The sequence below is a fragment of the Ptychodera flava genome, chromosome 2 (assembly GCF_041260155.1).
Source record: "Ptychodera flava strain L36383 chromosome 2, AS_Pfla_20210202, whole genome shotgun sequence".
Classification (NCBI taxonomy): domain Eukaryota; kingdom Metazoa; phylum Hemichordata; class Enteropneusta; family Ptychoderidae; genus Ptychodera; species Ptychodera flava.
This window is the reverse complement of record NC_091929.1, coordinates 25,278,179-25,350,267: the sequence shown is the minus strand read 5'-3', so window position 1 is coordinate 25,350,267 and position 72,089 is coordinate 25,278,179. Positions and strand designations below refer to the sequence as shown.

At 36.2% G+C, this 72,089-nt stretch overlaps 2 protein-coding genes and 2 long non-coding RNA genes across 4 annotated transcripts; 1 reads left to right on the top strand and 3 right to left on the bottom strand.

Moving 5' to 3' along the window:
* Positions 1-4,530: 4,530 nt before the first annotated feature.
* On the bottom strand, positions 4,531-5,310 carry LOC139147668 (uncharacterized). Its single transcript, XR_011555777.1, has 2 exons — positions 5,208-5,310; positions 4,531-4,982 (listed from the first exon to the last, which is right to left on the bottom strand). It is a non-coding gene; the product is annotated as an uncharacterized lncRNA (long non-coding RNA).
* Positions 5,311-6,593: 1,283 nt separating this feature from the next.
* LOC139149539 (tyrosine kinase receptor Cad96Ca-like) lies at positions 6,594-9,648 on the bottom strand. Its single transcript, XM_070721348.1, has 6 exons — positions 9,643-9,648; positions 9,168-9,396; positions 8,762-8,869; positions 8,168-8,349; positions 7,025-7,153; positions 6,594-6,761 (listed from the first exon to the last, which is right to left on the bottom strand). Exons 1-6 carry the CDS (start codon positions 9,646-9,648, stop codon positions 6,594-6,596), a joined length of 822 nt encoding a protein of 273 aa, XP_070577449.1.
* Positions 9,649-20,786: 11,138 nt separating this feature from the next.
* LOC139147660 (uncharacterized) lies at positions 20,787-24,394 on the bottom strand. Its single transcript, XR_011555773.1, has 3 exons — positions 23,886-24,394; positions 23,139-23,315; positions 20,787-22,458 (listed from the first exon to the last, which is right to left on the bottom strand). It is a non-coding gene; the product is annotated as an uncharacterized lncRNA (long non-coding RNA).
* Positions 24,395-41,867: 17,473 nt separating this feature from the next.
* LOC139117638 (tyrosine kinase receptor Cad96Ca-like) lies at positions 41,868-53,272 on the top strand. The gene is made up of 14 exons (XM_070680882.1): positions 41,868-42,229; positions 42,354-42,698; positions 44,355-44,456; positions 44,704-44,772; positions 45,033-45,229; positions 46,057-46,128; positions 46,354-46,594; positions 47,203-47,316; positions 49,814-49,995; positions 50,302-50,424; positions 50,683-50,794; positions 51,136-51,232; positions 51,343-51,445; positions 51,797-53,272. The coding sequence occupies exons 2-14, from the start codon at positions 42,434-42,436 to the stop codon at positions 51,878-51,880; spliced, it is 1,761 nt and encodes a 586-aa protein (XP_070536983.1). The 5' UTR covers positions 41,868-42,229; positions 42,354-42,433; the 3' UTR covers positions 51,881-53,272.
* The last annotated feature ends 18,817 nt before the right edge of the window (positions 53,273-72,089 follow it).

Below are 72,089 nucleotides of genomic sequence, written 5' to 3'. Positions count from 1 at the left end.
AGGAACGGAATTGTTGGTACTGATGACGCGACCTCCTAAGGCCTTGTTTACTAAAACTCCCGACACACACTGAATCTATCCAATCCAAGTATTAAAATGTATCGAACGCAGGGCATATTTAAGTCGGTCTACACGAAAAGACAAATCTTATGAGTTCGAATTTTGGACTGCACCCTATGTTTGCTATCATGCTATAGGACCATGCAGGTATCTTCGGACATCTAGGAATTGCATGGAGCTATAAAAGGAGCTCCATGGTGTGTGTGTGTGTGTATGTATGTATGTATGTATGTATGTATGTATGTATGTCTGTATGTATTATACAATTATGCATCAAGGGCGTATGTTCGTATATAGAAGTCGTCGAAATCGTAAAATTGCCTCAAAGGGTCGGTCTTCTCTGGTTCAAGGACAGTGAGGGCGCCATAAACTCCGCCGGCTTGTTGATAGCCCGTATGTGTGTACCAAAAATGGACCCCCGTCGGATCGGCGACGAATTGTTCCATGGGATATTGTAATCATAGGAACACCATCCATAAAAGGCGTCATGCAGTGTCTTTGGAAATGAAAGGGAATGGTAGCATGCTATGACGTCATCAGCTTATTCTTTAGATGAATGACAATGGTGTCGCGATCATTTACCTGCACATTTGAGAATTTGAAAGGAAATATCAGCTTGGACAGAATTTGTATAACAGAAAATGCACAGTGTCAGATCATTTGTCAAGATATTAATCGTCGATTCAACCATGACTGGCTACGTTCAAAAGCACATATTTGACGGTAGCATCAACTCGGTCATATTATAAGGGTTCCAGATGAAAGAATTTGCGTTCTTATTTTATAGATAAGAATACGTGTTAAGTAGTACTATCGTGACTTTCATCGGTGCGTTTGTATTGACACAAAATTTAAATCCTATCTGTGATTATGTAATTCTGCTGCGAATAGTAGAAACCTGTAATTCAAGCATATTGAAATAAGTACCAGTTAATACATTTTTACTCAATTTACTGGTCATAAAATGCTTGTTTATTTTAAACGTTGATTTCCGATCAACGTGTCCTGATTATGTTTTATCTTCTCTGATCAATGGATAGAAAGAAGTCAACATGCATATCGACCTGTGAATTTGGTAAGGCCCAGTAATGGAAACTTTTTATGATATTTTTCACCATTTTTGTTGTCAATGCTAACAAATTTTTTTTGTTCTGCTCCCTAAGGCATGTTGATATACAAAGTATTGGCATGTCAACTCACCCGGTACATTAGACAGTGTTGTTATGGTGAAAAGTGAATTCTGACCCTGAGTAGAATTCAAATGTAAACAATATAAACAGTGCATTTTACACAAGTAGACGCTATGTTGAGGAGCTAAATAGTGGGCGTTTAAACATTCTTTGGGAGTAGAATAAGAACTTGCAAATGACATACAAAATAAAGATAATGGAAAAGTCATCAAAAGTTAGCATGATTGGCACTGTATAAGTAAATTCAGATTTCAACTTGTACATTTGGACTTCGTACACTTTCATTGTGTAATAATGAGGCGAACAGTATTCAAATGTGACTTTAGAAGCGAGCACACAAGACACTGCATTTAACAACAGAACCACACAACTAAACACATCAAATATTAAAAACCCTAATCCAGCTTTAAATTTTTCACAGGAAAAAGGCTACAATACCTCAAATGACAATTTAAGTGGGAACACTTCTAATAAGCTCGCAGAAGGATAAAAATAAAATTCAAATTGAATGGAAATAACGTGTTCATTGCCATGGCTTACTCTGCACTTTTATGGGTTCAGCCTTGTTGTAATATTGTTAGATTTAATACCTTGTTTCTTTAAATTTGCAATGTCAACTTTGTCAAAACATCCGTCATCATCCGATATTTGCACTGCCGGAAATAAACATTAAACTCTAATGTATGATGGCTTCAGCAGTTTTGATGAATATGTTGTGAAAACGTGGAACAATTCGCAAAGCTGGTTTCTAATTCCAACTTGATCATGCCATTCCGTCGAGAACGTATAGTTAAACAAAATATGTTAGAAATGAAAGACATGTTATCTTTCAGATTATTATGAATATGAATTCAATATCATTAAGTTGAAATATTACTCACCTAAAACCCAAAAGACGACTATCATACACTGGTAAAGAGAAAACCATGTTATGTCCCATGTCATTACGGTGAATTGCCGCCAATGGTGATGACAACTCACAAAACCCTGTATTAAGGTATCAATATACCAAATAGACGCTTTCAGATTTTAATGTTTTCTCGGTTATAGTAGTCCCAAACCCAAATAAAGTGTATATTTTCTGAAAGCTCTCATATTGGAGAATCCGACCGTGCACAGTACACAGTCATTATTAATTTTGCGATAATAGTTTTGCTGAACCGAAAATAGGTTTTTTCTACCTTTAGCGAACACTTTGCAGGATTTCCGATTGAAATTTTGCATTGAGTAGCCTTAGCAATACCCTTAAAATCTGCATTTTTTTCTGCGACTATCCATTTAAATCATATGGCGCAACATTAACAATTACTTAGAAAGAACCTTGAGAAAGATAAAGGAAATCCCAGACATGAATTTGAAGAATATTATCAAGGCTTGTAAATGCACAAATTTCAATCGGAAATCTTGCAGCTTCTTCGCTAAAGGTGGACTACTTTATACTTTGATAAAAATTGTCGTCTGTTGTATATTGAAACCAGCTCAATGGTAATGTATTCAAAATTTTGATACACAATAACAAGGTTAAGGAAATATCAAATAGCGGCTCTCGTCAGCCTGAAACTGCCTTATTTAACAATATCTTTGTAAATTGTACATGTACAATTTTTGTAGTGAAACCCTCTTCGGGTTCCATTAATTCGCCGTATTTTTCGTAATTATCGCCCGTAGGGGGGGGGGGCGCTATTGCTTAAGCCGCCGTTGCTTGGAAGAATAGAATCATTGTTTTTCAGATTAAGCCATGCTTCGTTATGGACAAAACAATACATATTTGAACAAACGTTTTTGTGCTGGAATTCAATGCCCGATAGGAGAGCTTTAAACATATCCGTATCGTGGAGGGGTTATCCTGATACGAAAGCATATTAAATGGATTCTACAGGGTCGACATGCAAACATATAAGTACACATGCGACACGATTAGAACTAATCTTGCATAATTGGATCTTCATTTTTTCAAATTTCTATAAAATGTTAGGTGCCATATAGCTGCATGTCGCAATATTTCAAACTACTCATAAAAACAAGTATGTACCTTAAAAAGGAAAGCAGATGAGTTTACATTTGCTGATTTAAAGGACATTACTACATCTTTCAATTATCCCAGATTAGTTCCAATCGCGTTATGTATACATTTTAGAACGTGTATCCGAAAAACATGATATGTTCCCAATACCAAGACAACTCTTAGCATTCATAACTTATATCACCACCACCGCCACCATTTATTTACCATTAACCTTATTTTGCTATCAATTGACTCATTAACGCCAGATAGGAAGATAACACTTCTTATCTTTTTGAAGAGATTTTAATCAACAATACCAGTTGACAAGGGAATCACATGAAATGATTGTGTCATTTTACCTATGCTTTTTTCGCATTTTGTTTTTTGTTGTTTTTTTTTATTTTCAATGCAAACAGAATGTGAAAGTCTCTTGAAGTACTGAAAATATTTTGTCATCGCGTAGAAAAGTGTTAACACGATTCTTAGTAATTTGGGATAATTAGATTTAATCTACAAATATAATCTCATCTACTTTTCTTTTTATATCACACACTTGCTTTGATAAGTAATTTGCGATATTACAACATTCAGCAATAAGGCACTTAACAATGAGGAATTTGAAAAATATGAAAATCCGATTATCCCAAATTTAGTTCCCATCGTGTTTAATACTAAAAATAGATATAAACTACTGCTGTCATTTCTATTTGAAACAGTGAAGGGGACCCCGCGGAAAACTCTAAACCCACAGGACGCTTCAACGTATAGTAGGCCAATTACTTTTGAGGTAGTCTACCTTTTTAGGGGACTTATTCAAGGCATACACACCGCACTGAAAATGTTTCCTTCGCAAGAAGTTTGGGAAGTACTAAATTAAATCACATCTTATAATAAATTGACACTAATAGTAAAATGACAATTCGTTGTAAACAAGCACAGTAGCTGGCAACGGAATATCAAACTGCTTAGTAACTTGATTAAAACATTCGCCAGAATGCCCATGCTGTAGACGAAAAAAGACGGTTTTCGACTACAGCCGAAACCAACCACATGACATGAGTCAATTATTTCATCTCATAGTCAGTAAAAGTACGTTTTGTGAGTTTACTGGGACACCAATGCTGGCTTTTCTATTACCGTTATACAGATGCCAGCTAAAATGAGTGTACCATGTCTTCTAAAATCTAAACTGACAAAAATTTCAACCATGGATGTCTGCCAATAGCAAGTCTGTTTGTCGTAGTCAATGCAAACTAAGACACCTGTTAAAAACTGTACATTCAGGAAAAAACAAGCTTAGCAGCTCGTTATGCGATTTCATCGTTTATTTTAAGTACGCAACTGCTAATCAAATTCATAGATTAGCAAAAAATATAATTGGAGAAAAATCTTTATTTGATACTCAAAAACAACTTGTCAAATATAGACAAGCGCCTTCCCGGTTTTTAAGTTAGGTGCTGTCAAGTTAGAAAGGCTGTCTGCGATAAGTACATTTTTTGCACTTTTCTGTAAATTTTCAATCACAAGCATGTTCATAAATATAATTATCTACAAGACTGTACATCGAAATGTGCTACGGTCCATAACGTGATTTGTCATCATAGCAGAAAAATTGGCACACCCTATGAACACTCTGTTTGTAATGTTTCTGACAAAGGCCATTGCTCTAGATCCTCTTGCGTGTTCTCATAAAGATGCTCGTCAAACTCTTCCAGTATTATATATTCCTAAAATTAGAAAGAAGATTATTACTTGGTCCGCTGAAATCTGTGCAACAACTTACGCTGTATTTGGCTGAAATTCTTAATCCTCTTTGATTCATAAGTTCTCAAAATTTCTCTGTCGGTCGTTTACTTGGCTGCTTGTCTCGTTGTTTTTAGCACTTTTATCTTACTTAGTTTCTTTTAGAGTCTTCCACCTAGTAAACAATAAAATGTATCACTCAAGTTTACCTTAGCGACGTCACTTGCAAGATTGCCAACCTGAACACAGATGTTTGAAAATGACGGCCTTGTCTCTGCTCGTACTTTCCAACACTGCAGCATAATTTGGTAGCTGGGGAGTGTGATGAGATTTAGTAAAATGTTACTCGCACAGAAATATTAACTACGTACTTCTTCGACAAGAAAGTCAGATTAGAATGCTGGTTACTTTCATGTAAACAACGTTAAATATCACTGTCATTTTTTCCCATCTGACTTATCTTCAACTTAACATAGACATAGTAGTAATTAGTTACAACAATATCCTAATATCTCAGCGTTTACATATATGCCCATCGTGAATACACTCAGACCGATGCATTAATTTTAAGTGGTGTTCGCAAAGTATTGCTACAGCAACTACAACGCGGCAGTATAATAATGTTACAAGAAACACGGTCGCCGTTTCTGCTTCCATACACCGAACCCATAAAAACATGTCTTTCCCAAACTTTAAACAAGGCGATAGTATGGTCACCAGCTCACGCCAGGTTACATACTACATACATACATACATACATACGTACTACATACATACATACATACATACATACATATATACATACTACACATAAATACATACAAACACCACACACACACACACACACACACACACACACACACACACACACACACACATATATATATATATATATATATATATATATATATATATATAACTATACGGATGCGAGGCTCGTGGAAATTACAGGAGTTCGTGGTAAAATAACACAAATTTACTTACAGTAGCAGTAATTTGTGTTTATATATATATAATATATATATATATATATATATATATAATATATATATATATATATATATATATATATATATATATATGCTGTGTGTGATATAATGATGCTTGTTTAGAATTCTGTATGAAAAAGGAAATCTTTGAAATAGCCCTTCTATTTTTCTAACAGAACTTACAATTTTTCGCTACAGTATATAGGTTTAAGTAGTCTTCCACCGCCACGAAGTTTTTGAATAACTTCAGATGGTGGTAATGCCACGTATGGTGTAGCCCTGTGAAATGAAGAATAATGACATGATCACTATGGCAATATCAAATATATGATCGTGATAGAAATAATCGTGGTTCTTCTTTAATTATTTTGATACATTTCTCTGCGTTTTGGATCTAAAACGCTCGGCTGATATCTGACTTGTGGTGAAGTGAAATCTGCCAAGATGACCCTGAATTGTGTGCGATGAACATACTCACAATGCAATACTCAATTTAAATAATCCTACGAGAACTCAGTATGTTTGCAGAGATAAGTCAGGTTGTTGTTGGTATATTTTTCACGGTATTATCCATGAATTCGGACTAGTGCGTATATCTGTAACCTTTTACAATTTACATCTTCCAACGCGATAATGTTCAGTCTCAGCCTGCCTTGGCTTACCTAATGTAACTATTTCCCAAAGTAAAACACCGTAAGACCAGACGTCACTCTGCGTTGTGTAGGTGGAATATAGAAGTGATTCTAAAGCCATCCATCTAATCGGCAATCGTCCCTGAAAAAAATCCAAACATTCGAAATGACGTCAATCGAGGCTTGTTGACATAATATATGCTACATTAAAAAAATTAAGAAAAAACGTATTGAATTCGGCAAGCAAGAAATGTAGTGCGAAAATAAAAATATCCGTCACAAAATTTAATCTTTGTCTGCGTTTGTAATTCATAGACTTATCGGTTGATATCCTTTTAACTTATCTTTTTGAATAAATATTGGTGTTATCAATAACGTTAAATAGAAATATATTCATGACGTTACCCGTAATTGCGACTTCCGCTGATACGCATTAGTGTCGCTTACGTCTCTCGCAAAACCAAAGTCTGATATCTTGCAACATCTGTTTTCGTCAAGAAGTATGTTCCTTGTTGCAAGGTCTCTATGGATAATCTAAGTATGGAAAGACAACAAAAAAGCATAACTGACTGTGGTGTAGATCTCTTTAGTACTCCGATTATTCACACACGAGAGATTAGCTAACAGTCTGTGATGCTCGCCCATACTAATGGATTCGTTTCGCATGTATACAGGAAATGATTTAGTCCAATTAGTTTATGCAGATCTTGCAATATTAAAGCCCCACTAGCTGTATCTTTTAGCATTATTTTTATGCTTTTACTTTCAAGTTGAAAAAGGCTGTGAGAATGTACTAGATTAGGTGTGTGTGTACATTTTTTAACTAGCCACTGGGACTGTATGTGCAATTTTGAACAAGATAAAGATTACACTGCGATTAAATGTTTGTCAAAACACTAAATCGCAGCCCCATGTGGAAAAGCAAAACCCTATAGATACTGTGCATATATGTACTTAACTCTTCAAATAAACTGCACAGAGGAGTCTAACACAATGCATAGGAGTGAATGTTTTCAACTGTGAAATTGTATGCTCTTTTCTTCTAATATGTAACCAGTTTTTGAAAATGGCGGGGAATCAAAATGACAGTTCAAAATTTGAATTTACTTTTGTCAAATGTTTCATGGTTTCCTAATGCATCAAAAGCCAATATCCTTTCAGAGGGTAGAATTTAGAGAAAACAAGGAGAGAAGGGGAAGATATTTTGAGGTCAACAAATCTCAAAAATTCAGCTGGTGGGGCTTCAAATTGTAACTGAAACTGTGACGTCTCATCCATTGAGATAAAATTACCATGAACCTACTTGCTTTGGAAACTTACTTTACAAATACATTTCTGTAATACACGCAGGGTTTTTTTGTGGTCATGATACTAATGTCAATCAAAATATTTTGCTCTAACCAAATATTATGTTACGAAAATAAAGATTATCAGCAATCGGCTGTCAAAAACCATATTAACAGATAAATTTTTTGACGTCAGCATTTATCTACAGTCATCTAAAATATTTTTTCATGAAAATAAAGATTCTATAATTTAGAAGATTACCTTTTTTGAAGCAATAAAACTCATCCCTTTTGCAATCTGCCAGGCGAACTGTAACAGATCATATGACCTAAGATTCCGACTATTTGGGAGAATATTTTGATAGTCACTGGATGATCTGTTCTTCAAAAGATAGTTTTTTAAATTACCATTGACTGCCAACTCGATGATGATGCACAGTGGATCTGGTATTTAGAAATTAAGTAAAATAATAAGAAAACTAAAACAAAAGTGCAAGAGATATTATTGTTCGCTGCCTTTGAATATGAAAACTAATTTCCTTGCAGTACTACATTTTTTAACTTTAAGATGCCAATAAACAAAACAATAACAGCAAATTACAATTGGCACAACATGGTGCGACTATCCTGAGCTCATCCGTCATGATGGAGAATGTGTATAGATGGACGACCTTATTTGCTGATTTTTACGGCGGGGAAGTATGGCAGGAAAGTATTCGCAGTGTCACATAAAGTATTTGTATTAAACCACAATACATGTACATTAAATATCTTGCTAGTTACTGTTTGTGAGCGCTTTAACTAAAACCAGCAACATTATAATAGGTCGATTGTCGGAGTATCTACATTCATGTACCTGTACAGAATCCAATGAGTGATATGACATTTGGATGACTCGCGTTTAATGATTTCATTATTTCTATTTCCCTGAGTGAATCTTCACGGTCATCCATTGTCGCATTTTCTAAATTGATAAAGCAAAAAGAAAAATTAACAGAAACATCTACCATAAAAAGACATACATTAAAAACTCAACAAAATTTTAACGGCAACAAACGCATTATATCTATACAATCTTTCACATTTATTTGAAAACAACGATATACACATTTTAACTGAGAGGACGCATTTAAAATTTTTATAAGCTTATTATCGAAAGGCTAATTTTTCCATTCAGTTCTCGAAGACGCTGGAAACGGAAGCACATTAAGATTACTTCGATTCTTATCTTTTTGTGTTCACATAATGTTAGGCAAACTTACCTTTCAAACACTTAACTGCAACTTCCTGATCAACGCATTTATATCTTTTATCCGATACAACTGCCTTCTGTACTACACCAAATTCTCCCCGTCCAAGAAATCCATTTTCACAGAATAATAAGTGATCATAGTCATATTCAACAGGTTCATATAAGCCATCGCAGCTCTCCAGCAATGGTATGTTTGGTTCAAGTATTTTGACTTCGCATCGACTATCATCTGATCTTTCCTAAATTTGAAAAAAAAAGAAAATTGGTATTATATCATTATGTGCTATCATGGAATGACAGACTTAAATAGTTGTCATGGAAGTTCATCGATACATGTGTTTGTTTTATAGATATGGAATATCCAAGGTTAGGGTACATACGGTATGCTTTCAACACAGCGATCAGCAGTGGCAGGAAACTAAGGGACAAGTATTGGTGAAAGGTAAGTGCTAAAGGATGACAACAATCAAATAGAGTTAACATACAAGCATTACTCACATGGACGTTTCCAACAATTAAACTATCTTCTCTTTGTTTCCAGTTTTCAACAGCTACGACAGCCTCGTCTGTACTGTGCACAGCGTCGTATGTTCTAGGCTAAATTGTGAACAAGAAAAAAAAAAAACCAAGATACGACAGCGGCCGGTAGAATGTCTAATGACAGATAACCATGTGATTTGTAGTGTTCCTACAACTCCATGTTTTCTTCAGATCGGCAAAACTCGATCACACAGTTACCTTGGAGGACACACACTCATCATGATGGACTATCTCATGACAAACACGTGCGAGCCTGTCATGTACAAGAAACTTAGCAGCATGCGGATGTTTTTGAACAAATGCGGCATTGATAAATTCTTGGGTACGGGGGCTAGATAGTCTTTTTAGCTCTTTATACTACGCTGCATACCCCACATTTGTTAAAAAATCCCCTGTAAGGTGCATACTTCTAATTCATTCATCTCTGTGTTTGACATCACCACGCGTTTGGAAGGTATTACTTCACTTGCACCGTTCAACATGATAAACACTCTTCCGCTTAACGATAATGTTGCATTTGAGATTGCGAAATACACAAAATTTGGTAGAACTCACTTCAAAAAATAATTAAATGAGTATATTTGTGTATTTGCGCCCCTTAACATAAGTGTAAAAATAAACTACACTAACCTCAAAGGGTTGATCATGGAGTGTCGATATTTCAATAGTTGAGAAGAATCGTGACCGTACGGTAATTACCGCTATCACCACAAGAAGAAGGAAGATAACGATACAAAGGATGATCAACGAAACAAAATATGTATCGTCTGTTGGACTTTCGTCGGAGGATGGCTCCATCGATGTGTGAGAATAATTCAAGCCGATACCTGTAACATACAAATATATAAAACGACGAGCATGAAACACAAATTATCGTAGCCAAAATCCTACTCTGAGATTTTGCGAGATTTATTCCTTTATTCTGTAATAGCTATTTCCATCTGAGCACTGATTGCACGTGTATATCGTAAAGGTGCGTTATAATAACCATTTTGTATCCATGCTTTGATTTCACTCAGGTTTACCTCATGGTTTACCGTACCTGTTGTGATGGTAGTGGCTGTTCTACGTGAAGGAATAGCTTGAATCAGAGTATTTTAAACACAACATTACCCAGTGTAGAAGACTGACTCATCATTGTTGTGTTGTATTTACTCTTCGTACTCTGCGTTTCTTCTGCGTTCATAACAATTGAATCTTGTTAAAATATGAGAGCAATAACGAGAAGAAACTCTGTGTAAGTATGTCAATTACAGTTACTGACAAGTTAAAGCCGGGTTTTAAACTCTCGTGGATTATTTTTAAGGGAGTGTAGCCGTAATGTTGATGTTTTTCCCGATTTCTGTTTTTAATGTCAAACATACTTCCTTATTCTACGCCCCAAAGCATGTTCAGATACAGTATTCAGCTTAATGGGCAACTCAGCCTGTACATGTGCAGACTTAATTGTACGTCTTAAAAAGGAAAGAATTCTAGTCTGGACTAACATACAAATATAAACACTATCAGTGCACTTTACAGGTATACACGCCGTGTTGACTAAGTGAATAGACGATGTTTCAATTTTCTTTTTGGAAGTACATCGACGACTTGCACTTGCCATACATACAAAAATAGTGGAATTCATGAAAAGTTATAGCTTCTGTCCCTCATATGAATTGTAAACATCTCGAATTTTAATTAATTAGGCATAAAATTAAAAGTGATTATTGCAGAAATTTAAATTCACATAGAAGCAAACCCTTGTATCATATTCACAAGATTATTTATCATGCGAACGTGTTAAACATACATTTGTCATTCTTCATTTCAGCGCCCTCACCCGTTTGTTGTGATGTCGACGTCATTCCGTCCGTGGACACTGTTGTGGAAGCCTGCGTATTCGAACGCTGCTGTGTTGATTGCACTGGTACTTTTGACCATTGATTTGTAGTCACGTGGCCATTTTCTACAATGAAACAGAATATGAAGTGCCAGCACAGATGATGTGTGTATGTATGTATGCATTCACGCCTGTATGTTTGTCTTTCTGCGTGTGCATGTGCTTTCGCCTGTATGTATGTATGTATGTATGTATGTATGTATGTATGTATGTATGTATGTATGTATGTATGTATGTATGTATGTATGTATGTATGTATGTATGTGTGTATGTATGTATGTATGTATGTATGTATGTATTATGTGTGTATGTATGTAAAGCTTTAGCCTCTCCTGTCACTGAATTAACAACTGTCTTTTAACATACCTGTTGAAACTTGAAATGTTGAAATCTCTTGTATTTTAGTGATGCGGACCTGCCGGCTTTCAAAGTGATTGCCACATTTTGTGGTTACTCGACAAGAGTACTGGCCACTGTCTTCTGCTTCCATGTCGTATATCGTTAGAAATGACATAGAGTGCGTAGTGTTCACAGCTTGATGACCTTTTGTCTGAAAATCGAATTTAAAAATGTTATGACGTTGACACGGTTAAAATAACATTTATAGTTTTAAAAATTTATTGTGGCTCTTTATTGAATATTAAGGAAGTTATGTCGAAGTTATGGAATGGGCTTCAATGGTATTGCCTACAATTTCATGTAGAAATAATAGTTTCAAAAATATTTTTAATTGTTTGTAAAATGTAAAATTTCTCATTGAAATGTCTTAATATTGTAAATGCTCCCAATTTTAAATGGAAAGAAAGAGCGTTGTTAAAGATGTTTAAATACCAGTAAAGTGTCTTCATTGAAAAGCCACTTTAGTGATATGAATGGACCCGAAGCACAGCAGGATAAGATAGCACCAGCAGTGCCGCCATGGGCCTTTGGTATATGATTCACACTCACATAAACAGTTAACGTCAACTCTGTAAAACAAAAGTCAATAATGGTACTGTTAAAATCTCGTGCTGCAAATGCAAAATACACAATATCATTTAAAAGAATATTACAAATTTCTCTTTTCAACGAGTCGTTTTACTCATCAATACAATATGATATGAAAGATATGTCGCTGCGAAAGAGACATAATCAGAAAATATAATTTGACCTCCTTTTTTTAACATATTATGACGTCAGGGTACCTAACTCACGATCACATGATGGTGAGCGCTACACATGAGATTATTCTTTTTGTCGTCAGTAAATTGCATTACATTTTCAGTGCTCATGGCGTATTCCTTACCCTGTAATTGGGTTTTCGCCTTTGTATGACAGTAACAGACTAAGTATAAGCTAACCTTAAAATTTCTTACCTTCCACACGTAAGTTCACGTCTATAATTTTATCATTGTCAACACTGCCCTCCTGTACGGTGGCAGAAAGGCGGTATTCGCCATTCATATCACAGTCAACATCTTTAAATGTAGTCAGGTAATATGATCCACCGTGTGATGGTAAGATATCATTGCTGTGAGAATGGCAATATCCGTGGATTGGTCCGTAATTATATATACCAAATCCATTTTTCTTACTGAATCCAATATCCACGTACTGTGCACGGTCAAGTTCAAGGACAACGATTAAGCTTTTACTTTCCCTTGCCGTGACATAGACTGGCGATAAACTGTCTTTTAATTAAACAAAAATATATTGTCAGTATCTTGATAAGTTATTGTCCATCGATATCTTAAAGTGATTTTTACACTTACTTAAAGCTTAGCACCGCTTCAAGTTATCACTATATAAATGACGAAGCACCACAATAAAAGAAATACACATCTTTAAGCGTTCAATTATGCATGTTTTGTTTCAGGGATGAGGTCTGGTCTACTGTTCTACGATATTTGTTGAGATGTATTAAACCTATGTTCATTTCCGTTTATCTGACCGGCTTCATCGTTAAGCTCTACATATTTAGTTTTGAAACATTTTTAGCGATTATCCAACATTACCACGACATATTTTTTTTGTGACATATCCTCTTTGGTTTGGAAGCAATGCATCTACATGAATTGGTGAAATAAATTGTCACATTGTTCACGGTAGTGTAAGCTGCGGGTAAGTTATTCTGTCAGATTCATAAGGCATATTTTTTATCATATGATCTTTAAAACCATGTCCCCTGAACGTGGACGACGACTTGTGATTAAACAAGGTATAATACACCCAGCATTTCCGAAGACACTACTTAAAGCTGTGTTAAAGCATATAGTCGATTGAATCTACTGAACCTCAGAGTTGGACAAATGACACACTCGTGTTCTTTACCGTGTCGAATGTCATTATGGTGTATCAATTTCAGCTAATGTACGTATGTCATGTACCTTCTAGACGACAGTCATTTGACCCGCTACTCTTGTATCCATGAGAATGCAAGACAATTATATGATCGACCAAATAATTCAGAAACGTAGGTCGGTACTAGTATACAGCAGTGTGTACTTAAACGCATAGCCACTGAGCTATTGGCTAAGCCTACTTGATGGTGTCAGAAATTCTTCTTTTTGGAGACAAAACTGACCGACTCAAGGGTTGTAAACGAAGGCTTACTTATTGGCACCGCTCATTCTAGATTGAGACACCAGATACCACTTTCATGCGTTAAGGCCTGTATTCAATAATCAGTTTAATGAAGCACGTTTCTTGGGGGAATTGAAATCAGTTGCAGTGACTTTTCATAAACCTCAGGAGACACTGGGCTAAGGAAAAAACACAAGAAAATGCATTTTTTGGTCTATAGACAGTAGTCTGTAAGTTACAATGGTATCAGTTTTTTCCTTTGGTCATTGTGCTGATAAGCTTAGAAACCAATAAGTTGTCTGAAGAAGACACTTGAATATGGACTAGTGTTATGCATCGTAATGTGATCTCAAGTTTTCACACAGGGTGCCAATCGTAAATTTTCATTTACAACCATTGGTAGAGCTTGCTTTGCTGTTGTACAAACATCATTTCTGACTGCATCAAGTGTGTTAAATCAGCAAGTAAGTGACCACGATCGAGTGTAAAAACGAGTCCTGGGGACGTTAAGACAGAAGATATGCTTCATTGTAAATCCTTAGTGACCTGACACCTATTTAGAGAATAAACACAAAAATATCGATCGAGATTTTCCCTAAATAGCTTGATTACTTTTGTGCTGAAGCGACATTTTGTCGTAGGTGGACTAAATGTAATGATAGCGTCTTTTTAATCAATTTTTGTTTTGGTGTTTCCCTACCTCGTACAGTCACTGCGGTTTCTCCTACTACGGTGGAATGTGACCACCAGGTATAGACGGTGTTGTTGTCGGTTGCCGTCAGTTCGTTGACCTTTAATACAATGTAACCATTTTGCACCTTTAATGAAGTCTTAGAATGTTGTTGTTCAGGGGCTTTGAGTTCCTCTGGAGTGCAGGCCATTAAAGCCGGAATACCTAGAGCCCAATAAGGTAGAAATGCACATGAAAACATATAATTTGTGATATTGATGAAAAGTGGTTGACAATAGGAAAGGATAAGGCAAACGAAAGAAATAAATCAAGTTGAGATTAGGGGCATGGTGCTGTTTAAGGCTTCACACATTGCCTGAGACTATAAAAACCGCCGGCTGAGCTTATACCGAATATTATCATGCTCCGAAATTCCTGCATTATTGTCCGGCAAAAAAATTTTCGATCGGAAAAAAACATTTAACCATGGGAGCTAATTTGGGATAATTTGATTTTCACATTTTTCAATTTCTCAAAAGTATAAGGTGCCATACAAGTGAATGTTGCAATAATGTAAAGTACTCATGAAAATAAGTGTGTAATATAAAAAGAAAAGCAGATGAGATTACATTTGTAGATTAAATCGACATTACTTCACCATCCAATTATCCCAAATTAGTTCCAATCGCAATATGAAACGCGAAAAAAATGTAATACTAGCAGGCTGTGGAGAGAGAGAGAGAGAGAGAGAGAGAGAGAGAGAGAGAGAGAGAGAGAGAAGAGAGAGAGAGAGAGAGAGAGAGAGGTTTCCTGATTTTGAATACACGTTTAAATATAGGGATGGCATCAATGGCATGCCTGCCTATTTACTCTTGAGCCACATAACTGTGTCGTGTAAGCGGACATCAGCAAATAAACATTCTCGAACAAAGAGAACCACAGTTTCATTCCAACGCATAAAACTCCTTGATTAGTGAATCAGGGGCCTCTTTTATCACATTTATTATATATATTTATATAATAATATTGATAATATTATATATATTCATATTTAGTTAAAATAAATTATCGTTATATTGTTACCTTTTTCCTTTGTTCGATTTATGCATAAATTAGAATAAGCCAATGCTTTAATTGTACTGTTCAGCACAATAGATGTACCGCTTGGTGCCAAGATATCATTATTCGGGAAAACCACGATTATAGTGTCATCAATGATGTGTGACCCTGTGATACAATCGAGGAACATTTCGGTTTATAGCCTGAAAATCTATCACTGTGTAAAATTATTTTATCAAATTCAATGTCCGTTTCTTGTGCACTTTTCATTTAACTATTGAACTATGTACCTTGTCAGCTCTGTGACATTTTCTGAAATGTGCAAGTAAAAATATCAGCTTATCTCATCTGTAGATTTTTATTTCCAAGTGTTTTTTAAAACAACGCCGATGATCTGTTTTCGGTTTTGTTACGACATAGCCTATTACAGAACTTGATTTGTATTTTTTCTGATTGACAAAGTTTCTCAGTTGTATTTTAAAAAAGATTCCCCAAATGGTAAAATGTTATAACTCTGGAAATAAGCGCGTCCAAACATACTTGAGCTGGTGTTAAATTTAAATAGAAAAAACAGGATCAGATTTCAGACAAAAGAGTTCAGAAAGTTGAATAAACAAGCAGTGAGAGAAACTTGTGTCACTTGGTAACAGATATATTGGCAGCGGTAGACGGGTACATATGCAGGGACACCAAATCTTAGTGATACGAACGACCCATACCTTTGTTTTCAGGACATCTTGATAGACCTGATAATAGCACCGTTGTTGTAAAAGCGATCACCATAACAACCGATCTCATCTCCATTTCACATGGACCTTAAATTACACCTGAAGTCGCTTAACACATCTCAGTTTCGATCCTGCGTCATTTCTGTACATGGGTGATCCTTTAACATGATATATATGGAATAAATCAACATGCAGCTTTTCTGCACACAGATCTAGTCTTTGCCAGATTTGACTATTAGGCAAGAGACACAACTGGCCACACCTATTAATAGTCATAAGTCCATTTAACCAGGCTCTGCTATCTGACCTCTGACCGAAAAGTCAGAGGTTGGTTTTTAGTTTAGATTTGCAGCTGCCTATACCTTAAGCTGATAACATTTTTCTAAATAAACTTGACATCATTTTTAACTATTAACAATTGACTTCTCTTTACCTAGTAAATAAAATTGCCCCGTGAGCCCGTTTTACAACCCATGAGGTAAACAGCATGCCAGCAAAAGTTATGGCGATCAAGTTTCGTGCTATTGAAACTGAGAGCAAAGATGCAGTTAGAAGTCCGTACTTTGCTTTTTAATTCGCCCTTTAACTAGCATTTTATTTGTTTTATTTATTTGTTTTATTAATAATGACTTCCACAGCCGAGGCCATTTATGGAAGACTGTTAGTAAAAATACAGATACAGAGTTAAAGCAAGAAGACAAGACGAACAAACTTTAACAAATACTAAGAAAATAATGTTTTAAAACATTTTTAAAACCATTTAAATTTACAGAAAAAGGATCAATGTCATTGTATTCGTTTAAAAGCAAATTAAATTGTCTCGGAATTCTACTAAAAGAGAGTCACGAACACAATTAACTCTACCAAATGGCACATGAAACAAAGTAGTACGCCGAGTTGAAAACCTTGGTACATGAAGACTAAAAAATGAAGCTAAAGCATTAACATTAAACTTTGCATTTATGCATTTGTATAAAAATATATAATCAAATATAGTCCTCCTTGATTTTAATGACTGTAAATTGTAAATATTGCACAACGAGTCAATGTCATCACTGTAAAAACCAGTAATTCTTTTATGAAGAAATGTTAAAAATTTATGCTGTACTCTTTCAATTCTATCAGACTGGTGTTTACTAATACTGTTCCAAATAACAGAAGCATATTCAAGCTTAGACCTTACCAAGGTAAAGTACAATAATTTTAAAACGTGCTCACTGTTAATACAATGGCTATTCCTCATAATAAAACCGAGAGCTTTTCTAGCACCTTGAATCATGTTATTTACATGGTCACAAAAATATAATCTTTGGTCAATAATAACACCGAGATCTCTCATGCTACTGACTCTACTCAATGCATGAGTGTCGAGTTTGTAAGGGAAATATGAACATTTCTTTTCAATGAAACAGTAAGAACTTTACATTTAGTAGGATTAAGATTCAATAACCAAGTGTCGGACCAGCTGACAATTCTATCGATATAAGATTGCAGCATTAAAGAGTCATTATCCGAATCAATGATACGATAAATCTTCATGTCATCGGCAAAAAGTAACGAATCTGAAACAAGATTATCAAAGATGTCATTAATGAAAAGAATAAATAAAAGTGGACCAAGGTGAGAACCCTGAGGAACGCCCGAAAGGACGGGAGTCCACTCAGAAAAGCATTTTTTATAATCACTCTGTGTAGCCTGTTATCAAGATATGAATTAAACCATTTCAGATAAGTGCCGTGGACACCAAAAGAAGTCAACTTATGAAGTAAAAGTTTATGATTTATACTATCGAATGCTTTAGCAAAATCGGTATAAATGATATCACATTGTGATTTGCTGTTAACTGCTAAGAGGAGATCTTTCATAAGAATAGATAAATTAGTGATACAAGATCTACTGAAACAAAGCCATGCTGATTAGTAGATATGGAATTGGAAACATGATGTGAGAGTTGTCTGTGAACTATCTTTTCAAAGATTTTAGACAGACTTGGTAAAATGGAAATCGGCCGGTAATTTTCAACTTTTGAACGACTTCCTAATTTGAAAATAGGGATAATGTTTGCACGTTTCCAGATATCAGGAAAAATCCCCTCTTTAATAGACCTATTGAATAAGATGGTAATTGGTATAGCAAGTTCATTTGCACATATTATTCTCTTGCCATCCTGCAATGGGACTAGAAAATGATTCAAGAAACCGCTCGACAAGCATTTGTTGCTAGGCATTTCCTAGACATTCGTCTAAGGCGACCGAGACAGCATGGTGGTGCCAAATGTGCCCAGACAAACGGAGCTCAACTGGAAGTGAACTCGTTTGTTTTAAAGTAATCAGTTTACCAAGGCCTCTCAAACGAAACTGTGCAGTAGTGTAATTTCTTCTTTGTAGTTTAGTTTATTTACTGGCATTAGAAAGCCTAACATATACGCCTGACTGGTATATAGGCTTAGGGGTCATACAAATGTTTAGAACAGCCACTCTTACCATCCAGGTACTAGTTTCGCGAAAGGTGAAAAAACATTGGATTGACCTAACATTTGTTAAACAACGCTGGGAACAGTAGAATTATTGGCCAGTTTCTCAGTTGGGAAAAGTTGGAATGAAGCTGTCAGATATGAACAAAAACAACTTATTTGTGCGTTTATTTACATAATCGATCCTAGAAGATATTGCGGAATAGAGTATCGCGGCACAGAAATCTGAATGATGAGCAGCAAACACGGGAAGGAGCAAAAACTGAAGTTTGGTAGTTTGTTACTTAAGGAAGTGAGAATCCACTCTTTGCTAGCAGTCGCTGATACAATGTAACAAAACTAACAAACAAACAAACAAGTATATCAATTAACCAACGAATAAATTAATAAACAAATAATATGTAAATAATGAATACAAAAATGATCAAATAAAACAAGTAAATAAATAAAATACAGAAAAAAAGGAATCGAGCGAATGAATGAATGAATAATAAATGAATGAATGAATGAATGAATGAATGAATGAATGAATGAATGAATGAAAATGTCTTCAGTGAATCGTATTGATGTTTCGAGGTACTCATTAAGTGTCTTCGAGGGAATCGGGGAATGCTTTTAACGTGGTGAAATACAGTCAAAGTGTGGATGGACACAAGATACATATTATCTGTGAAGAGGACACTTCCAAGCAGAGTTCTTAGATAGCATGGTAAAGGGACGTCTCCCTTTAGTACTGGTTGAACTTTGCTATGAGTAACAGCCTGACATACTGATTGAAACATTGTTGTATAATTACTCTTGTTGACAACTACTCTGCATTGCCAAGCCAAGGGATTCCACTGCACAGTACGATGTATCACTTACAGAACCTTATATGAGCATTGTACAGTCCATTTTCATTTCAACAGCAAACTATGATATTAAAGTGTTAAATTTAAATTGAACATCGTCTGCTTCGACTGGACCGCTTTGTTGTTTGTCTGAAATGCACAGATGACTTCTTTTTGTAGATAAACGCGTTTTCGTGAATTTGCTCTACATTTAGACTTCATTAAATGGTGTGAATCTTTATTATTGCAAGTGCGTCTTTATGGTCAAAGCTCACACGCGAATGCTGAAGGAGGCAGCGAAAGCATCAACATGTCATCCACACCAAGTTTAGCCATCAAACTACTATCACTTTGGACATGCGACTCTCGAAACAATAAAACGTTGAACTTGACCAAACAACATTGCTTATACCCTCTGAAGGTCTTATCATAACCAAACTTGTGCAATATGAAGTCGAAAGGCAGAAAAAATTACCTGCGATTTTTTAACTGTCCGTCAGCTGGATAAAGACGTGATGGCGTACTTTGTAAAGTATAAATACCGAATTTTGATCTCTTCGAAATGGTAAGTGTAATATCTATTTTGAATTAGTTACATTATGTTTGATAACGGTTTCATTATTTTCATGAGTTGTTGATGTTCGTAAAATGCATACTCACTTTACATTTAAAGACTTACGCGATGAATAATCCTATGCATTCTGTGGCGCAGCGGTACCAAGTACATGTATGTGTATGGAGACCAACAACAAATCTTTTCGTGTCATGTGATCGGACCACACAAGAGCTATCGTACAGTGTGTGCATTAGTGTGTTGACGATACCAAGCACACTCACAAGTAGACACATAGACAGATAGATAGATTGTTAGACAGATAGACATAAATTCACATATAAACAGATAAAGAAGTACATAAATAGATAAATACTGAAGCGATGAAAACATGCATAATTAATTAATAATCAATGTTTGCCCAACGGAAATTATGTACGCATAGACTGTATTGCCAGATTTCCTAATGTTCTTGTTTCACGTATCCAAAAATACGACTCTATGATCCTATACGTAAGCTTGAAATAGATGTTACAATAAACGAGGTAATTGTCAATGGTGCTTCTGAATTGTTTTTGTATTGTTTCAGACTTAGTGCTAAATCTCCAACTGAACTGAATCCTATAAGTGTCTACTGACTACGAAAAACTTCATTGTTTTCATAAGTTTATATTGCTGTATTCAAACTATTAACACAAAGGCAGCGTCAATCGAACGTTGTCATTCTAAGTGACACGTTATTTCCAATAAACAACATAAACAGGTCAAAGTGTGTTTCCATTTTACTGTGATATGGCTGGCATATACAATGTAAATGTAATGAGAGCCTATGAATCCGTAGCCAAGTTCGTATGCATCTATACTGACGGGTACCGAATATTTAAATAAAAATTATAGGTCAGATCAGCTATGAATGCGGATTAAATAATAACAACACCTCCAGTTTCAGTAAACTGTAAACATTCCAACTCGTTACACGACGTACATGTTTTGATTTGAATGTAAAAATAGCGATACTCGCCACCCTAGGGTGAATACCAGTGTTGATTTATACGGTAGCCAGATATTGCCCATTTGCATACAATAGGAACTGATACGATGCTGACTGTATGTGTTTGCCAACATTCAAAGAGGTCAGAGATCATATTCGTCGAATTCCGATGTCTCGAGGATTGGTACTGTTGCAGTTGACATGTAAAATCAGCAGACATTCACTACTTCATAACAGTAAAATTATCATTATAGTCGCCGTCAATTCGAGCAAAATATACCTCTTCAAAAATGACAACAGAATTAAGGTGGACTAAAATTTTACTTTCATCTGCGAGAAAAACTGTTCAAGTATATATGTTTTGGTAACCTGCTGTTTTTGGTTTCGATGAAGTCGTGAGAGTTGTGCGGCCAGGCCGCTGGTACATGCATCATAGAGCTTTCTTTTCTTGTATTCTTCTCATTTTCGAATTTATGGAGCCTACAGCGTGTGTAAACCTAGCCTCAGGATATCGTTCATTCACAGCGCCTCCATGAACATCAATACAGCTATTGTCACTTTACCAACGGTTGCCTTTCTAATCATTATTCTTTGCAGTGAGATTTTCATTGAAGAGCATAAATTGAAGGTTTAAAAGTTACTTTACGGTATTACATAGACATCAGGCAAAAAGTTCCGATTTTTTTGTCGAGTTTCTTTTTGTATAGTCTTTTTCAAGGAAATGAGAATTACTTTGACTGCAACAAGGGATACGGCTGAGGCTGGAACATCATACATTAGCAAATAAAGTTTAACGTGTACCAAAGACTGACGACTGTCTCGTCGAGTCATTTTCAAACTTAACCGAGTTTACGGATGCGTATTTCAACTCAGCTCCGATATTATCAATACAAGATCTTTTCTAGCGTTTTGAAGTTGCTTGTATACATGTCCTTGTGCACTGTAATCTTTGAGACAAGCTGCAAACCTCTTATGCACATGCTTTCGATCGATAACTTCCCGCTTGTAAAGCTCTGTAAAAAAGAATATGTGGATCGTAATTATACCGAAACATCACACTTATGGCAAAATACGTTGATCTGAGATTGAAAATAACAACAGCTGTAACACTGAAGACGATTTACTTGTTAGTTTCTACGATCAATTAGTTTCAAGAGGGGGTTATTGTGAAGAGAACTGTTGATTTACATTATAAACTGAATAAAATATAAAAAATTGGTATGCATAGTAATCCAAGTGAAACTGAACTTGTTTGTAAATTGCCGCATGATAATTTGATATATGTATTGTCGTCTGCTACTAGTGTCACAGACACCAGTTAGCATATGTAAAAGTATGCGTAAACTATGCAGAGTGTCGGCAAATTAAACTTTTTCATATTTCGTCGCCGTTATCATAGTAATACGCAAAGTTTATTTGGGCGTTTAGAGAAAGAAAACTTCATTTCAAACGTTTCACGCAACAGTAAAATTCTGTAGCAATCATAGATTTTGATCTGTTTCTCGCTTCATATAGTTTGTTTAAAGATGTACAATTTTTTTTAAAGATGTACAAATGTGTTCCGTTTCGACAAGTGGCACCGAAAATAAAACGTGAAAAAAACCTTTCTACGATTGATAAGCAGCTCTTTCCATCAATCTTATCCTGAAATGACTTGCATGGTTGACAATTTTATGATTTTATTCACACTCACTTGAACATTTCGCGGTGAATAAACATCACACTTAAACCTGCGAGTACCGACATTTGTTTTTCCGTCGTACAAAGAGTACAATGGCTGCAACACCAGTGATTACTACAATCGTAGCCAGCCCAAGAGTTATGCAGAGGGAAGTGCTGAACCAGGTAGTTACTGGTATCTGCGTCGACCCTAGTCAAGTAGAAAATATGTGTGCCGACTTAATATAGATGATAACGAAACAACATTTACATCTTGAAAATACTTATTGTTTACCTGAGTGGTAAAAGCTTTGACCACAACAATACTTAAAGTCTTTTATATACGATTTTCTGATGGAAAGAAAAATACTATCACAGTTATACAGGAAGGTTCGTCGAAGTTCTATATTTAAATTCTGTTAATATATACACAACAACTTCAATTCATCATCCTGTATTGTAGGTAGAGTATTATCCACATTCTTTCATCGTTCTGTTACCTTTAGCCTACTTGGGCGGATTATGGTCAACAAGAGATCGATCACAAGCGCAAGCGCAGACATTCCAATTTGTCGACATCAGGTATTGCATCAGGTACATATACCATCGCAGTGCGTAAAAAGACAAGGTTGTTAACACTTTTCGCCCAACTGTTCTATGAAATAGACAATAATCTTGCTGGAAACAAAGTCAAACTGCTGGAGTTTTTACGTACTTAACTCATTATCAAGACAGCAGATACCTAGAACCAGTAAAGCGGGTACAAAGGAGGTATTCTTACCAGTTTGGTCGTCTACGACTGTTAGATGCACAGATATATTTCGAAGGGTGTATTCCATATCACCATAAACCGCTTGGCATAAATAGTGTCCAGTGTCTTCCAAACGCAGATCATTTATTACAAGTGTAGAAACGAAAATATCGCCCTGAACATTTGTGGACAATCTAAGTCGGTCTCCAGTCTGATTGTTTGTGCGAATTACGTCATTCGAAATCCACACAAGGTGAGTGACTTGTCCTAATGGTTTTACTGAACAATTCACTTGAAGAGTTGATGCAGTAGACATGTTGACATGAATTTCTGTCCGGTCAATAATATTAGTGTGTCCTTGCATGGAAATTTCCATCGAGAACGGCTCTACCGAAAAGGAAGATATATTTCCACATTACTCATTTTACTACCATTCTTAGTCGTCGAAATAAATGGAAAGCAAACGAATGCCCTGTGATACTCACCAAAAACGATCAGATTTACTTGGTGTATACTTTCCGTGGAATTTGAATACCTTACATCACACAAATATTCTCCGCTGTCACTTGGTTTTGTGTCACTTATGGTCAACATTGTTATTTTAGATGCCTCAATTTTGTATCTGTTACTGGACCGCGCAGGTTTCCCTTCATCTACGTAAAAGTGAGCACAGAATGTCCCTGTCGGTCGCCTCGTCCAACGAATTGATGTGATGTTGTGTTCTTTAGAAGTGTCATTGTCAATTGGGCATTTGATAACCAAAGTGATGCCTCTTTGAGAAAGTATGTTTCGCACTCCATGATAAAATATGGCATTCCCGCCTGTAACATACAAAGAGATTTTTCATGAAAGCCTAGATGTTTACGCAAATTTTTCAACGCCTTTAGCAATTGCAAAACCAACTTTCATTTACATTAATTATTTTGAAACTGTTACAGACTTGAAGTATACTTATAGTTCTCCTCAAGAACATATATGAAAAAGTTTACATCATATAAGACTATGTAGTATTCATTATTTAGGAATGGCTTGGTACTTTCAGACGATATTATTTTTGGTCTTCTATCTGCAAGTTTCGTATCAACAGAGATGTCCAACAGATAAAGGTGAGGGCTTTCTTTTTTACATCGAAGGAAACAAGCCTACGATAACTTCGCGGCGAATTTACTACACATTTGGTATCTCTTAAGAGTTCATCAGATATGAGGGTAACGATATCACAGCGGGATTTCGGTTTATTCTAGAATTACAGTTTTCTTATGAATTGTTGTGTATATATTAATGTACGCACCACCTCAATAACTCATTTCGACTAGCTCCAACGAGAAAAGAAATTTTAAATACACTCATTACTTTTCAAAGTTGTTGATCATAAAATATTTCTTCAAGTACTACTAACAGAAATAAATACGATTTGGACTATTTTAGGGTATAAAGTGACAGGAAAAAAATACTATTACTGATTTTGCTTGTCAAGAATACTCGTTTCACAAACATTTGCATATATATTTCTGCATACATATACACCTACGACAAAATTGAAAATAAGAAGAGTACAAGTTGATGAAAGATAAACTTATATGAATTAGCACTTTTTCATGCACAATAGCTCTATTCTTGCTAATAGAAACATTTATGGCGTAAAACACACTCTGTGTGATTAATTTACTATTAGGACCTCAAATTATCAACGACACTATTATTTCTGTACAAATCAACGAAGACATCGTTGTACCAAAGGGCATAAACCTGCTTCTAAATAGTACGATCAGAAAAAGCGACGAACCGACAATCTGCGTTAACAGAACGTCACAGGGAGGTATGTTGTGAATTAACACTAAGAATGAGTTGCAGAGTATATATTTGTCCCGAACCGATCTTATAGCAAAACAAAATGTGTCTATTAATTACCACATGCTACAAATCTGCGTCATTGCATATAGACGGATGAACGAACGTAAATGCACTTCAAGTATCTTGAAAGGGGCAGTTTTTTAGTACGGAAAATGGGCAACTAATCCATAATACGTAAAGGAAATTCAGATTGTTCTTTACTATACATGTTAAAAATATTTCACAACAATCTTTAAAGGAACATACTATTTTGCCTTTTTCCTAATATTTGTTGTAAATATTAGCAAGCAAACTTGGGCCTTATAGATAATGAGGACTTCAGCCCGCGAATTACGTAGGAAATTGTGTCAAAACTTTGAGATTTAAGCTATTCTAATTATTAGCATGACTATTCTGTGTACTTTGTTGAAGTACACTCTATTTAGGATGTCGAAATGCTCTGAGTGTGACAGTTACACGATTTATTCGTCTGTGGTATTCAGAAACAAACGAAATCGAATAGCGACAACTCTTCACCGGTCTTTGTAACAATATGTATCTGATATTCAAGCCCTTTCGGCAAGTCAAGAAGTACATACTTTCAAATACTATATAGAGCATACCAATTAAACTAGAGTTTATACATCGAGAAATGGTGAACCTTTTCTACAGGGTATAAAAGTTAGGGCTTTTAGGGATCTCTGAAACGTAATTTCATCTACAAGATTTTTCATGATATTTATTGTTGCTTTATTTCAGGCGATTCTGGTTTGGTGGATTGCCTACCTGCACCGCCTTTCCAACTCGACTATCGATATACATACTTAAGATTGCTAAAAATGAATGGCTACGCTGTCTTACAAGTTGATCAGCTCGGAGACCGCGATGACCGAGTTGTCTACTCATGGTGGTCAGCTAGCAGAGACAAAATAGTAGGGGAGACTATGATATCAGTTCACGGTAAATAATTGATATTTGCCTAAATCAAGTGCCTCGAATTTTATTTTATTTGTCAACATCTATTGCGCCAACAAAGAACTGACGATACAAAGTCTGCGTTTAGTGAACAGTCGATATCAATATATATATATATATATATATATATATATATATATATATATATATATATATATTTATATATAAGGGACACAAACTAATTCTTATTTCTTTTCAGTTATTTAACTTTAAAAAGGCACAACTTACCTGCTTTATCTGCTACACGTATTATTAAGACCACTACGAGGATTAAATAATTTATACTCATTCCCTCGCCTAAACCATTGGACTGCCTGCGCTCTCTGAGATGTAGCTAAACGCTGATCTGCGGTGTGAAATGTGTGTTTAAGTATTGTTATTTTGCTTGATTTCTAATGCCATCATTGTTCTGCACAAGTAACACATATGCTTAACACATACGTGTCATGTGCGATCATGTGGACTGCATTCATTTGTGTGCTAAGTATTGTTATTTGCTTGATTTATAGTAACGTCATTGTACTGCACAAGTATCACATTAGCTTAACACAGACGTGTCAGGTGTTATCATGTGGACTGCATGTGGCCATCGTTACGATATTGTGGGGTCGCCGCTGTGTGAACTTTCAAAATCCAAATAAGCAAATTTAGAAGCACCTCATGGATCGTTTTTTCAAAGTTTGTTGCGATCAAAACGGCATATAGCATATTTATGGTGCAAAGTCGCTTTATTTTTTCACCTTTGCTTTATCTTTTCTTGATATTTATGAAAGCCATTCCAGTTTTATGACGTATGTGGTTCTTTGTAAAATTGCTCTTACATTCTTGACTGAAGTACAAATAGCAAAATCATATTTTTAAAATCGCTTATTCTAATTATTTTACTGAAAAATTTTCATTTTGAGAACAGGTTGACTGTTTACAGTAAATTTGAGACGTTCTAGTGCCACGTTCACGTTCTAGCGTGTCTTATAAATTACCAATTTTTTCTTCTAACGTATTTAGTCATATTCGAATATTGTTGTTACTTGCGTCAGTTCAATATAAAATATTCATGTTTGTGATGATACAAGATTTAAAATCATAAATATCGTCAAGTATGGCAAGAAGTGTATAAGGCGTTATCCGCCGTAATCCGCCGTAGAAAATTAGATATAGCATTCAAGCTGATCGGACGAAAAACCACTTTAAACTTAGTATAAGTGAAAATAGTAGTTTAAAGGTAGAAACGAAATCAGCGATAACATCTGATCCATTAACATTTAGTATCATTTTACATACTCTATTCCAACAGATGGCAGTGACCGAATTTACTTGAGAGCAAGGTTTGGTAAAACTGTATCAGTCGTGTTAGATCTAAAAGATGGTGTCTACAGCGATATTGCTATGGCCAAGAACAATAGTATGGGAATTTACAATTACCAACCCAGTCAAGAAGACAAAACAACCTGCCATGTCCATAGCAGATACATTTTCCCCAAATTTGGTGGACGATATTACATTACAAGGTTTGAAAGTGTCAAATGTTGCATGTTCCAAACGTATATGTTTACTGCTACAAGCACCGATGGTGACGACAAAAGTTCTGTAATCAAGTTGATTACTTTGGCATCAGAAGGTAGGTCATTATCAGTAGTGGCCAGATTATTGATTAATTTCACGACCTCGGTAGCATTGTTCGTATACTGAAGAATGACCCCGACTACGTATCATTGCCTGAGTATATCGGTGTTGTATGTGTTGTATTCCATAAAATGAAAAAAAGAGTTCTAATGCTGATGTAAACTTTTGCAATAATGATTAAAGGGAATATGAAACTGTTCACCGCACAAAGTAAAGAACATTCAGCAAATTAATTATTTGATATAATCTTACTATTATGACAAAATCGCTTTGGAGCGATCTAAATGTTGATTAAGTTACGCTATCGCACGTTCGCATGTTAATAGTGAATAATTTTAATTTTTCTGATAAACAACTTTTCATTGTCTTTCGGATATTCTATATTTTCGAATTGATTACAGGCCTTTAACTGCATAAAAATTACACAATGTTTCTACCAGATTCAGGATATAAAGTAACGGCAGATGACATCTTTGGAATCTTGTATGGCGGCTTATTGTATGCCGTAGGATGATAATTTTTCTTAAGTGTTGTAAGAGTGTCTAACTGGCGTGATCACTCCCTCCCCACTAAACAACAACATCAACAAAAACAATGACTAACAAGATAACCAAAACGAGATTAACAAATTAACAAGTGAACGAACTAGCCAACTCAAAAAGAGTAAACTCCTTTTTCAAAGTATTGTTCAAACAGCAAAGAAAGTCTCTCTTGACTGCCAAAAGGAGTGAATAAAATTATTTGCAGAGCTAATGATGATTTATTATCCTTTCTTCGCAGAGGACATATTACTTCATTTAAAGCTTTCAAGTCCATCAATTTCGTCCGGCGACAATGTTAGCATTTCCTGCCATTCTTCCAAACATGTTTCAGGGTTCCAATGGATGTTTAATGACCAGACGTTAGAGGTAAGACGTGTTATGTTTATCATATGATTGTGTTCATGTTCTCTCGAAACTAAACAGGAATCATGATATTCATCATATATACATCACTATAATCTGAGTTTTTAGGAAACAGTTCACGTATTGGAATACAGCGATGACATATATGAGTGATTTTTTTCTGAAGATTCTTTGATTGACTGTCGAAGGGGTCAAAGAGACTGAGAAGTTTACATTTATTTCAGATTAACGAAGATCATTACCATCGTGAAGATAGAAACAACAGGACATCCGTATTGACAATAACTGATATATCACATGAACAAACCGGCATATACTCATGCAAAGCTACAGCTCATTGCAATGTTGTCAAGGAGGAGAATGTGAAATTACCTCTTAACGGTAACCATATACTATTCAAATTTGTAAAAACCTTTCCATAAATAAACAACTCGCTATTGTTCAAACTTAAGTATATTGACTGATATGCAGTATTGTGCCGAGAAAATTCAGTTTCAGGATGCGGCATAAGAATCTGGCTCTTTTAAAGATTGATTTTTTCTGCAAAAATCTAAGCTCGTAACCGTATTAAAGCATATGTTTGAAAACCCAGATATCGGCAAATGCTTTTATTTGTATCTTTTAACCTCCGTTTGCATAAGGATCATGTGACTGTTAACTTGAATAACCTCTCAAAATATATTTTCCGTCCCCTGTGCACACGCATTTTGGTTCCATTCGATATAAAGACCAATAAGTGTTTCGGATTTCTTTTATCCGTTCTAGTTGAAGTGCTCAAAACCACCAGCTGGAATATTGTCGCGGTCTTAAAATACGATCTGGAGACGCATTGAAAAGCAACAGACACATTACACGTTTGACAAATTGCACGTTTCAAATTAAAAACACTAGCGTTCGTAAAGAGGAAGGAAAAAATGAACCTTAAAATTTAACAAAGTTGAAAAACATCTCTGAAGCACCTTGTAAGCTTAAATTATGAATTCGTAATGTTTTGTAAATTTGATTAAACATTGCTTTGAAACTCTTGTGAACATTTAGTTTGGAGCGAAGTATCGAATAGCGTCAGATCATTGCTTAAACGTAAGCCGTGAAATGAAACAAACGTTCGAAATTACCAGCGCAACATAAGGTTATTTTGAAATTTGTAACACTCAAGGGCAAGTTACCCTTAGAAGTTCGGCATATGGCTAAAAAGCAACATATAACATAGACTAGTATTAATGTTAAAATATCTGTCATCATATCGAAAAGCTTAACATCCATCATGTTTAATTTATTTCCAGAAATTGAAATAGAAACCAAACGAATAATTAAACGACATGAACATGTTGTCTTCTGCAAGACAAATGTCAATGCCAAAATACACTGGACATTTGAAAACAAGAGTATAAAGGTAATTTATATTGCGGCCACCTCTAAAAATGCTTACAAGAGGCATATAGATAGAAAACTGCGAAATGTATACAGTCGCTGCCTCGTGTCATTAGTTTGTTACAAGTTTATTAATAAAGATAGCACCAGTTACATTTTAAGACCACCGAAACATATTGGAACATGTCAACAATTACAAATTTAAAAAACGCTCAGTTAACTCGCCATATATCTCGGCGCCACGTTTAGATAGAACAGATAATCCCCAATTTGACAAAATGTATAGAACAAGAACCTTGCATTTATATACTAAAAAACTAACAGACTTTCATCGAGATTGTTTTCCGATTACAGCAAAATCCATTTGATGCCATTTCTGTGTATTATAAATCTCAAAAATAAAGTTGCCACACTAATATAGATTATGTTAGCTAATGATACTGTGGACTGTGGATAGGGATAAATTTCTCAATTTAAAGTTGTTACTGCATCATCAATGTGCTCTTCTGCCTACATACATACAAACATACATACATACATACATACAAACATACATACATACATACATACATACATACATACATACATACATACATACATACATACATACATACATACATACATACATACATACATACATACATACATACATACATACATTGTTATGTAGGTCATTTCCCCCACACTCATCATGACCTGAGTTCAATTAGTCTAGAACATTCTCAAGGTCACTGCCCTTGATGACCTCACAACCTTGAATTCAATTAGTCATGTTTGGAATGTTCTGGAAAGTTGATTAGTTGTGTAAGGGAGATAATTTTAGAACAGTAATTAGCATGTCAATAAAAGTTCTAGATTGTTCTTATATGCCTTTATAAAAGGGACGTGCACAGCTTCCAGTCAGACTTTTGGGATCGTGTCTCTTGTGTGTTACTAAACTCCAGCAGTAGTCATTCTCAAGACTTTTCAAGACCTTCACTGTCAACGCTGGATTTATACTGTGGACTTTGTGCAGTTTCAAGCCTGCAAGCCAAAGGACTGTTCATTCATTCGACTGACTGTTACAACTCTGAGACTGGAGCTTTGCCGTCCCAGCTGAGATAAGTAGTCTGTACACTTTTAAAGCTTGTACTCTGTCCCTGACTTAGCAATTAGTTTGTTTTCGTAATAAATTTTGTTTAAACGTAAACTGCTGAGTTCACCCTTTTGTTCGTTTTCTCTGCACGTAACAATTGGGGGCTCGTCCGGGAGACGAATATTTTGAGCCGTTTGACAACATTTTGCCTACCTTTTCAAAACTACTGTATACTGTGAACTCAGCTAAATTCAATCATGGCGGAATTCAAGCCAGACGAATTTATGGATGACCTTGATCAGGACACATTTAATTCCCTCAGAAAAGACAACCTCATAGCACTGGCCAATTTCCTTAAAGTAGATGTCAAAAGATCTATGCGCAAGCGAGAAATACAGTTCAAGATTGCAAAACATTTAGTTAATTCTGGCCATTTTGAGGAGTCTGCCTTAAAAGATTATGAGCCTGAGTCTTCCTTCGAACTCAAAAATTGGAATTAGAAATACAGGCAGATTTCGAGCTAAAAAAATTGGCATTAGAAAAAGAAAAAGAATTACAAATGAAAGAAAAAGAATTACAAATGGAAAAGGAGAGACAGGCATTAGAAAAAGAAAAAATACAAATGCAGTTAGAAATGGAAGAAAGACAGAAAGAGAGGGAATTGGAAATGAAAGAAAAAGAATTGCAAATGGAAGAAAGACAAAGGGAGAAAGAAAGAGAGGAAAAGAAAAGGAAAGAGAATTAGCAGAACACCGACTGCAGTTAGAAATAAAACGTTTAGAGCTTGGACAGTCAGGAAAATTCTTCCCTTCAGACAAGTTTGACATCACTAAGCATTTCAGGTTAGTTCCCCCTTTCCAAGAAAAGGATGTTGATAAATATTTCCTTCATTTTGAGAAAATTGCTCAGAGTCTGAACTGGCCTAAGGAGTCCTGGTCTATGCTTTTGCAGAGTGCTTTGGTGGGTAAAGCCAGAGAAATTTACATTCAGTTGTCAGTAGAGCAGGCTTCAGATTATGATTCTGTGAAGGAATTAATTCTCAAGGGTTATGAGTTGGTGCCTGAAGCTTACCGTCAGAAATTTAGGGATTGTGAGAAGGTGAAGGATCAAACTTATGTTGAATTTGCTCGAACAAAAGAACAACTGTTTGATCGTGGTGTTCTTCTGAAAAGGTCAGTCAGAATTATGACAAATTACGACAACTTGTTTTGATTGAGGAATTTAAAAGGTGCATTCGGAGTGACATCAAGACATTTATCAATGAACAAAAGGCAGATACATTAGAGGTTGCTGCACGTTTGGCCGATGATTATTCATTGACCCACAATCTTCATTTCTCAGCAAACCATCCCAGTCCTTTTCCTACAGAAACAATGCAGGTAAATTTAACTCCTCCTTTTCATCCAAGAATTTCTCAAAGGACAGTAGGAAATCAAATGACAACAGTTCACAGAGTTCAAGTAACACTCCCACATCATCAGATCCCAAGTCTCAATCTCCTTCTGACAAACAGTTTGGTACACTTTCTTGTAATTATTGTAAGAAAGACGGCCATTTAATGTCAGATTGTTTCAAATTGAAAAGAAAACGTGAAGGTCAAAGTGGTCAAAGTGGATCTAAGCCCACCGGCTTTATTTCTTCATCAACTCAATTAGAGTCTAATAATGTGTGTAACACATTTTCTGAGGTTAAAGCCCTCTCATCCCCAATTAATGAGGTCAAGGTCAATTCTTCTCAAGATAGCATTATGGGTATTTTCGAACCATTTATTCATGATGGTTTTATATCACTTTCTAGTGATTTCTCTTCCGCTACCCCTGTCAAAATTTTAAGAGATACCGGGGCTTCCCAGTCTCTTTTGTTGGCAGATACCCTGCCGTTTTCTGAAAAGTCATTTTCAGGTTCTAAAGTTCTTATTATGGGGTAGATTGTAATGACTACATTCCTGTTCCTCTCCATAATGTCTATTTGTCTTCGGACTTTGTTTCTGGACCTGTGACTTTAGGTATTAGGTCTTTTTTGCCTTTTGAAGGGATTCACCTTCTTCTTGGAAACGACCTTGCTGGGGACAAGGTCATTACTAATCCACTTGTGACTGATAATCCTAGTTTAGATCAGGATCCAGAGCCAATTGAACAAGAGATTCCCGATTTATTTCCTTCATGTGCCATTACTCGAGCCATGTCAAAGAAAACTTCTGAGAATCAAAATACTCTCAAAAATAATGTCACAGATGTTGACTTAAATGACACCTTTCTCAGTCAGGTGTTTGACACGGATCATTCCGTTATCCCTCGTGGATTTGAAACTTCCAGTAAAACTTCTGCTGACCAAAGTCAGACATTTTCTAGATCAAATCTCATTGCAGAACAACACAAAGACCCAGATATTTTGTCTTTGTTTGACAGGGTAGATGATGAAGATAAAACTTCAGATAGCTCTGTTTCCTATTATACAAAGTCTGGTATTCTCATGCGTAAATGGAGACCTCCAGACGTTTTGGTTGATGACGACTGGGCTATAAAACATCAAATTGTGGTTCCAAAGCCCTATCGTGCTGAAATATTGTGCCTGGCCCATGAAACGCCCTGGGCTGGTCATTTGGGAGTAAGGAAAACTTATCATAAAATTCTCAGTCACTTTTATTGGCCTAATCTCAGGCAGGATGTAGCACATTTCTGTAAAACTTGTCACACATGTCAAATGGTAGGAAAGCCAAATCAGACCATTCCAAAGGCCCCTTTACAGCCAATTCCTGCATTTCAAGAACCATTTAGTAGGATACTAATAGACTGTGTTGGGCCCCTACCAAAAACAAGATCAGGAAATGAGTACATGTTGACAATTATGTGTACATCAACTCGGTTTCCAGAAGCCATACCACTGAGAAACATAAAGACAAAGACTATAGTGAGAGCTTTAGTAAAATTTTTCACTTTATTTGGCCTCCCTAAATGTGTCCAGTCCGATCAAGGCTCCAACTTTATGTCTGGTATTTTTCAACAAGTAATGGATCAGCTAGGCATTAAACAGTATAGGTCATCCGCCTATCATCCAGAAAGTCAGGGTGCTCTTGAGCGATTTCATCAAACTTTGAAAAACATGATTAGGACCTACTGTTTTGACACAGAGAAGCAGTGGGATGAAGGAATTCATTTTTTGCTCTTTGCTGTTAGAGAGTCAATTCAGGAGTCTCTTTGTTTTAGCCCATTTGAGCTTGTATTTGGACATACAGTCCGTGGCCCACTTAAGCTCGTTAAAGAGAAATTCCTATCAGACGATGATGATTGTCTGAATATTTTGCAATATGTGTCAGATTTTCGTATGAAACTCTCTAAAGCATGTGAATTAGCCAGAGAAAATCTTGAGTCATCTCAGCAGTCAATGAAAACCAAATATGATAAAAGCACCTCAAAACGGAAGTTTGAACCAGGTCAAAAAGTTCTGTTCTACTTCCAATTCCTGGCAAACCACTCCATGCTCGTTACTTTGGGCCATATCTAATTGATAAGAAATTGAGTGATTTAAATTACATCATAATAACACCTGACAGGCGAAAACAAAAACATCTATGTCACATAAATATGCTTAAGCCATATTTTGATAGGGATAATCCTACTATAACTCAGCCTGTCAGTGCAGTCAGTTCAAACCATTATGAAGATAGTGATACTGAAACTGACTTGAGTGAAAATACTCTAAACTCAAAGCTGGGCTCGGTCAAGCTTCAGAACTCAGAAATCCTGGAGAAGCTGGAGTCTACAAAGTTGGCACACCTCCAGCCAGAACAACAACAACAGGTGAAAGAACTGCTCCACGAATATAAACACCTGTTTCAAGATGTTCCAACGAGGACAAACGTCATCTATCACGACGTTGATGTTGGGGACAGTAAGCCTGTAAAACAGCATCCATACAGACTGAATCCAACAAAAGCGAAATATCTCCAGGAAGAAGTCAAATACCTGCTGGACAATGACTTTATTGAACCCAGTAAAAGTAACTGGAGTTCGCCGTGCATATTGTTCCCAAATCAGACCACAGTTATCGTATGTGCACGGACTTTAGGAAGGTCAACACTTTAACAAAGACAGACACTTTCCCAATCCCGAGGATTGATGACTGCATCGACCGAGTGGGAAAAGCCAAGTATGTGACGAAATTTGACCTACTGAAGGGATTTTGGCAAGTCCCTCTGACGGTCGTGCTCGTGAAATATCCGCCTTTGTTACACCAGACGGATTGTTCCAGTACAAGGTGATGCCATTCGGAATGAAGAACTCTCCGGCAACGTTCCAACGGATGATCAACGACGTCATATCCGGGCTAGACGGGTGTGCAGCTTACGTTGACGACGTAGTCCTGTATAGTGACACCTGGGAGGAACACATCAAGCTCATGCGGAAGTTCTTTGAGAGACTGAGCAAAGCAATGTTGACTGTCAACCTTGCCAAATCTGAGTTTGGTTGGGCTAGGGTAACTTACCTCGGACATACTGTAGGACAGGGTGAGGTAAAACCTGTTGATGCCAAATCAGTGCCATTTCAAGTTTTCCCATACCAAACTGCAAACGACAACTGATGCGCTTTCTCGGTATGGCTGGTTACTACAGAAAATTCTGTCCAAATTTCTCCACAATTACTGAGCCTTTGACTAACTTACTTAAAAAGAAAGTAAAGTTTGTTTGGTCAGAGCAATGCCAACAGGCATTTGATACACTTAAAGCCATACTGCAAAGTGCCCCAGTGTTGTCTGCACCAGATTTCACTTTGCCATTCAAATTAGCTGTAGATGCTAGTGATACGGCTGCTGGTGCTGTTTTATTGCAAGAGGATAGTCATGGTAGATCATCCTGTTTGCTATTTTTCACGCAAATTTAACAAATCTCAGAGAAACTACTCTACAATTGAAAAAGAGTGTTTATCTTTGATATTAGCTTTACAGCATTTTGAAGTTTATGTTACTTCTTCAAATCAGCCAATAGTGGTTCATATTGATCACAACCCTCTTGTTTTTCTGCAGAAATTTAAAGGCAAAAATCAGAGATTGCTAAGATGGAGTTTAATGTTACAGGAGTTTAATCTTGACATTAGACATATCAAAGGCAGAGACAATTTAATTGCAGACTGTCTCTCTCGTATTTAGAGTTTATTGTTGTTCACTTTCAAGAAATTTTATTGTTGTTCACTTTCAAGAAACTTTACTTTAGAGTAAAACAAAATTTGAGTACTTAAATCCTTTTCAAGATTACATTTGAAAAGAAAGATTTTTCTTTGAAAAATTTTCTTTTTTTTGAAGAGGGGGTGTGTTATGTAGGTCATTCCCCCACACTCATCATGACCTGAGTTCAATTAGTCTAGAACATTCTCAAGGTCACTGCCTTGATGACCTCACAACCTTGAATTCAATTAGTCATGTTTGGAATGTTCTGGAAAGTTGATTAGTTGTGTAAGGGAGATAATTTTAGAACAGTAATTAGCATGTCAATAAAAGTTCTAGATTGTTCTTATATGCCTTTATAAAAGGGACGTGCACAGCTTCCAGTCAGACTTTTGGGATCGTGTCTCTTGTGTGTTACTAAACTCCAGCAGTAGTCATTCTCAAGACTTTTCAAGACCTTCACTGTCAACGCTGGATTTATACTGTGGACTTTGTGCAGTTTCAAGCCTGCAAGCCAAAGGACTGTTCATTCATTCGACTGACTGTTACAACTCTGAGACTGGAGCTTTGCCGTCCCAGCTGAGATAAGTAGTCTGTACACTTTTAAAGCTTGTACTCTGTCCCTGACTTAGCAATTAGTTTTGTTTTCGTAATAAATTTTGTTTAAACGTAAACTGCTGAGTTCACCCTTTTGTTCGTTTTCTCTGCACGTAACAATATACATACATACATACATACATACATACATACATACATACATACATACATACATGCGTGCGTGCGTACACACACACACACACACACACACACACACACACACACACACACACACACATATATATATATATATATATATATATATATATATATATATATATGTGTGTGTGTGTGTATGTGTGTCTGTGTGTCTGTGTGTCTGTGTGTCTGTGTGTCTGTGTGATTATGAAGGAAAACTGACACTCTTATAACAATTTTAAGTTTGTATTTAACCTTAGAACAATAATAAGTACAAAATATCAAACAAAGAAGAGAAAACATCCGTTTTGGCCATATCAAATTTTGGACAAGGGGATCTTGGTATGTACTCATATAAAATCCATGAAAAGAATACAAATTACTGGTTCACAGCGAAAATACCGATCTATGAAAAATTAGATGGTGAGTATATTTCTTTAGTATGACGTATGTAATATGACATCAATCGATTCCAGCAATCATTATCATTCAAGGCAAATAAATTACCAGGTCCAATAAACAGTAAAACAAACACACAAAGAACATAAGATCACTGACAAAATCGGTAGTACAATCTTGAACCACTATATAAGTGGTGGTACCAGGTGTCCGGAATGGGTAAGCGTACCCTGCTAGCATGCTACACCCGTCAAGATTGAACTAGTGTGACAAAGTTATTGTACGGTAATTCAGCTATCTGCTAAATTACTGTTCTGAGTCAAAGTCGGGAATACTGTCTTTCATCATCTGAGTGACAGATTTGCCATATTTAGATATAAGATCTCCATATCTACCATAGAACTTCTTAAAAGATCTAACAACCTACTTTGTGAAAATCCTTGTCTCACCAGCTTTAAGACTAATAAGCTGTGTCTCTCTTGAAAATCTCCATATGAATCACAAAAAATAGGGAAAATGTAGAATGGAATAGGTTGTAGAATCGAACTCTTACAAAATCTCACTGTTGGCAAACCACACACGGGCAACGATTGTGAATTTGAACTATAGGCTGCGGTGTTATTAAATGATTGAGAATATTTTTAATATCGAAATTGTTTTGAATGAAAACTACGGTCTCTCCAATTGTTCATGATACCAACGGAACCCCACTAACGTTCATGTTCGTTCATTCGTCTTTCCTTACTCAAATTCTTGCAATGACATGCCTTATCCGCCAGAAAGCAGTAACGGTGGACAGGAATTGGAAATAAAGGACGTTAAATACATAAAATCTACGCCCAGTCTTGACCAAGATGGTAAGAAAGAGATGCCTTATTTAGAAATAACTGTTGACTGGTTGCTTTCTTCTTCAATGATAGTATTTAGTTTGTGAAATATATCGTGAAAATTGACGAGTGCCAGGAACTGAGAAATCTGCTTAATATACCTTCATCAAATAACCGAACCTTTGCCGAAAGTTCTGTCTTTACTGCACCACTAATAATTGTGCTGTAATTTACGTGCTAACTTAGACTATTTGTTTTTTAATAAAAAATTTATCCGTTCATTTTGAAAAAAGTTTATTTCTTAGGGCATGGAACGAAATCAAGAAAAATCTCACTGTCATTGGATTACTGTTTTGTATTTTAGGATTTACAAGTGGTAATGGATGCAATGGACAATTATATGGTGTATGGACTCATCTGATGACACTAGTAGCGATACTTATTTTTTACGAGGAAATTTTGTCGCCAATAATTACTGACACACTGTGCTTTAAAGACAATATTTAAGGGGTTATTACTGTGCAACGAGTTAAAAGCTATATGTCACCAAATAAACATTTTTTATATTTTTTGTCAATAAATAACAATAATATTTCTTAGTGAAATGGTGGTGCTTTTTTCCTTTTTTCCCGTTGATAAATAATGTGGAAATATAAAATGTTTGAGGCTTGATGAAAAAACATCCATGAGGAACGCGTCCATTTCTGTGACGTCATAAATGGCGTTCCTGAGTGTAGAACAGAGATGCTATACACACAATTGCAGAATGGCATCTATCTCAAGTTCTGTCTATAATCTTGAAAGTGAAAATAACTCCTACAGCGAAATGTTGTTTGGAATGATTGATTTAGAGGGTAGCCAGTGATGAAGAGTCCAGTGTTGCTGTTGAAAATGATACCATCGCAAATATTGTGAGCGTAGATTATTTTTTTTTTGTGCCTCAGTCCACTCAATGCGAATGACTTCCTGGACCAGCCGCCTGCTAGTTGAGTAGGTCAACGCAAACAGTCCATAGCTTCACAGGTATAGATCGGCCTGCCCCGTTCTTTACAAAAGTTATTAGACTAGTATATTACTTTTATCAGGCCTTACTGCCTGTAGAATTGATCCTTGCTTTCCTGCATTGCGTAAATAAAAACACTTGAGATGCAAGGCGGACCCCGGTCGCTTGGTTTTTTATTCTAGGTGCGCGGCACCAGTTACAGCTGGTCAAGGCAATCAGGTCAAATGTGCATTTTTCGGAAACACAGAAAAACTGCAATCTTCATCATTAATGGCATGGTCTTATATACGACGCGTCGATCGACGCGCTGACTTGGCCATGCAAGACCAGACTGAGGGGCAAGTGGGCAAAGCTTTCAAATAAATATAGCGTGCAGATACCTCACCTTTTAATAACATGAAAAATGTAACAACATGCAAGGGGAGAGGATTGCGGAAACGCTGTCAGGCACGCGGTGAACACAGCCAGATCGGTGTACGTGGTCTGGACGCTCGATCGATCGATCGAACGTACTCAGTAGGGCCTAGGTGCACACGGCGCGGCCCTGACATACATGTGTATGGGTGAGAAAAATCAAACACACGATCTTTTGTCGAGCTGTACTTTATCATATCGATATATATTTCTGAAACATTGTGATGCTACCAAAGTTAGGCAAACGCAAAATTTACAATAAATTATCATTATGTATGTCAAGTTCTGTCATCGTGTCAACATAGCCCCTCCAACGTGCACTCTATTGAGACGTCATCACTCTTGGTGGTACTTGTCACGTGCACAGCAGAAAAGCCAATGTTTTTGTTTTGAAAGTTTGTTTACAAAACAGCTTTTCTAGGCGGCCGCAACGCATCAAAATGAACGTATTTGTGTGCCGGGATTGGTAAGAGGCTTAGCTAAGAAGAGTACTTCAACGTAGTATGGTCTATTTGCTTTAGTTTCAAGAAAAAAAATTGACAATTTTCATCCATATTGCAACTTTAAAGCAGTTCTTCCTAAAGTGTTGCTCATAACCAATCAATTTGGGTAAGTGTATTTGATATCTCGAAAGGACACTGTAATTTCTGTCCCTCCATTGGTTACCGTCATTCAAATATCTATGCTATTATGTCATGTCAGCTTTCTTTATTCAAGTATATATCCTTTGTACATGCAGCTATAGCCCTGATATGTCCGTAATTTTGTGATATGTGACCGAAATACGTTCAAGATCATGGCAATTTGTCGTCTGTTTTGCTTGCTTGCTTTCATACGATTGTACGGAAGCGTGAAAAGCAAAGGATTTCAAAGGGTCAAGGAAAAGTCAGACACTCTTAATATTCACTGTCAGAAACACAATACGTGGAGTCGTGCCAATTTTGCTACTTTTGATGTCATCAATGTAGCAAGCTTGGCACGATTCCACGTATTTTGTTTAGGATTTTCGATCGCTATGCTCATGCAGTCCACATGATAGCAGTGTGTCCAATTGTGTTCTAACGGGCATTCTGAGACTTAGATCTCAATTCTTCCACATGGAATGCTTGCTTTGTATACGTGACACTGAGAAGAATGGGTCTCGGAAAAAACAGCCAAAACCATATTATACGATCTCACACTGGCGCAAATTGCGCATCAAAGAAGGGGTTTTCACTCAAAATCCTATCGAGTGAACATTTTTAAATCCAAACGAGAGATAATGAAACCAAGTACTGCGCATCTTGCCTGTATACTGATATACCTTGGAGGTAAGTACCGTTTACTGACTACACTATAAATTAATGATAAAAATCGTTTTAGCGTAATAGCATAATCATATCAGTAACGTGTATCAATGGCAATACTGTTTCATGGTTACCTTGTTGATTCGTTATATATGATTGTTTTCTTCCTAAGGCTTGAAAAAATAATTCCCTACAGAAATATGCCTTATTTTTTGTATCTGTAGTATGCGGCGATACCCAGTCAAATTTGGTTAACTTAAGATAAAATGACACTTTAACTTGTTCGGCAATATGGTTATAGATTTTTCCGTGGCTCAGATAAAAGTGGAATTTTGGGAAAATATAGAAACAATGACAATAGACTAGGTACTTAAGTAATCAACATTCTTTCTGCTTCCACCGACAGAACTCATAAATGCCGAAGAAATTAATGAAGCCCATTCTAAATTTTATGCGAAGTCTGGCGAAACAGCAAGCATCCAATGTCCAATTCATGACATAAACAAAACAGACCTCAACATTACGTCAGTCCGATGGACAAAATGGCCGAAATTAACGTTTGTCGCGCAATACTACTTAGAAGAAGGTGTTGGAAGGTCCCGAGATGCAAGGTTTTACATTAATGTCGCAACAATTACGACGCTCTTTATAAAAAACACGACTTTAGTATAAAAAACACGACTTTAGCAGACGAGGGAACATATCAATGCATCGTCCGAGGCTTACATTTTGAAGTAACTCAAAAACTTGTGAGCTTAAATGTATACGGTAAGTAAACTTCACTGACGAGTCTTATCGAAAGCAAATATGGAATACTTGATTATTGACGTATCGAATAATTCACTTCTGTATTTTACATTGACTGGTAACCTTATTTATCTTTTATTTATAGAAGGATATTCTTTGGATCTGTCCGAAAAAGGAAAAAACGAAAGCAACCCGACATCTATCAATGTAACCGCAGGATCAAAAATGGCTATACTCTGTATTGCGATTCTTACTCGACCGTTGCTCCGTCTTGAATGGGTGAAAATAGGTGAGGGTGATAGTCGAATTCAACAGACAGTCTCGAATGAAAAGGCCGGTGATAAGCATATCATTACCCGCGAAGTTTACCTTGAGGAGACTTATCTGAACGACACTGGTTTTTACACATGCCATGGCTACTACAGTGACATACATGAAGCAAATAGCAACAGATCAGTATTACTAATCGTAGAGAATAAGACGGCAACAGGTAAAACATAGCATCTTTTCATGTAATTTTTTGTTTTTGTAAATGCGATGTGCATGGAAACTATTTATTTATATCAAATGCATGCAGAGTCGACGTCACATTCTTCGTTACTCATGTTCCAAAAGTATGCTATCAAAAGCAGGGCCTAGTACACCTGTAAGGTATGTTTGCCTCTGTTATCAAAATATATTATAGTAATTCCGATTTTTGACGTGAATGTAATTCGTCAAAATATCAAATAACCACAGGACACATTGGCATACCTACCAGGGCGAGAAAAGGGGACACGTCTTCGTATCAAATGTACATATTCATGCATTTCAAACATTCAACTAGGAAGGAAAAGATACCATGGCTTAATGTTATTTTAATAGAGACTGTCATTTTTATTTAAACTAGCATGTACTTTTGAAAGACGAGTAGCAACTACTAGAGTACAAATTTGTCATAAGAAGGGTTAGAAGCCTAATTTTGATAATACTTAACAGACCTGTGCATTATGTGGCTCCTTTACTATGAGATGAAACAAAACTTTCGGTGAGATCGAAACAATTCAATTTGCTACCTTTTTTGTAATCATTGTAAAGAAACATCTTCATTGCGATTGTTTTCCATCTCCACAATGTGGTGCAGTACCCGCTAACGTTAAAAGTGCCGGGTCATAGCTTAAAAGGCAATTTGCTCGTAGAGGATTGGACTCATGATTTAGTAACAGTGAAAGATGTTTATTATACCCTCAACGCAGTCAGAAAATTCAACGTGTTATATATTTCCGTGATTAAATTTAACGAAAGAATTTCGAAGTGTACCTAGGTATTTGTGATATTTTCTGGTTGTGATCACACAAAGCATGGTACCGAGACCTGTTATCAATTGGAAATAATGAAAGCTGCTGCATGCAACTATTTATTTTGATCACTGTTTGTGCTTGATAAAAATGCAATTTTCTGGTGATAATTATGAAGTAAATACACGTAAAGAAGAAATTGCAATTGAGCCTTTACAAGGTGACTTCATTTTGTGTGTATCAACGCCGCTAAATGTTGTTTTCTTATTTCATTTACAGACTGAGTAAAAAATAATCATATAGCAAAACTATGTGCAGCAGCAAATGTAGCAAATAGCTTAGAGGGACGATTAAATTGAATTTGTTAAGAGCGCTGCTCTAATCACGTGTTGTCAAATCATCTCCAATTGACTTGCTTACAGCATCCGGAATGTTGACCTGTCAATGAGTTTGAATATGTAAATTTTTAAGTATCTCAAAATCGCTTCAATTTGATCTTCCATTTGTCAAGAATGACGATAAAATATATCAAATTCAAATAATAAAAAATATGAGCAATGGAATTAACGCCAATAAAGCAACATACACGTTTCTATGAGGTATGACAACTGTGGTATATACTTTAGGTTGAATTATTTAAAACGTCAATATGTACAATATTCAAGGCACATTCCCTATTAACCAATTTTGTTCACGGCAGACATTCAAGCATAATAAATGTATATGATGCGTAGAGATGAAGTCTATATGCTTAATTTAATTGTGAATTTGAAAATGTTTTCATAATTTGTGTTTTAAAGTTTCGCGAAAATTAAAAACATGGCTGCGATGTGCTTCGTTATGCTCGTTTTCATTTTAAATGAATGCAGGACCGCCGCCTTCGATTTCTTCGTCTCTTGTTACAAGCTTTTCGACAAGAGTCCCCATGACGTCTGCAGTAGGTGAATTTTCAATGGAAACCCTGACCAAAGGTAATTATACCTATAGTGAGTTATTTCATATTTTATCAAATAACGTACACAAGGACACATTTTTCCTGAGTCGATTTGTATCAGCCAAGTCCGGTCAGCCCCATCGATATTTTGATTTCGTTTTTTATTTGATATTGTGATTTTATTTCCGATTATTATTGCAGAAATATGACATACTTTACTTCATTCTCATTGTTCAGTAGTACAAAATGATTTTATGCCCTCTCTTTCTTTCCCACTCTTTCAGGATTACTCGGAACAAGTATTAGTGAGATGCAAAAATTTAAGGCAATGCATCAAGTTCCGACAACACAAGGTATAACAGCAGTCTACAAGAACAGTTGACTAGATTTCCTTTGAAGATAAACAATTTTGAAGACTTAAAATCGCCACTGTGACTGTTTATTCGGCATTTATGTCGTCTGCTGTTTGAACAAATGTAACCATGACAAAACCCAATAAATTTTGACTCGTTTACCATCTAAGTCTTTGTGAGGTCTCTAGAATTTAGGAGCATCATATTTAATTTGTCGCATATCGCAACCAAACTTTCTTTATTTCTCCTTGATACAACAGATATTGATGCATCATATCAGAAACAGAAAGAAGGAATAATCATGGCAACGATGGTAACTGTTTTAGTGGTGGTCATTGTGGCATTGTTTGCTGTGATTGTGTATGTGCTTTCCAAGAAGGCATGCCATAGTGATAACTCGTCAACAAACGGAACTGAACAAGACGAGGAATCTTCAACTGGAGGGAGCTCAGAAAATGTGAGTGATATCTACTGTTAATACAATAAAACGTCATTATCACAGCAATACAGATAACCCAGGACACATAATTATGTTCCAGAAACTGTTCTCATGAATACTGTAGACAAGGCAAGCATAGGGGCGAACTGCTCATCTGCCTGAGAGAAAAATTAACTCATATATGCACCCCTTTCTGGCATTTAAGGATTAGTCATACATAGAAACAAATAAAAAAAACTGATCATTCTTCAACAAAAGTGTGATAATTCTGTGTTCCGGAAAAATCTGAAAGAGGCTTATACCAAACCGGAATAAATTGAAAGTAAATTGTTTCCACGGAATTAGAACACGATGAAAAACAATTTTACAGAAGGAGTGAATCATAGTTTCAAAAGTAGATCAACAGATTTACCGGGCAAAGGAATGCGTCCTTTAACCTGAAAATATGTAAATTACTGTGCGTGAACAAACACCATTGTTTACAACTTTAGTGATAAATATTATCTCGCATCTTATCGTTGAGAGACAAGTGGTTAACATGTGGATATATGGTAGCAAATTTATTGGTTACTTAGATGCCGCTTTGAGACTGATCTTTAACCTTTTCTGATATGTTCAACAGTATCGACAAGTTTATCATGTCAACTCATGTAACTTATAAGGGGGCGGTACTGCCAGTCCATCGAACGATCCATTTCCAAAATCTAGATCTAAATAAAAATGAAAAGTCATCTTTCTCTATCTAGGTCGTATTCCATTAAATTGTCTCTAAGTTAACATTGCTGTTTTTACGGTATCGTGTCATATTACTCATGTAACTCAAGGGTTTTGATCGTTGTTTTCAGACTCAAGGTGGCGAAACTACAGAAAATCAACCTTTCATTGATGGTGCACAAAATCCTTCCGTATCCAACTCGGTAAAGACAATCTTTGCAATCATGGCAGATTTATGATTTGCTGAAAGTAACTGAAGATTATGTTTCAAAACTCTGAAGAGTGTACTTCTGTCAATTTTTGTTACCGATCCAAAATATGATATTGTTATCAAGTTATTTTACGGGGACACTACAACAAAACAGTGTTCTGTTAGTAATGAATTTAAAAAAATATCATATGCAATATTCTTATACATTTTATATAAGGGAACATTACAGCCTAACAATGCCATTGAACAAAGCACGGGGGCATATGCAACTCAGGAAGAGCTTATACAGAACAAGCCAACATTTCCGTCTGAACCTCTTGAATTCGATTATTGTCTTTTGCGATTTTACGACAACTGTTTTCTTGGACGAGGGGAATTTGGTTTTGTGCGAAAAGCTGTTGCTCCATATATCCGTGGTGAATATGGGGACATACAGGTTGCTGTGAAGTGCCTGAAAGGTAGGTATGGGTGATCGAAGATGATCAATGATCTTTCAAATGTACTAATTGATCACAACAATTGGCTCATTGAGAAATGATCTAAAATTGTATTTCTCTTCAGAATAGTCATTATCGGGAATTTTATGCCTTAAATGTATTGGTTGCAGAACATGTTCATGCAAAAAAATAACTCACTGCTCAATATTGTTCTGAGACTTTTTTTCGGCTTGCTGGTCAAACCGAAGCAACCTGTTTTGTTTCATCCATAGTCCGCTGAGTACAGAACCATGTATGTTCTAAGCTGTTTCATTGATTTTACATATTCGGCGATTGTTGCCTCATTCCGTGCGTAGTGTATAAATGTTAAAAACATCATTGTATTGAGGTATACCTATTTAAGAGTTGCCACAAACGCTTTTAATATATGCATAGTATACTATTTCAATGATCTGCAGGTGTTTACTTTCTGTGTCCCTTTAGTATCATTACACGGAAACAGATATTAAAGTTATACGTATGAAAATCTATTGAAATAAAAATTAATATTAATAATAAGAAAGAGTAAATTATTTTTGTTATTGATTACATTATCGCATCTGAATGCCACTTCTTTCCCCCATATCCAGAGGATGCATTATCTGAAGACAAAGACAACTTTCTTCGGGAATTAGAAATAATGAAACTGTTACGGTCCAGTCACCCGAACATTGTTAAACTACTAGGTTATTGTACATCGTCAGGTAAATTAAAGAAATCCGTTAAAATGCGTTTGTTGCTTATACTACGCAAATGCATCATCAGCTACGTGGCAAATCATATCGCTTTTTCTCATATATCGAATTACAATAAAATAAAACAATATAACTCAACAGAGATTTATTAAATGCTGGTATATGTCCTTTTTACATAGCAATTACCTTTCATGCATAAGTTGAAATAAAAAAATGGACAAGGCTATTGTTTCTAATATCTGTCTAGAGTTGAAGTTGTAATAGTAAGATCAACCGTCATGTGGTGAAAAAAAACCCACCAAATCAGTTGAAACTATGGGCGATCTTGCCTATCAATTTTGGCCATTTTTGAATGACCATTTTTTTTTGAGATTTCATTGAAGCAAATACTCGGAGTGCTGACAGCAAGCAATAGGTCATAGGCTATATTTACACGTCAGCCCCGACGTCAAAAGTTGAAAGGTCAGGTAACCTTCATTGTACCGACTGCTGATATTTATGCCCAGATATTTCGATAACCAGGTTTAGGGTCGCTTTAAAGCTACTACGCTTAGCTCAGTATTTCGTTTTTTGTAGGACTCTTTAATATAACAATGACTTTTAAACGTCAACTCAGTCGATGTTATTGCAGTATGCCTGGCAGAATTGCTTTAGTTATAATAAATTGAAATGTGATCATTAAGTACAAGATCAACTGTTTTGTGAATGCAAAATTGAACGAATGTTGCAGTGCTTACCTATAACGCACGGGAAGGTAGGACGCAAGCCTATGTGAAAATGCGATGTTTTTACCGTCGTGGCGCATAGTATGTCCACTTGTAGTGGGATGAGATCCCAGGGACCATTTATGTCTACGAGGAAATGATCCGCGAGTTATCCATAATTGCATTCAGCAATGATCGTGGTAACGTTTCCACTCGAGTAGCCACAGGTGTAACTGCATGGAACACTGGGTGTTTAACATACAATGTATGCCATTCAAATCTCAATATTCATGTCTTAACATGCAAGAGTTAACAAGTAAAATACCACTTATGATGTGATTTGATCACTACAGGGCATGATCTCCTCAGTGCTGACATTAAATCAAATCATTTCAAATAAATATTACCAAGAGGTGGTGTAAAATCTTTAACGTTTTCTGTAACCTTCAAAATTACTCGACGATAAGCTAAAACAGTATTTAGGAGCGATTCACTATATTACTGGTGTCCCCTCTATCTAAATCTTGAGTTAGTGAATGAGTAACTCTAAATGTCCGATCAAAATTGTTTTTCAAATGTGGCCACAAAGAGCGCCATCTAGCCTTTTGTACTACCTTTGTGAAGAGTGAACACACAACATTTAGGTTCATAGATCAAGGGTCATCAAAAAGTTCGTAACTAACTTGACATTTAAAAACATTAACACTCCGAGGAGAACTAGGAGACAAATTTAATTTACCGCGTCAGAAAGTGTTGGAAAAAGCTACCTTATTTAGTATAGATGTAATGTAGTAGATTCTATATGCTAATAGGTTGTGCGCAGGAGGGGCTAATGCTTGAACATGCATCGCGCAGTAGTTATCGATGGTATGTCAAATTGCTTGGCAAGGTTATCTCGATCATGACCTATTTATTGTAAATAACTAACTAGGCATGCGGCTTACGTGGGGGCTTTACATGATACGCATTTTGATCTTTGATCTTTGATCTTTGATTTTCAAAACTGAAACTGTGCATAAATGGCAGTCTGATCATAGGTCATTTGTTGACCACAGACGATTCAGGACGGGCGACCCGTCAGGCGAAATTCAGACAAGAAATCAGATTATTGCATTGCAATGGATAGGAAGGACCTATGCCATCTTGAAAAATCTCTATTGTGTGTTGCTTCCTCGTTTATCATCACCCTTTGGTCAATAACAAAGAATTTCAAAGTGTGTAGCATCGTTTTCAATCAATTAGTATTTTTACACATTCTTTATTCAACTATTTGTCTGTCATGCGGAATCTCTTGGTGTCGTACAAGTAGGAATTGGCACCCTGTTCCAAACGGTTTGCTATTTTGTGACATTCTTTATTTTTATTTCGCTGGGCATCATGGCTCACGAATAGGAATATCCATGTATAACACATTCATTTATTGATGCTGCAATAATAACAAAACAAATAAATACTGTACCGCTCGTCAAATACGTAAATAACAACTGCAATATTTCATCTTTCTTCTCGCATTCGTTCGACTTATTCTAACTAGTTTTATTTGACATTGAAGAATTAGATTATTTAACATTTAAAAGAAATACAACAATTGCATTAGGACGCTCTTTCTACTGCCTATAAATTCAATACTTGTCTCACCATTGTAAAAATTAACAATGATCGGTATTATTATCATTACGTGAACATTATAAAAACGAAACAAATCACTGTATAACATTCGTTTGTACTCGAAAACACTTTTGTATTTGAAAATAAATTTACTTCGATAAGACATGGGTGACACACATTCTTGGTAATTACAGATCCTATCTGCATCATCGTTGAATTGGCAACGCATGGGAGTTTGCATGGCTATCTTCTTAAGAACAGGTGTCACGGATCGTATCAAAATATTCATCCTCAAAGTCGAGATTTGACATCATCTGACCTGCTGCAATTTGCCTGGCAAATTGCAAAAGGGATGAGCTTCATTGATTCAAAATTGGTAATTAAAAGCTGAATACTTATCGACCTATTTAGAGGTGACGTCATTAGTCTTAAATAAAACGAGAGCATGGTCTGAATTTTCAACGATACCATTGGCAAATATTCAACAAACATAAAATATATATACTCCCTTGTAAACATACAGCCACAGAAAGAATAGCGAGACTCTGTTTGTGTACAATCAATCATGTGACTGTTAATATTTGCATGCCTTATTTAAGAAGCAAAGGGTACTTTTAGATCTGACCGCCCTCTATATTGTTCACTAGAGTTAGGTCTAATTCTTTCTTCTTTTCTCCCTCAGTTTATTCACAGAGATTTGGCCGCACGGAATATTCTTTTGTGTGACAAAATGTGCTGTAAAATATCTGACTTTGGTTTTGCACACGATGTCAGTGCAACGGGTGTTTACAAATTTACAGCACAGGTAAACTGTAGGTCGCAATATGACTTTAAGTATGATCATAAATTGAATGCTCTCTCTTCCTGTTCAATTGAAGTTTTCTTTGGCGAAAACTGCACTTTTTAACATGGTGGCTAAGTGCCAAATACTATTGCTCATGCGTCATCTTAATATCATCTTCCTCTAAACCGATTGAATATTAGTTTATGTCCTATTGACAAAGTGTAACGCTAGTACATACAATCCCAGTGAGCTAGTTATCCTTCCTTTTTCAAACCCAAGGGTCGTCTGCCGATACGATGGATGGCTATAGAGTCCTTGATAAACTCGATAAGCACGATTAAAAGTGATGTTTGGTCGTACGGAGTTGTTCTTTGGGAATTGGTTACCTTAGGTAAGCCAAGTTAAGGATGTTAAGTAAATGTAGGTAGATCGATTAAGCAATCATCTCGGAGAACAGCTTGACATCAATATTCAGCGGTTTTTATTATCTGCATATTTAATTTATTACCAATTTGTATCTTTTCTATAAATAGCAATCGAAGTCCATTACCGACTTCCATAATGCGGTAGAGGGACTCTAATTTCAATGCTTCAGGTCACGATAGAAACTATACTCATCAGTAAATGTCTCGATGAAAACAAAATGGTATTTAGAATGTAGTGTGTGCCTTCATTTTTTCAATTTGTGATTATGTACAGTGTTGCTAAGCTTTTTTTCATTGCAATCATTAGGTTCAACACCTTACGCACAATTTGGACCTAGATGGGTGATTCAAAAGTTAAGGACGGGTTACAGATTACCAAAGCCAAGACATTGCAGTGACGAACTGTAAGAACAATTTACTTCTTTAGTTCATTATATTTATTCCATGACTTTTTTCAGGGATTGTGACCTCAATTGTAACATAGTATCAAGTAACTATCTTGAATTTCTTGTAGTTACCAAATCATGTCGCAGTGTTGGCTGCAAGATGCTGACAGAAGACCATCGTTCTCTGAATTAAGTAAAACAATCGGAGAGATAGCAAATGACGTAAACGAGGTGAGAAGTAGTGTTTCTAGTGAATGATGTTGTTATGGTCAGTAGAAACAAGGACCAAAGAAACTTACATTTACTTATAACTCTCAGGAAGCGTCTCCGTGTCTGTATACTTTTAGTCAGGTAATTCGTTTGTTGGTTAGTTTGTAAGTAAGTTAAGTTAGTTGGACAGTAAGGTAAGTAGGTAGGTAGGTAGGTAGGTAGGTTCGTAGGTAGGTAGGGATGGAGGGAGGTAGGTTGGTAGGTAGGTTGGTTGGCCTGCATATATGTATTTTGTGTATCCTTATGTATGCTTATGTATTTACGTATGTGGTCAAAATCGAATAGGATATATCATTCTTTTTACTGTTGCAGGAATACTTGCGGATGAAAGATTTTGATGATCATATTTATGTGAATATTGCAGAAGAAGAGTGGCCTTCCGATGAAAGTTTGTAAGACCGTTGCGCGACAAACTGTTTAAATCAACTTCAAGTTCGTTGCCTGGCCGTTTTGAGTTAAACATTAATGTATCATTGCCATGAAGACGTGTTATTACAAGGCTATATTTTGATATTTTGATAGAAATGTTCAATTAGAACAGTGTTGCTGGCTCACCAACTCGGGTTTTAATTCAAATTAAAAAGTGTTTACATCTGTTATGATGATTACATTCTTGAAGATAAGAGATAGTATTCACTAATTTCAAAGAGCTCAACTCATTGCCTTACACAGTTAACTCATATTGAAGTTCATTCGCCTTCAAGTACTTATTCTTACAGGGTTGTCAATTTAATGGCACTAGATGGTAAGATAAAACATAAACCATAATAATGTCTGCCTAAAAATAAATAGGAACACACACCAACTTTAAGAAATGATAAAAAAACGATTTAGCGGATAAAATTTTGATCAAAATCGATCTTGTCGAGATAAAAACCTTTCCTGGTGTTAGCTAAAGGTTCGTTGATACTTTCCAAAACTCTTAAAACAACACATTTGAACATTAATGCATGATATTATGAACGTCGTGATTGCTTTAAGATATGAGGTAATATTATATGGCTATGTCTAAGAGACTAGCAGGCTGTATAAAGTCCGATGAGTAAAATGTACCTAAATGTTCTCAACTTTGAATTCATAAATGAATTACAATCATAAGTCTGCTGAACGTTAGCTAATAATGATAACAAAAAACAGGCATTTATATTCTGATCTTTACGTTAACAGCTGAAGAAAATACAGCTTAATTCTGCGTACTAAGACTTCATGATACGTTTACCCATGTTTGCTTCCCTGGAACCAAAGTGGTTAAAGAGGTCATTAATTCATTTATGTTAGCATATTTTGCTGTAGACTCTTTCACAGCCCCTCGACAGCTACGCCTTAGACCTGTCAAGCACCCACTGTGACAACAGTTCAGCCGAGCACAGCTCAGCTAAGCGAATAGTTCCACTATGCGTTAACCTGGCTGACATTAGTGTGATTGCCTGGCTGGCCCAGTAACCTTCATATGCTAGGAAAGCAGCATAGCGCACGATAGGTTTTGAGAAAGTCTTATTTGGCTGCGATTGTAGGTTAGCCGCGAAGTGCACAAAGGTATTTTACCAAACACACAGTGATGTCAATCTGAAAGAAACAGATTACACATTTTTAATGAGTTTAGTCCTTTTGTTTTTGCAAAAATGTCCACTTTCTATTTTCCTTGCCATTTTATCATAAACTACTGTTTTTATTCATTTAATGCAATAAATCTTTATGCTTTGTCATGTGAAAGAATAGAATAGCAATGTGTTTTACAATGAATGCGTGTTTTGGGTAAAGAGTACAGAGACAGACTCCTCACAATACTACAGATAGTTTCATCGTAGACTATATTTTGTGACTATATTATAGTCATGATATATAGACTATATTATATGTTGGAGCAGCAGGAATAGAAATTGTGCATATCATAACATTGAACCCAGAGTGAATAAAAGCATGCATATATCAATTTTGCCAGGCGCAATTGAAGGTTGCTTGTTTCCTGTCATGACATCATCAAACTCATTCCCTGCTGTGAGTTTCTGTCGCTGAATCAGTTCTGTCAGCCTATTAACATTGCTTTTCTATTACATTTCTACCTTGTTTACTGAAGTTCTAGAAACATCTTCCTCTTAGCAGTCATATTTAAGCTAGTTAATCATACTTCGACAATTTAGAAAAGCGTTGCTTTAATTTAATTTTCTTTAAAATTGATTCCGCCGCATTGAGCTCCCTTCACTTTGTCGATGCAGACAGAAAGTAGTCTGATTTCAAATAGTTTAAGATTTTAAAGCCCTTTTGCCTCGAAATATATACATTGTAGTGCGCAGCAATAAGGTGTTCATATTATACATTTCCACGAAAGTATGATTTTTAAAGGTCATTTTTAAGGTCATGAATCCGTAAAATTGGAAAATTTTGCCTTGAAATAATTGTAGAAAACTCTGATAATCCGAATAGTATGAAACAAGCATCATCATCATCATCTTCTTCTCCATCATCATCATCAGCAGCATCATCATCATCAAATTCCTCGGATTTGCATTATTTCTCGATTTAGAATTTGCACAGTTTAAAGTACTCTTGTATAGCAAAAAATATTTTCTATGTGCCCCTGTTCTTGAAAGAACTACTGTGTGTCAATACGAGATACACTAATGCGATATTTGTATGATTCGTGTTTGAGAAGGCATACCCTCTGCAACAGCAGTAAATGCAAGAATATATAAGGACGACAACGCATGAAGGATAATAATATGATAAATCTGCTATATGGTTAGAAGTTTTCTGAACTCTTTGTCATCGGCAGTTGCGTTTTGCGCCAACGTAGTACATCATGTAACAAAATACGAGTGTAATAAGACAGTGAAATAAGAAATAAGAAAGAAGAGTGCAATAAGACAGTGGTTCGGCAGACTAAATGTGGTTTGGGCGTTCAGCACATGTTAATCTCTTGTCGACCACAGCGATGATTTAAGATGATACTAAGCGAGTTCTTCTACGGTTATGAGAGGCATTTCAACGTTTTACACAATACAATGTCAATATCATCCAGTAAACAGATATATTGTCAATATTCACCATAAATTTATCTGACCTCCAATGACCCTTTAGACTGACCCTGCAAATACGTCACATAATGATAGTGCACGGCGTTACTGTTGAGCGATAGGATACCTTACCCTCCTGCAAATTTGGTAAATGACGCTGACATTTCCCCATGGAATTATACATGCCGGTTATTATAAGGGGTTGTTACTTTGTGTTACTCCATCAAGGACCTGCGACACTATGGTGAGTCTACCTTTGCGTTTTAACCTCCCTTCCTGTAGAAGGAAAACTTATGACCCCCAATGAACACCATGTAGAGTGCGTGATACGTTATTTGCGTTCGATGGTCTCACACACATACTTCGAAGAAAATTAAACTGTATAAATGGCTCATCCAGAGTATTCTTTGCAATTGAGTATGGTTTTGGTGTTGGGGTACTGGATATGAGGACAACATTACATGAGGCAGAGTTATTTTAATATAGACATTGTGAAACCACGTGTTGTTTGTCGCAAAGAGATGTTCTCGGGCATTTCACAGCACATCAATGGTAATTGATGGGTTGTTAATCAATAACTTGAAGTGTGAATAGCTCTAATTATAAATGGCGGCAACACTGGCTGACCCTAAAGTGGACCTTTGCTCTTATTAACCGTATGTAAAGCACACAGCACGACCAAGTTTGCTCTTGATTAGGGAAACGTTTCCTTTTCACTACACTTATACACTCTAATTTCAAGCAACTCCAACAAACTCCTTTTATAAGTAAATCGTAGTTTTAGTTAACGTTTGCGAAATGTCACAATCTGTCCTTTAGTCTGTCGTAAACCTCGATTGGATATTGTACCTCATGTAGACAGAATTGACATAATTCCAGTGCAAGTCAAGTGAACATAAGAGTAATGCAAGACCCAGTGAACAAATGTATCCGAATGAAATCGAAAGAAAGAAGTCGTGGTGACAAGGGATTGGCTGTTTTATTATGCAGTGAACATCTAGGCATTATTCATGCCATTTAAAGGACGATTTCGTATTTTGTCGTACACTTGATACTTGACAAACCATTGTGCAGGGATTTCTGTAGTCTCGCTTGAAATGTAGCTCGTACTATGTGTATCCCATAAACGGATAAAGTTGGTTTTTTAAATTGTTCTTGATGCCAATTTGTATTATATTTTGGACGACTATGTGTCTTGATCCAAACGTTTACAGGTCTCTCCGGTCGTTCTAACTTATATAATTAAGCTTTTGCAAGTCGTGGCAAAACAGAGATTCACAAAAATAGTTAAAGCTGTTACTCTATTTCCATGCTAGTATCTAACAATTAAAGTTGTTTCCTCTATGGTATCTGTATTTTGTTGCCCTTTTACCGGAAGTGAAATTACTATGAAGAAGAAGAATTTTCTTAACAGAAATTAGATCATCTTGCCGACTACTCACGGCAATCAGCGTCACATAAAAAGAACAAACTTTGATGTAAGGATGAGTGGTTTTTGTAACTAACGTCTGCCAACACTGTGCGTGGAAACAACAATCTTAATGAACTTTTATATTAAAATCAATACGATATGCCTATATCCCTACTAGTACGTCGTCTTCTAACAATCATCCTATAACACTGTCTCAAAAAACTAGTCTAAATAACAAAAAAAAACACCAAGCAAAGCACAAAATACATGGGACTTGAGGTCACATGATAGCGCCCGCTGTGTTGCGTGACTACAAATTGTAGCAGGACAGTATTGTATCAGACAGAATTGTAGCAGGATTTGCTAGCAAACACTTAAAGGGTCTTTTTACCCTGGTCTTAATTTCTTGTCGTCACTGATAACATAACTTTATATGATTGTGTACAGTGATAAAGTTTTAATCACTTATTACACATATACTGACATATAGAAACATAGATAAACGCGATTCAACCACACATATTCTAACAACAATTATATTTCAAATGATTGCGTCTTGCTTCCTTAAATAGCCACCTATAACTTTGACTGTGCTCAATATATTCGAACAGTATGATGTTAACGATATGACACTAATGCGGGAAACATCATTATTCTAAATAAATAACGCATTGCTTCATAATGTGTGCCACGCGTATGTAAGTCATAATGAAATATCCTTGAGCCAAATTTTAATGACATTTGGCCAGACACGTCTAAGAAATAGCTTAAGACATGGACAATTCGCAAGAGAATGAACGCCATATTGGATCGTATCATGGAGACAAATTACATGCAAATGTAGTTCATAATGTGTAGTTCTTGTGCCAAGTTCAAAAGAAATATTACGAAGCATGTCTTAGTAATGGAAGGCACTGGACATAAAATGAATGCTTCTTGACGTTTAGTTCTGATTTTTGTTCATGCTCAGTCTGATTACATTTTGTATAAAATGAAATGTAGAATTATTCATCATAACCGAACCAAGTTGTTGTTGATCATATGTTTGAATGCATCGCATACACATATGCAGTTAAGTGAATTGCATGTTTGTACCTTTACATGACCTTAATCAATGCAATTGCTTACTTTTTGTCTATATTTCAATCCAAGAAGTATTTTGCTGCAATTCTTTCCTTCTCTTTGTAACCTAGGCAACCTATCAACGTTATTTCAATTTTGAGTAATGTGCAGGTACATTCAATTGAACTCCTTCCAGTGCACTTTGAAGAAAAACACCAGGTAGTCTTACAAGTGCACGTGTGATAGCGCTCTCTACAACCACATTACTTGAGAAGTATCGACCACTACTTGCAAGAGACTTGCCTGAATTTCTGTCCTACGACTATTTCACTACCACCATTATTATCCTGTACAAAACTTGACCTTGCCCAAAATATTTTCATGCTAGCACGCCACAGGCACTTCCAAGTCCAACCCATTCAATACACTATGAACATAGTCAAGTAGACATGAAATATTGCATGTGATAGCGCCCTCTACGCCTATTTGTGAATTTTTCATGTTCTGATCACATTTGCTTAAATAAACACGAAGCAAATTTCAAGAGATGTCACCACTCCTGTTCAAAAAGAAAAAGGAAATTTTTTTCTGCCTATTCAGCACTTCTGGACTTGGAATCTGCATTTATAATCTGATTTGTACTCTTTTACTATTGCACATTGACAAATTTATTTTGACGGGGACTATATCATTGACAATGACTTGTTTATGGGGCACTTTTTGGCTTCTAGTTTCTGTTACGCTAGGTCGAAGGTCAAATCGCAACGCTACGTGGACATAAAAGAAACGTTGTGGTCATTGGTCAGACACATGAGTCCTTAAATCTAAAACCAAAATAACGATTTTGTATCGTACTATATTTTCATACCGTGGCGATTTCTTTTTTGGCAGTCTGTTCGATAAGTTGAAAAATGAGCGAGTGCTGATACATGCTGCAAGAATGGATAAGAACGTATCGACATTTTTGTCCCAGAATCAGCTCTGTAAACAACTGATTTTGAAGTGTTTTATTGGTCACAGTGTAAACATGTTCATTGAACATTACATTAGTAAATAGAACCTACTCACTATTGCATGGTTTACCTAAGGCGCAGCATGAGTGACAGAGAGACAAATCACAATTACACTTACCTAAGTTTATGCAAATTATCATGAATTATTTCGAAGCAAACGACCGTTTGATTTGTCTCATTGCAATTGGTTGGGCATGTATGAGCTGGGCTGACTTGTGTCAGTTCACGCTTAGGACACTTTCGTTCTTCGTTGATTTGCAAAATGAAAGTCCGTAGTTGTAAAATTAATAACGCTCACAAAAATAGGTTTTAAAATCATAGAAATCTCGCGAAGGGAAATGAACTAGCAAAGGACTTTCTAGTATTAAGAATACTAGGAACTGTTGTGGTCTGATTCGGGTGGTTATTACAGTGCTGACTGACCTCAACGGCCAGCCACCATATCCCTTTGTCTTAAAGTATCATTCATCACTCGGCTAGGACGTATCTTACATGTACTTACATATCATAACACAAACCAATACATAAATTTCTGACAGGCTATGTGTACGTCACCCAGCACCGCGACTCATGGCGGGCTTGTGCATACATTACCACAGACTTCATCACCCTTAACATCTGCAATCTTCTCGTATCATTTGCAAAACCTTATATTTATTGATCGTACTACTGTACCAACAGCCAGTGTCAGTCTTTTTCATTTCATTTATTATTTGTCTGTAACTTGGTGATTTTACAGCCGGGGAAATGACCGACGTCAAATAAAAAGCCTGTAAATATACATCAGGTCATGGAAATGCATTCTTTATTTGATGATTCAGCTTTAAAACGGTACAAAGCAAATGCATCATGTATCATTAGAAAATATGATCGTTGTATGGTATAGCGTAGTTTAAAATAAAATACTTTTAATTTACTTACTTAAGATCACATGTCTTCTTGCATATACCAATGCTGTCGAACATTACATTTAAACAGATAAGCGTGTATAAGTGAATGTATATTTTAAGGAACAGAAGCAAAATCTTGGGGACAAGCGCTGAGCATTCTCAAAGGAAGTGAAAAAGAAGAGAGCTCGGCCATTAAAATTATATATCAGTCATTTTCATTTGTTTACATGATTTTAGAATGAGCTACCTCCTGAAATAATGCTTGTATACTATGATACACCTACAAAATGTGTTACAATTCTGGTTCGTAGAACGCTACACGGGGACCTATAAAGCCTTACACTTAATTAGCCTAACCCGACCTTTATAAATTTGTAAAGCAATGTTCTAATTACCAGATCAATGCCAACAAATGAACAGTACAAACTGCGCCTTGCAAACTGATAAATATGGTCTATACTCTCAAAGTCAAAAGTCATATGAAAATTCGAGGACCTTCAAAGTTCTCAAAGCAATTTTTACTGATTTGTTCGATCTAAATTCACTTTTGCAAGATATCAATTTTTGACATATTAATATTTTTGACACATAACGTTTTACATATTAATTGTACGATATCACGACTATTCATTCTATCATGTTAAAAATTGTGGGTGGACTATCAATTTCCAGGACTTTCAATAACCTCAACTACATTTGAAGGATTTTTGTAGGAATACAGCTTCAATTTTTTCACAATCGGTCAACACTTGTCTTCGTAACTGTAAGCTTGATTTGAAGTTAGTTGTTCATGGCCAATTAGTCTGTCAGTCACTTACTATTACCAAGTTACTATCACCAGCCCAGGAGTGGAAACTAAACGTTTCCCCTCCTGAACACTGTCCTCGACATGGTTTGTCATCGAGTCAGATTACTGAAGGAAAAAGCAAAATAAACGTAGGGGCGGTAATGAAAATGTGGTTGACACGAAAAGAGTGGGAGAGTATTCAAGGAGTTTAACGATTCCAGAGTTACATGAGGGGGACCTTCAATATGTTACTCAATGCAAATCATAAATCACTCTGAATTTAGCACAATACAATTCTTTCATAAACCAGGTTTCCGAGAGTATTCTATGTAACAGCTGTGTTTCTAAGTCTGGCGATTAAAAACAGTTTGTGCCTGTGATCACTTTAATGCTGAAAATCGAAGTGTTGGCATGAAGAATGACGGCACTAGTTGCCATCATTCGGCTAGTGTAAAATAGTTACTTTCAGGTTAATCAATTGATATAACAGCTATAACCAATTAATATTGGTTGTCTTTTCACGGTATACCACGTAGATTAGAGAACAACAACTAATATTTTCTGTGAAAACTCAATATCACATTTTCGCAAACCAAGCACTTCTAATCAGCACCCTCTATAGACATGTATAGTGAAATGACAATTTCGGAAATCAAACATGATTTTTTCCCAAAACGTTTACGTCAAATATCCATATTCTATTCAAGCATGTTGATGTAAAATGTCAAACTTATGCAATTGCACAGCTAGTTTTGTATTAGGAGATTGTTCTCATTTGCCTATGCTATCAACCAATCAATAGTGAAGTTCAAAATTAAACTTACTTCTATAAAAATGAGCTTTCAATTACCTTACTTATGACTGAAGTGTCTGGCTACATCTCTAATCTGCCTACACATATACATTAGTAGCCGATACAGCTTACCAATTGGATTGCGAAAATTGGAACTAACATGCAAAGCCGATCTTCTAACAATCCAGGCAAGTAATCTCACGAATACCATGGCCTGCTATCAATGCCGACTTTACTCCTGTGTCCTAAATCTAGGCACCTACGAGCAATCCTCGCTGACTCGAGCACGTTTATTGTTATCGCTATGTACACTCATATGATACTTTGCTGTGTTACAATGCGGCATTGGTTCTTCACGCCGCTGACTGCTTGTTAAGGGGGCACTGCACCCAACAAAGCATATTTTGCTCAGAAATCACATTTTTGTAATATTCATTCATTTTTAATAAATATGTTAACCAAATTTTAAAATGTTGGTGGGGTACACCTTTTAGCTTGTCAAGCAGTTGTAAGTTTCCTGATAAAGAAGTGTTAATTATACAAATGAATACAAATTACCCGATGTCCTAGCTTCTTTTTTCCTCCCTACTTCAAAATTTCCAAAGATTTTTTACTCCACTCTAGCTAGGTCAAAATTTCGGAAATTTTCTGAAATTTTATTCTTTAAATGCTCTTAAGATAATGAATATTTTGTTTGGCAATAAATTTCTTACATTTTAAATAAGAAGAATTTGAATTTAACTATTCATGATTTTAATCACTTTTTCTGAGTGTCAGTTTTTCAATCCTTGCCATTTTTGAATGAGGATAGATAATGCAAAATGAAAGTCGTCTTTTGCTACATATACTCTTCTTTCAAGTTTAATATTACATTTCAGAAAATAGTGGCAAGTTTTTTACTTAAATTAATTTTTATCATTAATACCAAAATTGAGGTTTTTTACCCCAAATATACACCCACTTCATCTTTCGAGCAAACAACTGCTAATACTAAACTTAGAATCTCAGCTTTTTGAAAATATGTAGTTTGAGGGGATTTCCTTGTCATCTATGATGAGAAATATTGCTCTGGAAAAAACTTTGTTGGCAACAAGCGGCTCCACCTTAATGGGTCGATTTAAACAAGTTGGCTTACTCACAATGAAGAGTAATACCACTCGGAGGCTTTAGGGGCCGTGGATAATTAATACACGGGCACGGCAAACGTAACTTTTGCGTTTAGGGTTGTATTTGATTCAGTGTGCAGAATCGCACTACTTGTTTTCATATCAGCATCTCGCTCCAGGTTTTACTGTTTCACAAAATATCGCGCTGTACTGTTCAGCGTGTACCAGGCCAGTGCGGCACCTGCGCTGCACCATTCTTTTGACATACATGTGGTTCAGTGTACGGTGTAAAACAACGTAACAACCATTTCGGATACATTGCGTTATTGTCGAGTTGGCGCTGATTTTAGAGGGAGGTATGCGTGATGCGTGATTTGGCTAAGTATTTCTGTCTGTTGCTTCTCCACTAGGTGACTGGATGCTGTATGTTGTGGGTTCGAACCCGATTGAAAACACCGTATATTCATAGCCACGTAATTACCGATTGTAGGTATATGATACAGAATGAGGCTGGGTTGGATTTTCGCACCTCCATACTTTCCTTTAGGAGGGGGTTGAGGCGAAACACACTTAGTTTCGTTCACCATGCGCATGCTTTAATTATCCACGGCCCCTCATATTGTCATAAAGGCGATCGGACCATGAACGGTACCTGACCAAGCAGATTTTTGATCTGCCCAGCGTCAGGATGTCTAGCCGGGACCACTGCATACAAGTAATGTCTGTGTTGATATCTTATCGTGAAGCGTACATAAAAATGCTGTTAATATTGGCGTGACAAATTCCAATCATATCAATCAAAGAAAATGTAGATAAACTTTCTGGCTAATTGTCGATTGTGTATCTAACAGACTCACATGTTGAATCTTATTATGGGCATTTTACCAAGGCATGTCTTCTTAATGAAATTTTAATCGATTATCGCAGACATGTCAAGCACCGTGAAATGTGAATGGCATGGTGCCCATAAATCTGTCGCTTACATGATCACTAGCTTGATAAATTCGCACGGCTGTTGGGTCACACCGCACTGTGACTTTTACAAACACTAGTGATTGTGAACTGACGTATGTCAAAAAGCGTGTAGCTTAAAAACAACAAACTAGAATAACTGACAAGTCTAGAGTTTTTCATTTGATCCACATTCATTTTTCGTTAGGTTGACATAAAGATGATTCTCGAAGTCCTGCATACACAAGTATTCCTATAAAAGTAAAGAAATGATAAACACATGTTGTTAAAAAAAATCTGCAAATAACTATTATATTATTTAAACGTTATGATGAGTCAATACATGTAAGATTTTAAACGAAAGTATACAATCACAGAAAAAAAAAATCGATGTTAAAGTGGCATTCCCACTTGGTAACATTTGTAAAACACATTTTTTAATGCCAGCGGTCGATATTTAACATGGCGACTGCGCGCAGATCGCGAGATATAAATACATGCCATTTCCCGAGCGTATTTTTCACATCCAGAGGTTTCACGATGGTTTCTGATTATGACCCGAAATCCCCCGAACGTTTGATATTGTGCTGCTTGACAATATTCTAGGGAGTCCATAATAAGTTCGAACGACGCAATAATTTACCTCCTATACTGCGAAGACTTTATATACAACATTATGCCTTTACCTCACTTAAGTTTTTTAAAACTTCTCCTAGTTTTTGTCGTTTTCATTATTCTCAATCAGTTATATTATATTATATACCTATACCACATAGATATCAGTTTTTTTACGTATAAAATATTCGCTTTCTCTGATTTTACTACATTTTGTCGTCTGCCAGTGCTGAGACAGCCTGTCCGCCGAAACGAAGTTCCGTTTCGTAAAAATGTTTCCAATTTGAATAAACAAGAAAATGTACAGTTCATATTTATATCACTGATATCATCTCCTACCGCGTCAAGGTAGTTTTTGCCATATTCAGTTTCAAAATGTTGGAATCCTGCCAATGTCCATCGCCACAGTACTGTATTGCATTGTCGACTCCTGTCGGCTAACCGTACAGTACGCTCTTAGCAAAGCAAAGATGTGTTATACTTAGATGTGCCAATCGCAATTATCCAGGAGGTTTCCGTGATGAAATGTTGGTTTTTATCAAGTCAAATGTACTCGAAATATTTAGACAGTTTTCCTGTAGAGAGGAGTAATCTGTGTGCGACCAGAATTGAGTCACAGACCTTCGATGCATTGATTATCAATGGGTGAATGTAGCTCGGGCTTGTCGCGGCAAGACGGATGCATCGAGCACCTCGGCAATAAATTTGGACACGTAAGACAAACTACGATTCCTGGGTTGGTAACACTGCTGGTGGACAGAATTGTCCCCGAGGTTATCGTTCGCCCAGTTAAAGCGATGAAATTCGTTTCTTCGCTTCGATGTAGTGTGTATGTGCGATGTATGATAGTGAGCATGCGTGCGTGAGTGCTTCACGAACTCTACAACGTGTTGAGCGGTCTCAGTCAGAAAAATGTAACAACTTAGCCGGCTATTGACCACTCTTTTTTGGGAGTGGAGATTTAGCCGACTGGTTCTGTCTCTGGCCTCTCAGCTAGGCGACTGATGCCGATGTTGTGGGTTCGAATCCGATTGAAAACTATCTGTATTTTCTATCCTGGGTTGGTAACACTGCTGGTGGACAGAATTGTCCCCGAGGTTATCGTTCGCCCAGTTAAAGCGATGAAATTCGTTTCTTCGCTTCGATGTAGTGTGTATGTGCGATGTATGATAGTGAGCATGCGTGCGTGAGTGCTTCACGAACTCTACAACGTGTTGAGCGGTCTCAGTCAGAAAAATGTAACAACTTAGCCGGCTATTGAACCACTCTTTTTTGGGAGTGGAGATTTAGCCGACTGGTTCTGTCTCTGGCCTCTCAGCTAGGCGACTGATGCCGTATGTTGTGGGTTCGAATCCGATTGAAAACTATCCGTATTATTACTCGCGCTGTCAGTTACTTTATCTAAATTGTCCCTGGAAGATTGATAACCGTTCGACAATTTTTTACATTGTGTTTGGTGTACTAATTGAATAAAGCCCGTGCACGAAAAATTTACATAGGGCCTACCACTCAAGGTGTTGAACGCCGCGTAGGCACGCATCAGGGTAGACTCGTACTCCCTAGCTTTGTTGACAACGGCCCAGTGCCAAACGTTAGATTTTCGGAAACGGAATTTTAGGTTGGCCATCCGAATTCAAACTCTTACTTTTTTGAGGACCTGTTATTATCGATATTTTGCGACCCGCGCAGTCGCCACGTCAAATATCGACCGCTGGCATTAAACAAAAGTGTTTTAAAAATGTTACCAAGTGGGAGTGCCACTTTTAACATAATAAAAAAGTTTCTCTGCCTCGGTTAATAGGCAAATTGTTGAGGTCTATAGTTTGATGCTGTGCTCGTCAAAAATTTATGAATTTTATTTTTTCTAAAATATTTGTTTCTCGATAACACAATTCTAACAGTTTGATTATTTACCTTGCTTATATCATTCATAATATCTTTAAATATTGAACACAACTGTGAGAAGTTTGGTCTTTTTTCTGGAGCCTCATGCCAACAGTTAAGCATAATATCATATCTGAAAAAAAAGAGATATCAATGGGTTAAACAGTTCATGAGTTTTGAATCATGGCGAAAGTTAGACTAGCTTTGCATCAAGGAGCGTTAACACATTATAACCGAGTTTGGTTGGCAAAATATAGGAAGCGAGTTACTCTCATTTTGAAATCTACATAAAAGGGGTTTCATATTCAATATTTTTTGCAGAGGGAGAGTCGTATGGTCGATTCAAAACGCTTCCGACCGGTAAAAACTTTCAGTTTTCGTATGCAAATTATTCCGCGTTATCGTTCCGAGTAACATTTCCTCTATAGTTTTACCACAAGTATTAGCCGTCTTATTATCATCGTGGGTAGGTCCGCAAGGGCTTATCTGGCCGTACATTGTCTGCTCATTGAGAATTACAGATAAAAGGCAGGGAATGTTGCAAGCAGCAAAGTTCAGGAAGCTGTAACTTCAGATTCTCCCAGAATAGCATGATATGTATTTTTCTTCCTCTCACATAATTGCGGACATGTGGAGCGAAACCAGTGCAAACATAATTCGCTTTACTCTTTCAATGATGTTATACAAAAAATATTCTCTCAATAGCTTAAATTCAGTAGTGAACGATGTCATCGATTATGATAAGTCAAACACTTTACATTGAAACGTTATTTGGTTGTATTGCGTTTGACTAACGGAACTAAATTATTGGGTAATAAATCAAAGCCAGTAGTTAATACTTTAAGCAAGACCTTATATTAGAGAGACAATCGTTTTTGTTGTTCGTTTGCTGTTGTATATAATGCACGAATGAAAAGTATTTTGGTTGTTATCATTATAAGCACTCACAAATATTGGAAATGTTCATGCACCATTAAGTACAATTATTGTTAATTTTGAATACGGTGATTTTAAAAAATTAGTGAAAATAATACCTCGAATAGTAGTATCGACTTGGATAAATGTATCAGCGCTATGAATGTTTACACATATTTTATTTAGGATATTTAGTTTTTAGTTTATGTTGGTAGGGGTTCATAACTTGAGATGAGACTAATAAAAATAATAAAAGAACGCTTTCTTTTTGTTTGAAAATTATATACAAAAATCTCATCACTGTAATATTCCATCTATGGGAACACTCGCTAAGCAATATACAATTAATGTAAGTGCGAAGTTAGGTAAGAGGCTTATACTATGACACTAATAAACTTACATTTCGTTACTGCAGTGTTTAGGATGCGGCATTCTGTATCCGTTTTTAACATCCCCTTGAGTTGACGTGCTTCATACTCATGATATGGAGTTGAGCCTAGAGTAAAATGTTAAGTGTTGAGAGTGTTGAATACGGTCATTGCCAAGTCGGTCAAAATTATTTGTGTATCCACTTGATAATACTATCCGGCTAAACATAAAACCACAACTTAAAGAGATTCAAATTTTACCGCTATCCTTAAATTTATAATTAAATACACCAGATGTCATCGGTGTGTTTGCAAATAGTGATGATGGCACACTAAATCTATTGAGACTTAATGAATAAAGGGTGACATCACTGATCATTATTTAATGACAAAAAATTTAAAATCGTATACTTTAGAGCATATTTGCACGTATTTGTTGATATTCTATTTTATTACAAATGGTATTAGGCTCAAAATCGCAACATATCGTACATTGGTAGTTTGTTGGGTATTATTCGTACTCAATGTTAACATTCAATTTAACATATCGTGTGGAAACCAAGCATGCTATCGATGGAAGAGAAGATTACTATATGCAAATATAATCACAGATAGTGTCGCATCGGATCAGAGGATGTCCTTGTACCTTACCTAGTGTCACTATTTCCCAAAGGACTACGCCATATGACCATACATCACTTTTGCTCGTGTAGACAAAGTCACTTAATGATTCTATAGCCATCCACCTTATCGGTAACTTAGTCTGGAAAGATTCAAATAGAGGACAATTTTGGTGATGATTATCCAGAAAAATAATTCCTAACGTTGTCATTTCATAGCCATTTGCCTGATCAAAATGAGGATGCGGAACGAACGATTGACGAAGCTTCATATATTTGGAAAACAGTCGTATTTCTCCGAAAGTTAATTCAATGCAGCAGGAATAAATGAAATCTCCGAAAATCTAAAAATCGTTTATGGCAGTTAGACGCCCTAGCATTAATAACATTAGAAACCAGTCCACAATAGCACAATCTTAGATGTAGCCATTTTCATTTCGTAAAATTACAAAGTTTAAGGTATTGCAATCTTTTCAAATCAAAGCTCTGGAAGGAATATGTATGTATAATACTATCACACAGCAATAGTTTAACCAAATCTATGAGAAACGGATAATACATGACTATCCAATTGTTTTCGAGGTTATATCCATGCATAAATAAGACGGTTTTGTTCATATTGTTGGACTTCTGTTCGTCAGTAATTGGTGATAGTCAATCGGAACTTAGGTTTAAATTTATGTTACTTTGTACACTCATGTTTAACCGTCTCGGGACGAATCAAAATGGAAAGTCGGAGGGCGGGAAAAGCGCTTAAAGAATCTCTCCCGCCCAGCGTTCACAAAAAAACAGGTACACAAAGTAATTATAGCTAGCAAGGTTTTCGTGTTAAAAGAGCAATCCCTTAAAATTGTCTGTCAATGTACATTTTATGTACGCATTCTTGAAGGTCCGAGAGCTCTTAAAAATCAGGCGCCAATAACATTTACGAGATAATTTATTTCGTAGTTATTGAACGGTTGGTATAAGTAATTGTTCCTTGTCCGCAAATGTACGAGGGAGGGTTATAGACAATTTTCTTACCTCGGATGTTACTTCCTCCACATATTTGTCAAAAGAATGGCGAGGCCAAACCAAAATCTGAAATCTTACATATCTTATTCTCCCCAAGTAGGACGTTCCTAGTTGCCAAATCTCTGTGTAGACACTGCAATGAAGAGAGGAAAAGAAAACATATTTCCAGGATCACAAGCTATTAAATTATTTGATCGTTTTACGAAAACTTACCACAATGATCAATTTGAAACTTAAATCTATCATCAGTCCGCTGAAGGTGACAATATTTTCTTTTCTTTCTTGGTGTCAGTTCACAAGACAGTGATATCACTTCAGTCATATTTTTCACTTGGTGAAACTCGGCTTTACAAATCCGATTCAAATGCCGTACGGATATAAATTTCTATGAAATATCACCAGTCCAATTTATGAAAGAATACACTCCTTATTATAAACCTTGACGATCACAAAGTATAATCTATTCATGTTAAGAAAATCATAATAATAATCCATAAAAGTACCATTTGACTTAATAATCTTACCCCTACTGATGACAAGTAGCTCATGCCTTCGGCGATTTGTGAGGCGTACTGCAAAAGGTCTAGAGTCCTCATGTCTCTGCTGTTGCCATGTAGATTTTGATAACCGCATTCCAGTCTGTTTTGCCTGAGGTAATGTTCTAAACTTCCAAATTTTTCTAGTTCGATAATGATGCAGATTGGGGCTGTATAAGACAAATAAAAATGCACATTACTGTTAAAATACAGAAAACACGACGAGTCAATTAGGCGTAATCTATTAGCAATTTCTAGAACTTATTTTAGCCATATGCTGGACTGTCTGTTTGTCTGTATGTCTCTCTGTCTTTCCATCTCTCCTATACGAGATACATTATTTTTGTGCTTTAAAAAAGAACAAGGTTATTTGGGACCATACTGAAAACATATTACTGCATTATAAGTAAGTAGTAAGTTAAGGATGACTGTTTGTTTGGTGAAAACATATATACACAAGGCTTTAAATTCTACAACGTACATACCACTTTGTGTGTTGTATCCCAGCAGAGTGACAACATTTGGGTGTTTTCTGCAAAATAACTTCATCAGTGAAAGCTCTTCAAAAAAACTTGTTCTCTCTTTTTCACTGGCCCCCGCTGCACAATTGTAAGTGGAAATGAAAACAATTATAGATGGACAGACTGACAGGCAGAAGAATAGGACAAAAATTTCAAATTATAGCTAGTTCTTTCACAAACACCATGGCCACTTCAATCTTTGATGCTACTACCTAGATTATTGGATATGCGTGTATAATTACTCTGTGTACTTATGTCAGTAAAACAGAAGTGATAAGATAGTACAACAAAGAGATAGGAGAAAACGCTATTCATCTTACGTTTGTACGTTTAGCGGCTGCTTCAACAATCTTTCCTTCTTTCCCATTATTCCGTCCACCTTTACCGTTTGGACAACTCCAACTCACCACTTCCGATAATATGGCTCGTACTAAAATCTATGACAGAAGAGTCTATTTCCAGGGAGGTGAAATCAGAGATGGAGTCATCTCTGGGCAAATCTTGACTTGATTCATTTATATTAAGTAGTGATGAAAGCTCTGTAGATTCTGTTGAACTTGTCACAAGTGTAGTTACCGTCGACTTTGTTTCAGTCATAGGACTACCCTTTTGTGAGACAAAAACAGGCTTGTAGGTTAGCACGGGATGCAAGTATCGGTAAGCTTAACTTGAAAATAATGTTCTTCATGTATTAATCGTTATGATATTTCAGATGCATGTTTATCAAAACACAAAATGTATTAATCTTCATATTTTTTGTTGGCAATTCAATGCCACACAAGATGCGTATCGGATGAGGTTTTGAAAAGAGTTACAGTGACCAAACTTGTGTACATACCAGTGGATCCATGCGTGGTATTGCCTTGACATTTGAATCTCTGCTACTCTGCTTGGTTCTAGAAACCTGCGAACGGGGTACGAATCGAATGCGGAGTTATCGACATAGTGCTTCTGCGTTTGTGTAGCTGTGGCACATTTTTACATCCGAAACTGTTTAATTTTGGTGCAATATGAGTACGCTGTGCTGCCAAAATCATGTAGTAGCTCTTTGAAAAACAGTATGTCAATTCCTTTATCAACAATTTTGCAATGATTATTATTAATAAATTAATTTTCCCTAAAGTTCTTCATGTCGAATGATACTCATAACCAGTTTTAAGCACAAAATAACTACTCTCTCCCGCGCGTAGTAGCATCTTTCATATATTTTATAATACCGTTAGTATACCTTTGACTTGAATAGCGTTCATTGTGCTGCATGGTCGTTATGTCGTTCCATCATCAAATGAAAGAGACAATGTTATTAGTCATTGTTTTGACGTGAGAAATGATTCTCAACATCGTTTCAGATATTCTTGTGATATGTAGACACTTATTGATCTGTTAAGAAACGAGGAAAAGTTCTTTACCTTGAAAAGGACAACGAGCATGACAAGACCTATAAGTACTGCACAAGGGATAAGTACAAGGACAAACTCGACATGGATCTTGTTTTGACTACCAGATTCAAACTGTATGTTCTTGAAATACATTATCGTCGATGAACGTTCAGCGGCATTTGCTGAAAAAATGAAAAGGTGTGTCATCTTAAAATTACAGTCGTTTAAATTCTACGGTAGCCAGCTGGAACCATAAGTTCCCCGACAAGGGATAGGTAATTGGCAGCTTTCATTTTCGGTTGCCAAAGGGGTATTAAAATGCTCTTACCATAGCGTATATGCGCTCTTGTAGAATCAATAATAGATCTTGTTATCACACCTGACACATGTATTCCTAGATATCGTCTAGTTGCAGCTGTAAAGGAACAGAAAATACACAGTCATTAAAGCTCTATCAGGTTACACATAGCGTTGAAAGCCTATGAAAATCCATCGTCATCTATGGCGAATAACCTGCCAGGGTTCAGCCAAATACATTAGGAGTATTGGCTCTCAGTTTAGAAAGATACGTCCCTGTTAATAAATTATGCCTACAAGTTCAATATTATATAGCATTACCCGTCCTTCACATGTACTCGTAACATAATATTGCATGTAGTCGTTATTTGCATAACAGAAATATAGTGTCAGAACATTTTCCCCTGCGCATCTTGCGTTACTGGAGTGTCTCATACTAGCATACCGACATCACTATCATGGACGTTGTTACAAGTGATGCCAATAGGCGAAGGGTAATTATTGAAGAACTTTGGAAGTTCGATATCATATTGGCAAAATTTCTATACTGAACGCACCCAAAATAATCAAAAAATAGCCATCTGTACGATAAACAGATAAGAAGGAAGCAAACATAACTCTAAAAAAGAGTTCCTCAAACTTTACCACATGATAAGTTTTCTATGTTTTAAAGGTCGCTCCAATGTAGAAAAGAATACCATCCGAACACGATTTTAGACAAAGTCTACTAGGGTTTTCAAAATTAGATGTCAACGCAAATAGTTACCTTTAATATGTAGCTGAGCATTCGCCGAAATTACACCACCAAATAAAGTTCTCATCAATTTCTAAATTTTGTTTCGGCAGCCAAAAGACTTGAAACAAAGTTAGGACACATTTAGCAATTGTGACCCCGACACCGTTATTAGACTGGAGAAGTAATTGTAGTTGTATCATATAATTGTAATTGAAGAGTAATTGAAGTTGAAACTTGAGTGGGCGAAAGTTAGACACTTCACTCAGTCGTCAGAGCGCACAAAGTGGTCATTTTTGTTCAATTAGAAAAGCATGGTATGAACACAATTAATGCTTATAAGATGTATGACCAACCATAGAGAACAATGATCCACATACGAAATATACCATATTTTGCTCCATGAATCTGTGTGTCTTTGGCTTTACAAATCTACAGCTTAATCAGAGCAACACAATATAATTACCCGTCACCGTCACTATCGCCATTGTGATAAACTCCCGGTACGCCTTCTCTTTGCAATACTTAACTTTGGCCATATAATTTGGTTGCCTTACCATACAGAAAATATGTTTTGACTTGAGCTTAATTATACAGAGGCGATGAATATTTAGTGATTGGTACGTAAGAAAGGAAATAAACCATTTCAGGTAGAGGAATATAGGTAAGTGATCAAAGTGAAGTCAGAGGAACATG

Coding starts and splice junctions, on each gene's coding strand:
- LOC139149539 (XM_070721348.1), bottom strand. Junction 8,350..8,761: donor ACTCATTGGATTCTGTACAG/GTACATGAATGT, acceptor TCTAAATACCAG/ATCCACTGTGCATCATCATC. Junction 7,154..8,167: donor GTTTTATTGCTTCAAAAAAG/GTAATCTTCTAA, acceptor TTCCATACTTAG/ATTATCCATAGAGACCTTGC.
- LOC139117638 (XM_070680882.1), top strand. CDS start 42,434: ATGGCTATACTCTGTATTGCGATTCTTACTCGACCGTTGCTCCGTCTT. Junction 50,425..50,682: donor TTTACAAATTTACAGCACAG/GTAAACTGTAGG, acceptor TTCAAACCCAAG/GGTCGTCTGCCGATACGATG. Junction 51,446..51,796: donor TAGCAAATGACGTAAACGAG/GTGAGAAGTAGT, acceptor TTACTGTTGCAG/GAATACTTGCGGATGAAAGA.